At 58.7% G+C, this 51,156-nt stretch overlaps 1 protein-coding gene across 2 annotated transcripts; it reads right to left on the bottom strand.

Moving 5' to 3' along the window:
• Positions 1–10,213: 10,213 nt before the first annotated feature.
• CSPG4 (chondroitin sulfate proteoglycan 4) lies at positions 10,214–45,596 on the bottom strand. 2 transcript variants are annotated; one of them, XM_030874914.2, is made up of 10 exons: positions 45,428–45,596; positions 26,495–26,658; positions 21,482–25,003; positions 19,632–20,114; positions 19,123–19,299; positions 17,289–17,487; positions 17,075–17,209; positions 16,809–16,975; positions 13,201–13,384; positions 10,214–12,883 (listed from the first exon to the last, which is right to left on the bottom strand). In XM_030874914.2, exons 1-10 carry the CDS (start codon positions 45,513–45,515, stop codon positions 11,055–11,057), a joined length of 6,948 nt encoding a protein of 2,315 aa, XP_030730774.2. In that variant the 5' UTR covers positions 45,516–45,596; the 3' UTR covers positions 10,214–11,054. The 2 variants fall into 2 exon arrangements, with proteins under 2 accessions (XP_030730774.2, XP_030730775.2); XM_030874915.2 differs by lacking the exon at positions 45,428–45,596 and adding an exon at positions 36,158–36,279.
• Positions 45,597–51,156: the final 5,560 nt, after the last annotated feature.

The raw sequence follows: 51,156 nt of genomic DNA, 5'->3' as shown, positions 1-51,156 counted from the left end.
CCCGTGTTGGGAGGCAAATGGCTGATGCCTGAGGTCGGAGCTAGAGGCTAGCTGGAGCCTGGAGGCACCTGGAGCCTCTTCCAGGCTGACCTTATTCCCTTTGTTGCCATTTTGGAGGCAGTGCTCTGAGTGAGGGTAGAATGAGGCTCCAGCAGACAGCCTTTGCTGCCCCCCAGACAGCAAAGCCCCTTTCCCTCCACTCCTCAGAGGCAGGACCCGAGTGGCTGCGCCTCAGTGCAAATCCTCTCTACACCTGCTTGTTTTAGGGATGTTTCTTAACTGTTCCATGCTTCCATTTCTCCATTTATAACAGGAGTTCCAGATGGCTGTTAGGAGGGTTATATGAGCACATAGCAAGTGCCCAGTAAGGAGTAGCTGGGATTACCAGCCTCTGAGCAGCACTTGAGAGAGGCAGGGCCAAGAATATTGTTACCCGACTAAATGAGTTGAGAAAACTGATTGGATGAACCCTCTAAGGCCACACGGTGGGTGGATGTCAGGGCTGGGCCCGAGTGCGCAACAGCGACCGTGTGCTGCTCTGTGCTGGGCATTGGGCTAAGTACCTCCCATGAGTTAGCTCACTGGTCACAGCGGTCTGGAAGGTGAGAGCTACTGCCAATATTTTACGGCACACGGAGACTCAGGGGCACTGAGTCACCTGTGTGAGATCGTGCAGCTGCTCAGTGGTAGGGCTGATTCTGCCTGGACACAGAGCTGTGCTGTTCCCACTGCACCAGGCCACCCTTCCAAGGCTGGCAGGCTGGGCAGGGTGGGGGCAACCGTCCTGCTGTAGAGCGACTGCAGGAGTGCCGGGCATTGAGGGGAGTGGGGCAGTGGGGGTAGCTGGTGGGCATTGGGTGGAGGTGGCTGCGTGCCTTCAAGGCAGCAGGTGGAAGGGCAGAGGGCTTGGCCCATAGAGAGCATCGAGCAAATATGTGATGCTAGTTTTCTGTAGGGCCTCAGGCTGGGGTGTGCGAGCAGGATCCGGCTGCGGTGGAGGCGGCTGGACAGATGAGGCCAAGGGCAGGGAGCTGGGGTCAGAGGCAGGATTCTGGGGAAGGAAGAGAGTGAGTCAGGAGCCTCCTTGTTCAAGGGGCCAATATGGGGGATGGGAGTGAGAGCTGGGAGGGAAATGCTAGGACTGGGGATCCTGCGGGTGCCGAGGCTGAGCTGGGGAGGGTGTGGGCTCTGGTCCTGGGGCTGCCACGTGGGGCAGGGTGGGGCAGGCCGAGGTGGGGCGATGTGTCTGTGCCTGTGCCTGGTGTCCCGGAGTGCGTGCATCCTCCTGTGTGTTCGCTGGGGGCCGGCCGGTGTGCGCTCCTGTGCCCATGTGTAGGTCCCCACCGGGACGCTCTTTGCTTGCAGTCATCTGGCTGCACATGACTTTCCCCGTGTCCCCGCCTGGAAAAGGTGACACCCCTGACCTCGAAGCTCTGGTCCTGCTTTGGAATCATGCTTAGCTCCTCTCTATCTCTCGCTCCATAGCCAGCTGTGAGCAAAGCCCTGTTAGCTCCTCAAAAGAGATCCCACATCTGACCTGTCTCACCATCTCACCGTGAGGCTCAAGACATCGCCACGCCTGCCTGGACTACTGCAGTAGTCTCCAAGCTTTCTTCTGCTCTCTCCCGTTCCCCGACGGTCTAACAGGAGCCAGAGTGATCTTTTAAGACTATATTCTAAATCAAATCATGTCTGTCCTGTGCTTTCAACCTCCAGGACACCCTGCCATTCTTAGGCCAGATTTCAAACTCCTACCTCAGCCCACGAGGGCCTCTGATCTCACTTTGGAACCCTGTTCCTTTAGGTCACAGAATTCCAGACCTACTGCTATTTCTTAATATGCCAAGCTTGTTGCACCTCAGGGCCTTTGCCTTTGAACATCTGGAATGTTCTTCCGCCCAGATGTCTGTGCGGTGTGAACCTCAGTTAATTCAAGTCTTTTCTTAAAATGTCACCTCCTTGGAGAAGCCTTCCTTAACTTCTTAGTTCTTGTCTTCTGTCCCTTTACCCTGCCTTATTTTTCTTCATTTTACTTTCTATCAATTGCCAATTATATATGTGTATGTATTTAACTTTTTATTTTGGAGAGTTTCAAACATATACAAAAATAGAGAAGCTAATATAGCGGATCCCTGTGTGTCCACACCTCAGCTTCAACACTTACCAATCCTGGGCCAGTATCTTACTCCCCCATAACACTTGCTTCCAGGAAACTCTAGCACCACACAACCTCCTCTGCAAATACTTCAGTGCAAAAGTTAGATTTTAAATGTATCTGTTTGTTAGAGGGCAGCCTACCAGGGAGCTGGTGTTACTCTGTCTTGCCCGGTGCTCTATTCCCAGTGCTCAGCACGGTGCCTGGCTCATAGCCAGTGACCCGGGATGTCTACACGGCTGTGTCTCAGGTCTCTGGGGAGGGGGTGTGTGTGGGTTCTGGTTTGCACAGGTCGGCTGCTGTCAGGGAGTGAATCTGCACGTGCCTGTGTGCGTGGCCGCATGTGGCAGTCCCTTGAATATGCGTGTGTGTGTGCATACGTGTGTGTTGCCGCGGCAGCTGGTGGCTGAATGCATGCTTCCTCCCTGGAGTCATCTACCACACCGCCCAGGACCCAGTGACTCGCTCTGGGGAGCATTTCCCTCTTTCTCAGCAAGGCATGGGGTGTGAAAGGGTGGGAAGGGGATACGCATCAGACCCCGCCCCCCCACCCCCGCTCTGGAGGGCTGGGTTCCAGGCCAAGGTGGCCTGGAGAGCCCCTCCCTGTTCTCCACACACAGCATAGCAGGAGGCTGTGCTGTTCCAGCCGGCAGAGCAGGCAGCCCCCTTCCTCCCTGACAGTGCAACCTGCCCTGTTGGGCATCAGCTGGGTGGGGTGTTGAGTAGGTATGTTTGAGGGGTAGTGGTATCCCATCCTGGCCAACTCCTAAGGCTCCTCGGGTGACTCCTGGGTAGTTGGGCAACTGAGGCCACTCAAACTGGGGGCAACTGGGTGCCAAGTTCTGGTCCAGGGCTCAGAGCCCCCCATTCCCCACCCCAGTTCTGCACTGTAAGGGGTTGAGCCTGGGAGGTGGGCAGTGGGAAGAAGTGCTTCCAGCCTAGCACCAGTTTACTCCTGGGGGCTGCTTCCACTCAGACCCGGCTTCCACAGGAGTGTCCCTCAGTCTGGTCCCCAGAGCCCTGTCTGCCCCAGGGTCCATCGCCTCCTCGCTCAGGCTTTGCATCATCTTCTTCCCTCCACAAGCTCTGCCTTAGCCTCAGCACTCCCTGTTCTTCAGGGCACAGCCTAGCCTCCTCTTCCAGGAGGCCCTGGAGCTCTGGACCCCCCTGAGTTCACCCCACCACCCTGCCCTCCTCCCCCCGGGCAGGCAGGTTCCAGTGGGCCTCCTCCCTCTTGGGTCCCTGGAGCCAAGCCTCTTCCAAGGTAGCCAGATGGTCGCCCCCTACAGCCTCAGGGAGGTCCTCTGAATCAGTGGGGCGGGGGTGAAGGGAGGAGGTCAGAGTGGGGCTGCTGGCTTCTCCTACCCAGAACTTGACCCCTTGCTGTACACCTCACTCTCCCTGCCCAAGCCAGCAAAGCAGAGTGTCTCCATGTCCCTCTTGCCACATGAGGGATGCTTGCATTTGGCCTTCCAGGAAGACTGAACATTTGTTCAGCACCTACTATGAGCCAGGCACCGTGATGCCTGTAATAAATTATAAAAATAACAATAACCCCAACTTTGAACATTTGTGAAGCACCTACACCATACCAGACCCACGCTAGGCTGTTCAGTAACAGCTGCTCTTATAACAGCAACTCGTCACAACGGTCAACGTTTACTGAGTGTTTACTATGTGCCTGGTGCTGTTCTAAGAGCTTTGCTATAGCAATGACCCTTTGAGAAGAAGCCTTGGTCAGTTGCTCTGCTTTTTTAAAAATAAATTCGTTTATTTATTTATTTTTGGCTGCGTTGGGTCTTCGTTGCTGCGCGCGGGCTTTCTCTAGTTGCGGCGATCCAGGGCTACTCTTTGTTGTTGTGCGCGGACTTATCATTGTGGTGACTTCTCTTGTTGCAGAGCATGGGCTGTAGGCGCGCGGGCTTCAGTAGTTGTGGCATGCTGGCTCAGTAGTTGTGGCGCATGGGCTTAGTTGCTCTGCAGCATGTGGGATCCTCTTGGACCGGGGCATGAACCCGTGTCCCCTGCATCGGCAGGCGGACTCTCAACCACTGTGCCACCAGGGAAGCCCCCAGTTGCTCTGTTTTAATAGGTCCTAACTCAGGCAGAGGAGTGGGCGCTGGCCTGGCCCTCTAGCTAGCCACATCCCATGGCTGCCAGTAGGGACAGGAAATGGGGCAGAAATGAAGAAGTGGGGCTCTAGGCAGAAAGCAGGCAGCCTGCTCCCCCAGGCCTGGCTCCATCCTCTCTAGGGTCAATTATCCCATCATGAGTTCAAACAGGTGGGTGGACTTGTACAAGTTCATTGGGCAGACGCAGTCACGGCCTCTGCCCTCCCTCCTTCAGTTCATGTGTTCTGTCGCCAGACTCTGAGGTTCTCAGGGCAGATCATGGGGCGCAAGGGCTAAGGTGCTGAGACCTGGAACCTTCTTGGAGTCCCCAGGCCCTGCCCCAGCCACCTGTCCAGGTGCCACCCCCACAAGGCAACCTTTTAGCAGGGCTGACTCAGAAAGGGCCCTTCCGGCCTGAGTCACCGCCTTCCAGGCGTGCCCAGGCTCTGCCAGCCTCGCCTACCTTCCTGCTTGCTCAACAGCCCTTTCCAACAGGCTCCGCCTTCCCCAACAAGACCCATCAGGGCTCCCCTTGCCGCTCTCTGGTTCTTGGAGGTCTCTGTCCTGGCCAATATGTCTGGCAGCCCTGGCCCACCTGCACTTGCCCCGATGCCTTTCTGGGTGCCAGGAATCCCACTGCTGAGAGACACATCCTTGGCATCTGGAGGGGTTCTGAGCCTCCAGGAGGCCCAGCTCTGCCAGTGAATGGCTGTGTGATGGTGGCAAGTCACTCCTCTAAGGTTGGGACTCCAAGTTGAGTGCAGGGGGTCCCGTGGGTAGGGGAGAGGGGGGCCACCCTTGGCTCTGCTCTACTCCTTGCCCACAGAGGCTGGGATCAGGTGGTTAAACCAGCTGGCACAGGGCGTTCTGAGAAGGGGCTGGAGAAGCAGGGAGAATCTGAGTAGGAGGGGTTCCGGGTGGTCTCCCCGCTCCTGCCCTATTTAATCCACTTTGACTCTGTGGTGGGCTTCCACGTTTGATGTGGTCAAAATGTTCTGCCCATGAGGTTCGGAGCAGATAGACCCCAGGTGTCTGGATGGGAGGGAGCCATGGGTGGGCGTGGAGAGACAGAGAAGCGAGAAGGGACAGAGTCAAACAGGCTCCTTAGAAACTTAACGTCTGCCTGGGCTCTGGATGGGGGCCAGAGCAGCAGTAGGGAGCCTCGCCTGCCCTCCTGGGGGATGAGAGAAGCCGGGAAAGGAAGTCTGGGTGGGACTGGTGGTTAGAGACCTTCCAGGCCTGCGGGAAAGAAGGGGATACATTCTGGCAATAGGTGTTTCCCAGTCATCTCTCCATGCCTAGCACTGGGCTGGCTGGACACTGACCCAAGGGAGCACACAGCATTGAACTATGTTTTTTTATTTTATTTTACTTTTTTTTTTTTTTTTTGCGGTACGCGGGCCTCTCACTGTTGTGGCCTCTCCCGTTGCGGAGCACAGGCTCTGGACGCGCAGGCTCAGCGGCCATGGCTCACGGGCCCAGCCGTTCCGCGGCATGTGGGATCTTCCCGGACCGGGGCACGAACCCATGTCCCCTGCATTGGCAGGCGGACTCTCAACCACTGCGCCACCAGGGAAGCCCTGAACTACGTTTACTACAAGGTGCAGAGGGCTGAGGCCTTCGCCAGGCTTGGGGGCCTCAGCAGCCTTGGAGGGGAGGGGAGTTGGTGCCCCAAAGGCACTCCCAGTACCAGGGCAGCACATAGGCTGGGGGTCACAGCCAGCATTTGTTTTGGGGGGCAGAAGGGACAGCTTGGCAGCCTCCGTTCAGCCTTTCTTGCTCCCCACCCTCTGTAGGATAGAGAGCTCTGGGAGGCCCGTCTTCCCTTCTTGATCAGGCCTGGGCCGGACAGCAGCTTCTCCACTCCTCTGCTGCTGTTGCTCTGCCCTGGGGGAGACCCAATGCACTGACTAGTGACCTTGGCTGGACCCCTCCCTTAGTCCCTCCCTCTGCAGGCAGGGAGGGGCCTGGGAGGGAAAGACCAGCTGGATTGCAGAAGGCAGGGTGCAGGGAGCTGCTGCACTGTCCAGGGACCTGTCTTTGGGAGGTAAGGGTGGGAGTGGACAACTCCCTGCAGACCCTCCCCACTGGATCGGACCTGGCTGCCGGCCTCACCCTCCTCTGCTTCAAGGACTTAGACAACCCGTCTAATTTGGGCTTCAGGACTGACACTTGAGCCCTCTGTGAACTTACAAGGCATCAGAAGGAAGCCTTGGGTTTAGCTCTAGGCTCTGGGCTACCAGAGCTGGCAGTCGCCGTGTTGGGGACCCGGGGAGCTCTTCCAGCTCCCAGCTGAGGCTGCGTTTGGGTAGAAAATTCCTTCTTGGCCACTGGTTGATGTAACCAAGGGCTGCTCCTGTCTTTAGGGGCTCTTAGGACATCTGAAATGTGAAGCACAACCCACCAGTTATCCTGGTGGCCACAAGGGGCTCTCTGAAGAGTTGGCATGTTTTATGAGGACAGCAGCTATCAGTTAAATACTGTACCTCATTGCACTGAGAATGGAAATGTGAGCAGGAGGTAGGTTGGTCATGCTTGACGTTAGCCCCTGCTGCTCCTTCCACGGAAAGGCCCGACACTCTGTAAGGAGAGAAGGAAGCAGCCAGAGCCAGCTGCCCTCCTACTCTGGGCTTCCCCGCACCAGCGAGCTCATGCCGCTGGGTTAGGGCATACATGGTGTGGTAGTTACTCATTGGCATGTCTGGGCTTCTTCAGGAAGGGCCAGGTAAATTTCTATCTGCATCTCCCACAGCATTTTTGGCACCAAATGCCCTTGCCAAAAATGCCTGACTAATCCTAGCGGTAACTACCCAGGGATGGCATTAACTATGAGAGGACCCGGGATGGGACAGGGGCTGTAGAGAGAGGGGTCCAGCACGTCTGGCCTCCATCTTGGCTCCACTCACTTGCAGGGCTCCCTCACTTGTGACATCATCCGTGTACCCCATCTCTCCAGCGAGCGCAGCGTGGCCTCCAAGTTCTGCAAACTCTGACTCCTCGGCCCCGGGCAGTATGAGCTCCCCACTGCTGCCAACCCCAGGTGCTGCAGCACCCCTCGGAGGATAACCTGGATGCTATGTATACCCCTAACACACCCAGTGGCAGCAGCATCAGGACCCAGTGACCAAAGGTGTGGTGCCCGGCCGGAGGAGCCCTCAGGAAGGGCAGCTGTGTTATGGTGGTTAGATGACTGACATCGCTGCATGAACTCCCTGTGTTCCTCTTGGATAAGAGTAGGGACAGCTGCTCACACAGAGCCCCATGCTTGCGCCATGCCAAACTGCCCTGTGTCATAACTTCCTGTCTGCACACCCATCCCTCCCACCAGACTGTGAGCCCCACGAGGGCAGGAACCGTGCCCAACTCCAATAAAAGCCACTGACAGCAAAAAAACCCCCAAAACCCAGGAGAACAGGAGACCCAAAGAGAGAATTCTGGGGGGGGCTGCCCAGGTACCTCTATCCGTTTAAAATCTGGAATCTTCAGGGCCCAGAGGAAGATGCTAGCACCCCTGGCAGTTCCCACTGGTCAGGAGTGGTTGGTTGGGGCGGGGGGTAGGAGGAGGAGGAGGAGGAGGACCATTTCTCTTGCTTCCTATTGGAGGACAATGGTTCCAGCTCTATGGGTTCCACAGCTGCCACAGCAACTCCACTTAAAGGGCCAGCTCGTAGCATGAGGAGAGGGGCTCAAAAGGAACCCCACCTTTAGCACCCAAGAGGCTAAACCATTGAGGGTGGTGGGCAGGGTTTCCAAGCTGGGGACCTGGGAATCTGGGCTTCTCTGGCAACCCCTACTCTGTTCCCCACACCCCCTTCACCATCCTCCTTACTGTGGGGTCACTTCCCAGCTCTGCTGATGTCAACTTGGGTCTGGTGATGGGCAGGACATCCTGGCCCTTGGCCCAACATGGCCAGCTCCTGGGACTGTGGGAAGGCCATAGGCAAGGAGCACTTAACTCTGAAGTTTGTATGTGCACCTGTGTGTGTGTGCCTATGAATGACATAGGAAAGTATTGATCTCTGTGTTGTTTCTGAAGGTCTGTAAGTGCACAGCTGTGAGCACAAGTGCACATTGTGTGTGTGTGTGTGTGTGTGTGTGTGTGTGTGTAAGAGGGTCAGAGTTTCCTGGACATTCCTGAGCACTTGTGCATAGGTTGGCTCCTATCCTCAGCGCCTGGGAGGAACCAGCTTCTTAAAGGAACGAATGGCGAGTTATTTTGTAAGGTGGGTAGCAACCTCCTTAAGCCTGGGGTGTATATCTGAAATCTGCAAGGTATTTACCTAATAAATTGAGGCCCCGCATTTAGAATGGGTTCCGAGGTTGGTGTCCCAGTGAAAGACCCTCTCCCAGGTCCTGCCCACTGTCCAGCCCAGGCTTGAGGGGGGCCGGATCAGTGTCAGCCCGTGCCAGGTCACCGGGGACAGGCCAGGCCAGGCCATGTGAACAGAGAGGGTGTCATCAGGCCTCTGGAGAAACCTGAGCTGAGGCCAGATCCTGCCTGGCAGGTCTATCACCCTCTTCTCGGCTTACTCTCCCCGGGAAACTGGTCGTCGCCCTGGGTGGAGACCGGCCCCAGATATCAGGGCCCTGAGGATGCAGCCTTGAGCTCCCGGGAGAAGCTGGGCAGAGTGTGGGGTGTGGCGTAGAGATGCCCTGGGCAGGGCCTCTGGATGAGGCTGGCCTGGGGTGTGCTGGAGAGACCAGGCTTGTAAAGGAAGCTGGGGCCAGGATCGCGAGCTCTGGGTATGGAGGGATCTCTGCAGAGCCCCCCACTTATGGGTCCTGGCCACGTTCCACGAGGCGGAGGCTTTCGGTGTGGCAACAGGAGTTGGCTGTGCCTCTGGTCTACTCTATGGTTGCCTTGCTGTGTAAGACTCTGGACAAGCCTCTTCTCCTCTTTCTCAATCCCCTCTTGGTTCTCTGGGGGCCCTTCCGGCAGGGATCTACCAGGATTCTGGGTTTCCTCCCCGAAACTTCTGAGCGTGGGGGAGGCTCTAGGAGGCTGGATGCTGAAATGCGAAAGGCATTGTGGGGAGGGGTGGTCCAGGGGCAGCACCACGGGGAGAGGAAATCTTCTCCCTTGCCCTAACTCTCGGTTCAGGTGTTACAGATGTCGAGCACAAGGGATAGGTGATGCCGCTCAGCTGGTCGGTGCTCTCTACCCCCAATGCAGCTGTGCTCAGGCCTCAGCCACCCCCTCCCACCTCCCCCCAGAGCACAGACAGCTCTCCAGCTGCTTTTCTTCTGAGGACGTCAACCTGCTTCCAGGGCTTGGGGTATTCCCTGGGACCCAGAATCTGTCTCCATTGCCCATGACCCTGGGAAACCCTCTAGAGGGAAAGGACCAGAGAGTGGTGGCTCCTCGGCAACTCGAGGGCCTTCTGAGGATGCTGTGTTTCAGGTCCATCGCTGACCACATGATGGACGCTCGGGCCATGTACAGGGACAGCTGACTTTTCAGAACCCTTGCTGCTTGCTCTGCCTTTGAGAAGCAGCACTCCTGGTCCTCTTGTTGGAAGGGTAAAGACCAGCAGAAATCTGCCTTGTGAAAATCTCCAGGGAGCTGAGGGAAGGCACCTCTGGTGGTCCCCCTCTGCCCCCAGCCTTGGGATCCCCAAGTCCCCCTCCCTCCTCATTTTTGCTGCTCCAACCTCTTGAGAGATGAATAGAGAGGAACAGACCCTGGTGGCCTAGTGGTTAGGATTCCAGGCTTTCACTGCTGTGGCCCGGGTTCAATCCCTGGTCAGGGAACTGAGATCCTGCAAGCCGCGCGGTGCGGCCACAGGTGGGAATTTGGGCCCCATCTCTCCTGGTGGCTGAGGTCTGGCGAGATGGCCTACCCTGGTGGAGTGCAGGCTCGTGTGGCCAAGGGCCCAGTGCACGGTCAGACAAACAACACACGGCTGTCCAGAACCTCTTATCCAGAAGCACCGTTTATCCAGGCCCCATGGAGCTGAGTGTCCCCAAGTACCCCCCCCCAGTCCTCAGGGGAGCACAGGCACCGCGGGGGGCCATGGCCTGAGACCCTGCCCGCTCCCCAGCCCAGCCCACTCTCGGGCCACAGACCCATGCTTGTCTAGCCATCAGCCCATCAAGGCGGGGCCCTGGGAATGAGCTGGCCTCAGACCCTCCTCTATTCCTCACCCCAGGGGCTCCAGCAGTCTGGGCTAGCTCAGCACCACGCTAAATAGCTTCCTTGCAATGCCCCTTAAATAAACCCATCCCAGAGCAACCCCCCCACCTTACACCCTGGATACGTTACTCCACTGGCTTATGCCTTCTAGAGAGTGGGAGGACTCTCTCCTCCTGCCCTCTGCTCCAGGAAATACCATCTCCCTAAAAAACCAAGGGAAAAAGTTCTCCTCTCAGTCCTGGGGCAGAGATGAGGGGAGGCCTGGCTTGGAGCGGAAAAGCCAGGAATCCCCATCTGTCCCTCCCTTCCCTTTCTTCTCCTTGCCTTCTTAGCAGCCTGGGTCAGGTGTGACTTACCCAAGGTCACAGACCCAGGACCCAGAGTCCTGACCATCTAGGAAGTGGCTCTGGTTTTGACAGCCCACACTAGCTCCAGGGCAGGGGACTGACTCCAAGCCTGCCTCTGCCCTTGGCCCCTTGCAGTTCTCCTGGCTCAGAGTGAGCTGGGGAGGTTGCAGCTCTTGACTCCACTTGGTCCCGGACCCCTGGGGCTTCCTCTCAGCACCCTCCACCCCTGGTGTCCCCAGGGCTCTCTGGGGCCGGGGCCTGAGCAAGCCTGTCTCTGGCCCCATCAGCATCTGGGCCCAGGCCAGGCCTCACACCCAGTACTGGCCGTTCTTGAGGGCAGGGTTGGATGTCCGGCAGAACTGCAGCAGCTCTGGGTCAGGCTGCCCCCCTGGCGCGGCCCCCTGGCCAGGCACCGCTGTGAGGGGGATGGCCTGGCCCGGCTCCACCTTGCGGAAGGTCTCCGTGTCGCCGGCCAGGCCATTTCGGGGCTTGGCAGTCAGCACCTGGACGTTGTGCTTGCCCATCTTGTTCCGTTTGCGGAGGTAGAAGAGCAGAGGCACGATGAGTGCCAGGAGCAGGAGGACCAGGCACACAGGGACGATGATGCTGAACATGTTGGCCTCGAGAAAGCCCAGGAAGCGCCCCCTGGCCGCGGTGGGCGTGGGGCTGGAGGCCGCCAGGCCTGGCTCACCAGTGGGGGCGCTGCTCCCTGGCTCCCCTGCTTCTGTCCGAGCAGGCAGACTGAGCAGGGCCACTCTGTAGGGCCGGGCTGCGTTGTAAGGCTCCGTGGCAAAGTCCAGTGAGGCCACGGCAGGAGGGACACCCCTGGCCCACAGCTCCAGAGTGAGACTGTCGCCGGCAGGTCCAGGAGAGCTACCCTCCGGCCTGCCCACCTCCAGCCCCAGCCTCCCGTCCTCAAGGTCCTGCTGGGTGAACTGCTCCACAAGCTGGCCGCCCCTGGGCTCTGTCCTGGTCCGGGGCACTCGGACCACGCGGCCGTGCCGGGGTCCCGCCAGGAGCCGGAAACGCGGCACACTGCCTGTGCGGTTGGCCAGCTCGCCCGCATCTAAGACAGTGGGGTCCAGGCGTAGGGTGGCACCCTGGGGCCACGGCCCACCTGTCCACACATGCAGCAGAGCCCTCACGGTGACATTCACCGTGGCGGATGCGTTGGCACCCCTGGCCAGTGCCAGGATGCTGAATTGGTCGTGAGAGGAGGAGAAGCTGGTGAAAGCAAAGACCACTTCGCCCTGGTCTACCTGGAACTGGCTGAAGGCTGTGGCAGGCTGCCCGTGCACCAGGAGATGCCCATGCCGGGGCCCCTGGGTGAGGCGGTAGGCTGCGTCTGCCTCCTCCCGATCGGAAACCACCCGGAGCTGCTGCCGGCTCAGGGAGGCGCGCCCTGAAGCTTGGGGCACCTCTAGGGGTGCCCGCAGCTGCACCTCAATGGCCGAGGGCAAGACGTCCACGGCCAGGGACATGGGCAGGGGAGGGCTGGCCCCATCAGACACACTCAGTTGGAAGATGCCCGCCACGCTGCTCCCATTGGCCACAAAGGCCAGCCGCCCTGCATCCACGTCGGCCTGAGTGAAGCAGGTCACAGGCCCCGGGCTGGCCCCTGCCAGGCTCAGGAAGCCATTGTGGGGGGCCCGCTGCACCTGGTACTCGATCTCCCCCGGAGCCGAGTCTGGGTCCACCACGCTCAGCTGGGCCCGGGAGACGGGGCTGCGGGAGCCCCGGGTGAGCCGGAGCGGGATGGAGGTCTGCGGCTGCGGCGGCCGCTCATTCACATCCCGCACCGTGATGGCGAAAGCCTCTGAGGTTTGGGGTCCCGCCACGGAGGCCCCCGCGGGCCCCTGGAGGTGGGCACGGAAGTGGAAGCCGTCCTGCTGGGTGCCCCCGCCGCCGTGGGAGTATACAAGCTGTCCTGCGGCCAGCTCAGACTGCAGGAAGTGGGGCCGCCCGATGTGGAGGGGCTCCTCGGACACCCACAGCTGGCCCCGCTGGGGGAACTGTGTGACCTGGAAGAGCACATCGTGCTCCGAGCGCCGGGGGGCCGGAACGCTGGCCAGGAAGTTGGAGGCATCGAGGGCGGCTGTGGTGATTTCGGCCCGCTGGCCTTCCGAGACCCAGAGACCTGGGGGTGGGACACAGGCTATGAAGGTCCCGTCCACTGAGGGGAGAGCCATGGACCCTCAGATTAGGGTCCCCAAGGCCAGGTTTGTCCCTCCCTCCTCAGACCAGGTACCCCAGGTTGGGGCTCAGGGTCCCAGGAGGACCAGGATCGTGTCCCTCCTTCTGACCTCAAAGCCTCCCCACCTGCCCACCCTCCCTATAATTTACCAGGTCCTGGGAGTTGACATGAGCTGCTGACCTTGGCCTTGTGTCCCCTCCTATCTGGGCCTCTCCCAGTGTCCAGCCCCCCCAACGTTGCCATCCCACCATGCTGTTCACCTTTGTTCTTCCAGAGGCGGCTGGGGCGCTGGGGACAGGTAGCTTCAAAAGACACAGTCACAGCAAGGGTGGCGGCCATGTCAGGGGCAGGTGGTGAGGACAGCTGGAGCTCCAGGGCGTCATGGGCCTCCCAGAAGGGCTCGGGGGGCATCTCGTGCTCATACAGAACATTCCCAGCATATACCTGCGGGGAGAGCCCATTACTGGGACGAGAGGCAGGTCCAGCTCATGGTGCCCAGGAGCACTGGGCACTTGGGTCTCCCTGGCAGCCCCTCGGAGCCCAGCCTCCCTGGAGGATCTCCCCACTGTGCCTCGCTCTATGTCTGTAGCCCATGCTCTCCCTCACCAACTCAGTGGGTCGCCAGAAAACAGTCACGTGACAGTGAAGAGCCAGGCTCTAGAGCCAGATGCCTGTGTCAAATCCCAGCTCTGCCACGTTGGGCAAGTCACCTCAAACCTCTGAGCCCCTGGGAAAAGCAATGCTCTATCCGTGCTTCTCTCGACAGCAGGCCTTTCCTCTTTTGCATGAAATCCCTTACCCTCTTCCTTAGTGAAGACACTGCTTCTATCAACTCCTGTCTTTCTCCCATGGCATCCATTTCCCCCCAAACGGATTATTCCCATCCTTACGCAACTATGCTATCCGCCCACCGTAAAGAAGAAACTTCTCGACTTCACTTTTTACACCAACATTTGCTGTCCCACCTCCCGCACTTTTGCTCTTCTTTGCTGCAAAAATCCAAAAAGAATAGTCTATACTCTCCCCCGTGCTGTCTCGAGTGCACTCCACCCAGGCTTCCACTCCTGTTGTCACCAAGGGCACGACGGCCTCTGTGTTGCTGGACCCGGTGGCTGGTTCTCAGAGGCACTGGACACAATTGAGCATTCCTTCCCCCAGCCCACCCGGTGGCTTCCAGGAAGTTCTGCTCCCTTGGTTTTCCTCCAACCTCACTAGTCGCTTCTTCACAGATGCTCTGGCTGGTCCCTCCCCTTCTCCGCAATGTCTGTGGCTTGGCCTTGAGACTCTGTCTACAGGCACTGCCCATGTGCTCTTAGTGGGTCTCATGTCCTCAAATGCCAGCCATGAGATGACCCCCTTATTTGTATCTCCAGCCCGGGCTGTGCTCTCCTGAACTCCAGGCTCGTAGCCACCTGCTTCCTGGGCAGCTCCTCGAGGATGTCCGAGGGACATCTCAAACTCAGCATGTCCCAGACAATCCCTGACCTGCCCCACCTCTCCCAGCCTTCCCACTCCAGAGGGCACAGCTCTGTTCTTCCAGTGGCTCAGGCCCCACACCCTGGAGTCACCCCTGATTCCTCTCCTCCCCTCACACACCATCATCTCTGGTCTGGATTACCACAAGAGCCTCTTAACTGTGTCCTGGCTTTGGCCCCTGCTCCACCCCCCTCTACAGTTTGTCCTTCATGCAAAAATCAGAGTGAGTCTTTAAAAACGAAAGTCAGGTTCTGTCTCTCTTGCTCAGACAGTGAAATGGCTCGCCACCATTTGGCTTCAAAGACCCCATGTGACCCCGTTACCCATGACCTCACCTCCTCCAACTCCTCCCATGGCAACTCCACTCCAGCCACACCCACTGTTCTCTAGGGCCCTCCGCTGTTAAACACCAAGGAATAGTCTCCACTTCCATCAAGAAATCCGTTCCCTCCCCCTTCTAATCCCAGTGTGTCCTCTTGGCTTATCTTCTGTTTTCCCCTCTTAGGAGACACAGGGAACTATTTTCCTTCTCTCAGAAAAACAAGACTTATGCAATAGTGAGATGGAAGCCGACTGGGGTCACGGTGTGCAGGAGATTCTAGGAGCAGCGGGGTTGTGGTGAAGTGGGGAGCCCCGCATGGTCGAGAAGGGGAGCAGAGCCCAGTCAGAGGGGTAGCTGCTCTTCAGCTGATGGCCGGAAGAGGGAACACAGGCCTTTTAAGAAACGGAAATCAGGGTTTTGGTTTTTTTGGGTGTGTGTGATTCCCCTAATTTTAAAATATTAAATGCATGTGCAGGCCAAATAAAACACATCTGTGGGCCAGCTGTGGCCCGCGAGGACTGCCAGCTGTAACCTCTGGCTCAGGCTGACGGGTGGGCAGGAAGGAAACGGAGACCCTCAGGAGTGGGGGTGACAGCCTGGATGCCTGCGTACAGGAGCTACTTGTGGGTGGGAGGTGTCTGGCTGGGGATGAAGTAAGTCACAGGCAAGGTGGGGAGGGGTCCCTGACCTCTGGGAATCAGTAGTGTCCTTCGGTCAAAGAATCTTGGCCTAGCAGTCCGAAGGCATAGCCCTGGTTTTGCTTCTTACTAGCCATGGGCTCTAAATAGAGTCACCTGACCTTCGTGAGCCTCAGTTTCCTTATCTGTAAAATGGGGACACCTGGTCCCTGCCCTACCCAGCTCAGAGTATTGTGGCACAGTGGCACTGTCAGATACCACCCAGTCCTGCCCTGCCCACTTCTCCAAGGGGGGAGGGTGTGTCTGCCACGAAGCCTCCTCCCAGCTTCCCCGGGTGGCGCTGCCAGCCTGGCCCCCTGGTGGCCATTCAATTCAGTCCTTCAGATTGCTGGGGTGTGAGGGAAGCACTGCAGGGTGGGGGAGGGGCCTGAAGGGCTCATCCTGTTCCCTCCCCCTTCCTGGGCATCCGATGACAAAGCCTCCCAGGGATTCAGGTGCACAGCTGCTGCAGCCTGCTCAATATTTCATTGTGGGGAGGGGCAGGAAGGGAGCCATGGCAGAAGCTGGGAGAACAGAGAACCCAGGCCTGGGGGATGTTGATGTCAGCGACCTGAGAAATCTTCCCACCCTCGTTAAAGTTACTTCCTTCCCCATGCCTGAAAGACCACCTCCACCGCACTCCGCCTTCACGGAGATCCAAGGCTGCCCTGGAATGCTTGGTACCTCCTGCACTTAGAAGGGGCCTTAATTTAAGCGATGGCTGCTGGCCCCACTGGCACAGTTAGCACAGAGAGCTCTGTGATGCCAGCAGAGGCAGCCTAGAGGTCTGCCTCTTCCCACGGCTGGTGGCCTCTGCTGTGCTCTGGGATAGCTGTGTCCTGAAGCTGCCACGGATGGATGGCAGCTCCACTCCCAGCTTGACTTACTCGTCTGCTTCTGTCCACTCGTCTGCTTTCAGGACCCACTCTGCTTCTGGCTGGCTCTTGACCTGAGCCCCAGGCTCACACCTCTGCCCACAAGCCCAACAGCTGCCTTTATCTCAAACTCTATTCCCTCCAGACCAAACACTGCCCCTGACCAGCCACTGGATTGTCTAGGGTCCCCTACGCAGTGTGCCTTTTCCAGCCCCCTAGGGTCCAACAGCAGTTCCTTCTGGAAGCCAAGCCCCAGAACCTGATCCCTGCCCTGGGACCCTATAGCCCTGATTCCCCGCATCCTTCTTCCTCCCCCTGGAACGCTAAGCCCCATCTGCCCTACCAGCCTGGTAGCTCCTGGAGGGCGGGGCATGCAGAACCTGGACCACGGCAGCCCCAGGGAGTGGCTGCCAACGAGGCTGGAGCTGGTACCCGTGTCTACACGTGTGTCCAGGGGCAGAGTGGGCCACTTGACGCTGGATGGAGTCTAAGCGGTGGCTGTAGAGAGTGGTCCTTACCTCTGCCTGAGTGAAATTCTCCAGGGCCTCCCCGGTGCTGCCCTGCTGGGTGTGGAATAGCCGGCCAAGCCGGGGCCCCCGTACCACACGGTAGAACAGGTGGTGGGGGTCGATGCCTGTGCTGGAACTGGCTCTCAAGCTCTGGCTGCTGAGTGGCTGGATGGACCCTGCGAGAGGCAAAAGGGGACGGTCAGCCTCTGACCAGGAGGCAGGGCAAGGCCTGTGACTGCTGGGGAGGCAGCCTGCCCCTGGCATGGCACACCCACCTGGGCAGATGGTCAGCGTCCGGCTGCCCTCCAGTGAGAGGAGCAGCTGCTTCTGGGCCGTCACTCGGAAGAAGTGTCCAGTGGAAGTATGCTCGCCATCAGAGAGGATGAAGCGGAAGCCTCCGTCTGGGGCTCCTAGGACAAACGTGGAGTTGGGTCTCGCTGGCCCACGCCGGCGCCCATCCTCGGGGCACCCCCACCTCTCGGCACCCACCTCTGTGTGAGAACAGCACGAGCCCGCCGTCAAGCTGGGCCTGGGTGAAGCTGTGGACCTCGGCGCCCGGCGCTGTCCGCAGCACCACCTGTCCGTTGCTGGGCTCCTCAAGGGTGTAGACCAGGTCCTCGGGGCCTGAGTCGCTGTCTGTGCCCCTAAGGGCCTCCGGAGGGATGGGCACAGTGGCCCCCTCCCACATCTGGGGATACAAGCGTGCGAAGGTTCTGCCCCCACCAAGCTTACCCACTTCTTTCCTCCCTGGCCCTGGGGCCACCATCAGGGCTCCAACCACACTGCCATCTGGGCTCCCCTGCGCAAAGGGTCCTCCACCTCATTCATCTTCCCCTGTTGGCCCAGGGCTCCCACGCCCAGGCTCCCTGCTCTCCATCTGCTCTAGTCCTGCTTGTCCGTCAAGGCCAGCTCATGAACCCCAAGAAGACCCCAGCTCTCACCCCCTCCCCAGAGATCCCCAACCCTGACCCAAAGTGCTGCTCAGTGTGGCTCACTGGCAGGGCAGGGGTTTCCCTTCAGACCCTCCATGGTGAGTCTGGGCAGGGGCTGGCACACGATGGGAATCGTGATTTTTGTCTGCCCAGGATACTTAGAAATGGGCTCCCTTTCCTGGTGAGGGATGGGGCGGGAGGCTTGGTGAGCTGGAGAGGCCAGGGTCTTGCAGCACTGGGATGGGGGCCCAGGTGTTCCCAGTGCAATCACGAGCCCCCAGGCAGGTGGGTGAAGGCTTCCTGGGGGCAGGCAGCCCCACCCCACGCTCAGAGTGAAGGGGATCCCCCCTCAAGCCTCCCACCTGCGAGCAGGGCAGGATCCTGTTCCTGTTCCAAGGGTCCTGTTACAGGTCCTGCTGCGTCAGCAACTTATGAGCGGTACTGGGGAGGGGCTCCCATACCTGGAAAACTGAGCCCTCTCGGATTCCCTCCCCCACCAAGGCTGACCTCAGCCAGAGCTCTGGAAAGAAGGCGGCAAGGCATAGATGCCAGGCTTTAGCACCGGGCTCCTGGCACAAACACGGTGGACAGCACCACCTGGTGGCTGAAGTGCTACACAGCACCATCTGACTGTGGGTCCAGGGCAGCCCTTAGCCTGAAACCTAACCTCTGCTGGCCTCCCCACCACGGGGCTGCTCTCCACAGGCACATCCTACACGACCAAAGATTCCCAGAGCCCCACGTCACAGGCAGCCCAAGTCAGCCTTCTTTTGAAACCTTCCATGGCTGCTGCTGACCCAGAGTCCACACTCTAGAAGTCAGCATTCAAGGCCCTGCCCATTTGCTACCCTGCTGTGCGGCCCTGGTCAAGCCACACCCTTTCTGTTCCACCAGTGACTTCTACTGTGACCCTGGAGAAGTCTCGTCACCTTTCTGGGCCTCAACTTCCACCTCTGCTGGATGGCAGCACCACTACTCTGCAGTAGCGTAAGAGGCAGGGGATCGGCCAGCCAAGCGGTGGCCTTCACTTGCTGGCGGTGGGAGTAGAGAGCAGTTGGAATCCACCCTTAAGGGTCTGAAAGAGCTTTCTTCAGGAGTCCTGGTCCTGAGCCATGGAAAAAGCTTCCTGATGAGGGTGAGTCCAGGGAACAGCAGGACCAAGCATGTCCATTCACAAGGCTGTCTATTGCACTTATAAGTGTCCAGTGATAAAGCCCCACACCTGTGTTCTATTTTCAGTGCAGTTGCTCTTCTCTCTTCCCAATAACCTAGTGAGGCATGTGGCAGGATCCCCATTTTACAGAGGAGGAAACTGAGGCTCACAGACGGGGAGCTATGTGCTGGCCTCTCTCTGTGAGGGGAGGTGGGAGGTGGTCCTAGAATGCTCTCACCTGCAGGCCTGTGTTTGTGGTGAGGATGGGGGGTTGGTCGTTGACAGGCAGGATGGTGATGGTGAAGGTCACGGGACGGCTCTGGCGGTCCATCTCTGAGGCATTAGCCACTAGGACGAAACTGTCTGCCAGCGTCTCGCTCCCGTCATGCACATAGAGAACCAGCTGCTGTTCCACCTGCAGGCAGGCCCAGGGCTAGAGGTCAGGCCCCAGCAGGCCTGAGACCCATGGTGGGTCTCAGGCCCAGCACGTTTCATGCCCTGCCTTTGGGTGCAGGAGGAGATTGACTCCTCCAGAGCTTCCGTTTCTGCAGGTGGCAATGGGGACAATCATTTCTCCCAGAGCAAAGGAATGAAGGAGTGGAGGAAATGGGGACATTCATCTCTCTCTGCCAGTGAGGGAGGGTGAGATGAGGTGCTCTGTAAATGCGGGCTCCTGCCTCCTATCTGTGCATACCCCCAGACTCTGCCCCCAGAGCTGGGCTGCACCCTGGGCCTCCCTGACCATACCTCTCTCCAGGAGAAGGTGCTGAGGGTCCTGTCTTGAGGTCCTTCCTCTCTCTTCAGGACCCCATGCTGGGGTGGCTCCAGCACCTGCAGGTCAAGGCCCGGCAGCGTGGGGAAGTAGGGCCCAGTGATGCGGAGCAGTGGAGGGGCCAGCGTGCGGGTGCCGCCCTCGGGGACGCTGAAGTTCAGCGCCTCCAGTGGGATGGCAGCGGGCAGCACCTCCAGCTCCACGTGGATGCCCTCGAGGGGCGCACCCAGGCCTGAGGACACATCCAGGGAGAAGACATCACTCCAGGCCTCAGGGCGGGAGTGCAGGTACAGGAGCCTGCCCGCGTCCACCGCCTCCTGAGAGAAGCTGTGCACAGGGTCCAGGCTGGGCAGCTCGGCTGCCGTGGCGCCGTGGGACAACATCACCAGGTGGCCAGAGCGCGGTGGGGTCTTCACTGAGAACACAATGTCTGCCGGTGGCACGGCCTCCTGGGCTGCCTGGTTAGGAGAGGGGTCACAGAAGGAGGCTGTTGAAGCCTCTGAGGTACACACTCCCTCGGCGACGCACACAATCACACATCCTCAGATTCAGTGACACGGACACACAGTCTCACCACACACAAAGGTTTGGACAGAGACACATATATGTTGCACACGTGTGCACACACACACACACACACACACACACACACACACTGACTCCCCCTGCCGTGCTACTGCCACAAGAGGGCGCCCCATCCTTCTCAGCGACACAGACTCCTACAGTACAGGCCCCAGGCAGCTTGCAGACCCTAGTCCAGTCTAGGGCCTGGAGGGAAGGTGCTTCCTCATCTGATGGTCCAGCCATAAAAGGCTATACACCACCCCCAAACTCACATTCCTGTTCTGTCCCTCTGCCTGGAATACTGTCCCCTCATTCTCTGCTGTTAAATCCCAGACTCTTCAAAGCCTGGCTCAAATGCTGCCTTCTCCCGGCAGAAGACTTCCCGACAACAGACATGTTTAGTCACAGTCTGCCCTAAAGTCCAGACAGCCAGAACCACAAGAGGCTCAGAAGTTGGCAGTGTAAGAGAATAAGGCCCAGAGAGGGCAAGCAACTGGTGTGAGGTTGCACAGCAAGGCAATGGGTCTGCTGGATGGCCTGTGGTTGCTCTGTGAGGTTCCTGGGTGGTCAGCAGGCCTGTCCAGACCCTGAGGTCTGGTCTGGGGAAAGAACTGAGGACATGGGGAACTTCCCTGGTGGTCCAGTGGTTAAGAATCCACCTTCCAATGCAGAGGACGTGGGTTTGATCCCTGGTCGGGGGAATTAAGATCCCACATGCCTCGGGGCAACTAAGCCTGCAAGCTGCAACAAAGGCCCTGCATGCCTCAACTAAGACCCAATGCAGCCAAAAATAAAAATAAATAGATAAATATTTAAAAAAAAAAAGAACTGAGGACATGGGAGCTGGGCGGTGGGGGCAACCAAGCCTGTCTTCAAGGCCTATAGTCCTCAAAGTTTGTACCTGTTAAAATCCTCCAGAGAGCCTACTCTTGTTCGAATAGATTCCCAGGCTCCATATCAGAGTCTATGGTCTGGGTGGGACCCAGGAATTTGAATGGTTGGCCACAGCATGTACATGTGTGCACATGACATGTGGAGGAACACGTAACCCATAGGCAGCCATATGTACAATAAACTCCCCAGAAACCCTCAGGCACCCAACATGCACATGTACAGTTACATACCTAAGGCACATACACACACTGGCCCAGAAGCCACCACAGGCACATCCCAAATCATCCAAGCACGCGTGGCATGAAGGCTGGAGGGAAGGATCCCCTTCACCTGGCCCATACCCCTGCTCACGCCCTCAGCCCTTTACCTCCAGCTGGTCTCTTCTGATCTCAGCCGCCTCCCCCTGGAAGACATAGATCTTCTTGTTCTGGACCAGGTGCAGTGGGGCCAGCGGCCCCTCTAGGGCAATGGTCACTTGTAGGGCGGCATCTGTGTGCACAGGCCCTGCCTCCACAGAGAAGCCCAGGGTATCACGGGGGCTGAGGCTGCCGTTGTGGCTGTAGAGAATGGCCCCATCCAGCAGGTCCTGCTGGGAGAAGGTTGTGACTGGCTGGCCAGCCCGGAGCAGCAGCCCCCAGCGTGGGCCAGCTGTGACATGGTAGTGGACCTCATCCCCACCGCGGATATCTAGGTTGGTGTCCAGGTGGAGCACAGCTGTGTCGATGGTGCCCTGGCCTCCTTGAGGGACCACAAGGCTGGAGCCGTTGGCCACACGGAGGTAGGGCTCTGAGGCCTGAACTTCGAGCAGCGCTGTGGCCTGGTGCTGCCCATCGGACACCTGCAGCTGGATCCAGCCGCGGTCGGCTCCCGAGTGCACGAACAGGACCCGCCTCTTCCTGAGGTCCTCCTGGGTGAAGCGGTAGATGGGCCGAGTGGGCTCATCTACAGCCACGATGCTGCCGAAGAGGAGGTCCTTGCGGGTCAGCACCAGCTGAGCATCAGCAAAGCCGGAGTCAGCATCGCTGAAGGCCATGTCATCGGTGGTCAGCAGCCGCTGCCCACCGCGGGCCACGTGGAAGACGCGGCTGACGGTCTGCACAGGGGCGTGGTCATTCACGGGCTGGATGGCCACCCGGAAGACACCCCGTACCTCCTCCCAGGCCACGTCACCACTGCCCTCACCCTGGCGGGTAGCCACAAAGGGGATGTCATCTTCCGTGGTCTCAGAGTCGTCATGCTGATAGACCAGCCGGCCGTGTAGCAGGTCCTCATTGGTGAAGGATGTCACCACGGGGACACTGTCCTGTGCCCCCTGCCACACCAACCTGCCGTGGCGGGGCCGCTCCATGACCTCATAGAGGTAGCTGGCACTGTTGAGACTCTTGACAAAGAGGTGATCGGCAGAGAGGACGCCCTCGCCACCCTCAGGCACGGAGAGGAGGACGTTGGTGAGGACAGGGGCGTCCGGATCACCACCGATGTGGATGGGGAAGGTGTACAGTGGGGAGAAGTGTGGCGGGGCTGTGACCCGGAAACGGAAGGAGTCCTCGACTGCCTCTGAGGCACGTGCTGTGGCCCCATAAGTCAACCGGCCAGCCTGCAGGTCATCCTGGGTGAAGCTCTGACCGTCCGACAGCCGCAGGCCCTGCAGCTGAAGATTACCCTTCCTGGGGGCCTGAACCACCTCATAGTGGAAGGCGGTGGGGTTCGGGCCTGCCTCCTCCAGGGTGGCTTCCAGGTGGGCTGTGGTGATGGCCTCCTGCTGGGCGTTCTGGGGGTGCAGAGGCTCCAGCCGCAGCAGCCACACCGTGGCTCTCTGGACTGTCACTGGGAAGGACAGATTGCGCAGGGTCTCCTGGCCCACCTGCACCTCCAGGGCCACGTTCTCCACGGTGTCCTCGGCACGGTGCTGCGGGTCGGTGCTCAGGTACCTCACGCGGCCCTGCTCCACGTCCCGCTGGTGGAAGGCCTGTGTGGCCCGCCACTCGGTGCCCTCCACCCCGCCCGCCCCCTGCTTCTGCAGCTCCCCAAACTGCAGGGCCCTGGTGAGTCGGAACAGCACGCTCACATCCTGCCCCACAGCATTTGTCTCAACCGACAGGTTGGAGGGCAAGACAGGTGCAGTGGAACCCTGGGCCAGGCGCAGCCCCGTGTTGTGGCGGACCTGAATGGCCGGTCGGACGGCCACCACCTTCAGCGTGACCGGGGGGCTGGCTTGCAGCCCATCGCTGACCCGGAACGTCAGGTCCGGGGCGGGCCCGCCGCGGTGGACGTACACTAGGCTGCCCGCATCCAGCTCCCGGCAGGAGAACTCGGTCGCTGGCTCCCCAGGCTGGTCTTGGCGCTCCACAGGGAGGCCGGCGGGGACACCGAGGAGCTGGAAGGTGAGGCCCTCGCAGGCGGAGTCTGGGTCATCGGCCTGGAAGACCTCCGGCCCCAGCAGCTTCTGAGTGTGTTCCAGGATCACCATGTGGCTGCCATGCGGGAAGATGATGCGGGGCGGGTCGTTGACGGGGTTTATCTGAATGGGCAGGATGTACGTTTGGCCCCTCCGAAGGCAGGAGGGCACGGGCCCCCGAGCTGTCACCGACACCTCAAGCACAAGCTGGTCGGAGGTGTCCTCGGAGCCATCGTGGACGAAGCGGGCCTTGCGGTTCACCACATCCAGGAGGGTGAACATTTTCCGTGCCTGGGCACCCGGGATGTCCAGCTCCAGCTCGCCGTGGCGGGCCCCACGGCTCACGCTGAACAGCACCTGGGATTTGCGCAGCTCGGCCTCGCTCAGATCCAGCGTGGGCTGCACGTGCCGCCACTCCAGCCAGGCTGTGCCGCCCTCGGCCACCACCAGCGGGCGGACGGTCAGCAGCTGGGTGAAATTGGCAAAGATCGGAGGCAGCCCTGGTTCAGGGGCGCAGGGCTCAGGCAGCTCCATGGCCGGCCAAGCCTCAGGTGCCAGGGTGGAGAAAGCTTCGTATGGGCCGTAGGCATCCTCCTCCTCCTCCTCCAGCCTGCAGCCAGCCTCCATGCTGCGAGTCAGCAAGGCTTCCCGGAGCCCCCGTCTCTGACCATTGATGCTGAGATCCTCCAGGCAGCCCAGCAGGGAGACGTTGACAGCCAGGCCCAGGCGGTGTTCCTGGAGATGGCGAGAGCCCTCTGCATCCAGCCCTCCAAGGAGGAGACTGCCTCGTGGCTCTAGGTAGCTAAGGACCCCACGGTTGGAAGTACGTGTGGGGTACTGGTCCACGGAGATTTCCAGCCTGTGAGCATCCACGTGGACGCTGACCTCGTGGGGCTGCCCATCGGCCACAGGCACACTGTTGTGGAGCAATACGGTGCCCTGGCCCTTCTCCACCACAGCCCGCAGGTGGCCCTCAAATATGTCCACGTAGATGAAGTCCCCATGCCGGCCCCCTGCCTGGAAGGCCAGGGGCGCCTGCCGGCTCCGTGTGGTGAGTGTAAACTCCAGGGTGCCTTCGTCCCGAGTGCCCCAGGCAGGGAAGGCAGCCAGTGAGTGGGGCCCAGAGAAGCCCATGGCCACGTCATCACCGGCAGAGAACTCCTCAGCACAGCCCTCAGGCACGTCTGGGGTCAGTGGCCGAAGGAGGTTGCGGCCATTGAGGGTGGCTGTGTGGAGGCAACCCCGCAGGGGTCGGCTGGCTCTGCTCACGTAGGGCAGGCCAAGGCTCCCGGTGCCCCCCAGGAAGAGCCCATAGGGGACCTCCAGGGGGGCCTGCTGGACTTGGGCGGAGGCATTCAGGAGCCCATCGACTGACAACAAGGCCCAGCTGTCTGACACGGTCAGCCCCACAGTGTGGGGAATGGAGTCGCTCAGCAGTGTCTCTGCCAGGGTCTGCATCCTCACCTCCTCCTGGCCCAGGATAAATCTGACCTGAGGAGAGACGGGGGAATGGGGGATGGGGGAGGCACACTGAATCCATCACTTCTGCAGTAAAAGCATAACTGGTCCCCCACACTTGGGGTCCCCAGAGCAGAGGGCCTAGGACAAAGGCTTCTCACGCCACTCCTCTCCCTTTCCTGCCGTCTCTTTACGCATCCCCCAAACACTCACCAAAGTGATCTCTGTGCCAGGCCTGGATGGGCTCAGGGGACCCCGATGTGAATCCGATGTGGTCCCTGCCCACACAGACCTGTCATACAGCAAGATGCTTTCCTAGGGATTCAGCCTAGATTCCTTTATGTCTCCCCTCTTTCCTTGGGTGAGAGGTGCTAGAAAAATCACCTTGGCATACGGAAGATTCTTCCCCTGGCACAACGGGCACCTGGGAATCCCCTGATGAGTCCCCCTAAGTAGACCAAAACACCGTGGGGTCACTGAGGCAGCCAGGCTCACTGTTCAGAAATGGGGAGCCCAATCAGATGCTCTGTGTTTTGACCTGTCCAAGGGGAGGTCCTTGGGGAGAGAAGAGAGACATGGTTCTGTCCCCAGGACACTGACACCAGAGCTGGCTCTGGTGTGGTGTTCCCACAACCAGATGGTAAAATGGGTGGTACGGAAGCTGAAAGAGCAGAGCACTAAGAACGTATGGCCTTGAGAGTCCACGTATGGAGCACCTTTCTAGGGGTGTGGCATCAATATACCTGGCAGGGAGGAAGAGCATCAGTGCTAGGTTGTACCAGGCCATGTTCAACAGTGACACCTTGTGGCAGTGAGAAGCAATGGCAGCATCAGATGGACTGAAAGCAGCTGAGGGATTCAGAGGACCAGAGGCCTCTCTCCCCTGGGGTGTGGAAGCAGATGGCTCCCCCAAATTTGGACTAAGACCTCATGTTCTCAAACTCTTCATGGTTAGGGGGAAGCCTCAAGAGAGAGCCAGAAGACTCTTTGCCAATAAAGCTTGTGGTGACTTGAAGGATGAAACGGAAAACTGAGGAAGCTGTGGCAGTATTGGTCGTTCCATCGACAGACCGTGGTGAATCAGGGTGATTGGTGCTACGCTAGAGGAGCGCACGGGGGTGCTGGGACCCAGGAGAGGGGACCCAGTCCAGGTGAGGAAGGGATGCCCATGCTGAGACTTCAAGGAGAGGCTGGAGTTAGGCAGGTGCAGGGAACGAGCGAGGCTTGCACGAGGCAGAGGGAGTGTAGTGAGCAAAAGCGAGAGACCACAAGGCAGCAGGGAGCTGAAAGCAGCCAGGGTGGTCAGGACACAAAGGACCGGCCAGGGGTCGTGGTGAGAAGTGTGGCTAGAGGGCAGGAGGGCAGAGCTGGTTCACGAGGAAGTCACACCTTCTGGGATGTTTCTGTCCATCTCACAGTGGGGAACTTGAGACCTCAAGGCAAAAGTGACTTCCACAAGGTCACACAGCCGGTTGGGGGCCACTCAAAGCTAGAGAAGGAATCCAGCAGGGAGATGTCACTGACCTGCAGGCGTCCAGAGTGGAGCTGCAGGAGGAGGTAGTCAGCCGGGCCTGCCGCCAGGAGAAGCAGGGCTTCGGGCTGGGACGTAGAAAACTCCAGCTGTAGGTCTATGTCAGTCAGAGACATGGCCACAGGAACCTCCAGGTGGTTCTCTCCGAAGAAGGAGGCTGTGTGACAGAGAGAGCTGTGGTGAAGCTTAGCCCCTTGCCTGGAGGAGAGGTGCTGCAGGGTGGACGGGTGGGCTGCAGGGAGGGCACTGCATGCTGGTACACCCTCACGGTTCTTCTATGTGGCGCTCTCCCGTGACCTCAGCTGGTCCCAGCACCTGCTTGGTCCTGGCACCAGAAGGCACGGCCTCACCTTGTGTCCAGCCCAGACCCTGGCTCTGAAGGAGGCCAGATCCAGCATTTCAAGTATCTCAGGTCTCTTCCTCGGAGGTTTCTGGGGCCAGAGGCCTCTGGCAGCTCTGGCTCTCTTCCCCTGGGCCCCAGAGGAATCTCCATCCTGGGTCTGGCTCAAAGGGAAATGGTCACTGGCCTGATCACCTGGCTCGATGGTCAAAACCCCCAGGAATGAAGCTCTAGGAGAACCACCTCTACCCAAACTGATCTCTGCTCAAATTCCTTCTAAGCGCCCGTATGGTTTAGCCCCTGGGTTGGCTGGGACCACAGCTGGGCTCTGGTGGTGGTAAGTCAGGCAACCCACCCATCCCTGCATCTCTCTTGGGCCATGCTCCCAGCCGTCTTTGGGGGTCAGGGGGGGCAGCTTGTTGGCCTGAGTCCATCAAAGAGCAAAGGCTCTGAGGCTAGACGGAAACCACGTGCAGTGCCGGACCCAAAATGGGCCAAACTTCCTCCATCACCCTGTATCGCTTCCTGCTGCTTAGCTATTAAAGGTCCCCGGTGAGCGGTCAGATCCGGCCCCTTTATTTCCACCATGGCCAGGAAGCCAGGGATGACAAGAGCTGAGTTCTTCAAGCCTCGGTCTGAGGCTGAAGACAAGGCCTGGGAGGGGATGATGGCCTGACGGGCAGGCCAGAGGGCCTCCCAAGACAGGAGGTCATATTTGGGGTTTCCCAGGGTCAGGGGTCCCTGGGTAGGGACACCTCCTCTTTTTAAGTTGTCACCCCCTCCAGGCAGTTTCCCCAAATTAGCCTCCCTTGGCCTCTAACCTGATGCCACAATTTCTGGTCCATTCCTTTTGTGGAGTTTAGTGCCAAATATAATGTTGACTCTCCCCACTTGACACCCAGGGCTGGGGAGACGGGAATGGGTTACAGAGATGATTCACCCCACCTTGGGCTTCTCTTAAATCCGGTGAGAGTGAGTAAAGGCTGATGGCCTTGATAGGAATGATCTGGCACCAGCCATACACATGCTGGTCCCCGGGCAGCCTGAGCCAGCTGACATGCACCTGAAGAAGTAGCATCAACCACTGGAGGAGTCCCAGACGTGTATGTCCTAAGGGCAGCCAACACAGCCTGGAGGGATGGAGGGATGCCCAAGAAGGATGACGCTCTTCCCCGCGGGGTTGAGCTGAAAGCCCTTCTACTTATCCCCTCTGGCCAGCACTTGCTGGCAACACCAGAGCCTTGTCTGCGAAGCTAAAGGAATCAAAGGAGAACTGCAAAACCATCCAGGCGGACACAGCCCAGCAGGCCCAGGACACCTCGGTGCCCGTGAGGGACAGACCAGGGAACTGGCAGCTGGCAGGCACCTACGGGGGTGCCTTATCTGCAAGATCATCGATTCTTAAGGACAAAACGCAGCACGCTAAGCTGAGGGCAGCCGCAGCCGAAGAGTGGGGGCAGGTGGCCCCAGAGGGTGGGGCCACCACGGTGGCACATAGGAACTCAGGACGGCTGGCAAGAGCTGATTGTTACATTTTCAGGAATTTTGCAAGCCAGGTGACGTTGCCCAGTGAGAATATTTATACCACGGGAAGAGGCAAACACTGCAAATCAGGGCTACCTGTCTCCAGGAGAGTCTGTTGCTAAACATTTACCTGCCTGCCACGCAGGAGTTGGGGGCCCACTGCTTCCCCTGTGTGGGAGTGAGCACAAGCCCTCACCCATACTCCCTTTCGCTAAAGGTGGATGTCAACCTGTCAGGGCACAGTCAAGCAGAGGAGCAGGCAGGAACTTAAGTAGCTGGCTGTCTCTAACTCCTGAACCACCTGCCTCCAGCACCCTCCCAGCAGGGGAGAGTAGCAGCTTGTTAGGCCTGGTTCTCCAGGCCAGAGTGGGAGGGTGACAGGAAGCAGAGGTTCTTTCCAGAGAGCTGGGGGCTGAATGGGCCCATTGAGGGGCTGAGCCCTGCTGTTTCCTGCGGGGCCAGGCGGGAAAGGGCTCACACAAGCTGCCTTGTGCTGCTGGGAGCGCACAGGCCGGGCAGCCCCCTCGCCCCAACGGAGGCCTCTGAGGCCTTGCTGGCCAGGATTTTGGAAACTCTGACAGTGCCACTCCCCCCACCTCCTGGTCTCCTTCTGCTGCCTCTCTTACTGTCTCTGATGGGCTGCAGTTGTAAGAACCCAGAGTCCCTTTTCTGGGCTGGGGGCAGGGGGACAGTTGGAGAGGGACTTCGAATGGAGAGGGGATGCAGGATAAAGAAGTCATGAGCTTGGAGTCAATCCTGGAGGGCTTCCTGGGGGAGGTGAGGGTTGTGTAGAGGAGCAGAGAGGGAGGGAAATGGGCAGTCTCAGAGGGAAGCAAGGACAAGAGACTGGCAGGGATATACAGGTTCTGGAAATGTTGAAGACCGAGGAGTAGAGAGAAAAGAAGCATGGGCCACACCAGGCTCAGCAGCCTGAGAGGGCTGCCAGGGCAGTGGGGGGAGGAGAGGAGGCATCATTACTGCCTGGAGAACTGTCCTTGACTCTCCTGGGCCAAGAAGACCCATGATTCATCAAAACACCAGTTCAGGCCTGCAGCAGCTATGCGTGCTGCCCTCTGGGCCAGAAGAAGGGTCCCAACTCAGGCCTCAGTGTCACCATTCCGTAAAATGGGCACTCCTTCCCACTCTTTCCTTCTCCTGTCTGTGGGGATTAGTCCTGGAGGTCCCTTTCTGGTCTGGGTCTGCTCTCGAATGTGACTGTGCGGAGGGTTAATGGTGTGGACTGCTTGGGTGGCTCCAGGCCTTTGGCATGGGGGGGGCAGGATGCCCCAAAGGGTCTGGGGGACAAGTAGGAGGGTCAGGACGAGTGCCACAGGTATGGGCTTCTCTGCCTGGAAGAGGATACACAGCTGAATGTCCAGGGGGGTGTAGATGTGTACTTGCATGTGTGTGCAAGTGTGTGGGTGGCTGCTGGGAGTGTATTTTGGGTTTGCATAAGGCTGTGTGCTTGTGCATGTGTATGCGTGTGGGCTGGGAGCTGCCAGGACAGAGCAGTGATTGTGCCCAGGCCTGTCCTGCCCCTCGGTGCCCGCCCGCCATGACTTTGGCTGTGCCTGGCTCCATGAAAGGGGCAGTGTGTTCCTGGAGGGTTGCAGCCCCTCCCACCCGGCACCCATCCACCCGAGAGGTTTGCTGAAGGTGGAGAATCCCACAGCTTCCCACCCTTCCTGCCCACGAACAGGGCGCTGCTGTCTGGGCCCAGGGTGGGCGCTCCATCCCTCTTCCTGAGAGGAGGGCTGGGGGCACAGAAAGAGTCTGTATCCGTCCCCACTGTGGCCCTTTCTCACACAGGGGGATGAAGCCTAGGCCAAGGTCCCCCAACAAGCCACCCTCTGGCACAGCATGGGTTATGCTGGCATCTCCTGGCTCCCTGGGCCACTCCTAGGATGTTTATGAATGGGGACCTGGTCCCTGTCCCTGGGGGACCCCAAACATGAGGCTTACTTCCATCATGGCGCTCAACCCTCTGCCTATTAGCGGGGTTTTGGCCTCTCAGTCTCTCTCAGGCTCCCCACTCCCTCCCAGGCTGGCCAGGGGCAGGGTCTCAAGCATGAGTGCCTTTCCAGTCTTGGGGCTGCTGCAGACCCTGCTCCTTCTGGGTCCTCAGAACCCCTGGGGCTGGCCAGTCTGTCTCTCTCCCCGTCTCTGTCCCACATCTCCCTTGTCTCTGCCTCTGCTTTTCCTCTTCTCTCCCTCTCTTGGTCTTTGGCCCCCCTCTTCCCTCTGTCCCATCCCGGCTGTAACTGGGAGTACCGCCCTTGCCCCAGAACAGTCCAGAGAGCCAGATGTGCCTCCCCAGCCCCGGGACCCTCGCTTCTTGGTGATGGGTTCCACAACATCAGATTCTCTGTGGCCCTTGTCTGCAGTAGGGTACTTGGCTTCCACTTACCAGACAGACAAACTGAGGCTCCAGGGGAGAAGCAATCTGACAGAGAGAAGCAGAAAGCCTGCAGCTCCTGGCCTTGCCACCTGTTGGCACCCCACCCCAGGCAGTCAATCTCTGTGCGCTCCCTCCCACCACATTCCTGGTTGCCTGGGAGCAGCCAGGCGGCCCCAGAGCCGGCATGCGTCACGGGCAGCGGCAGCATTCCTGGGTGTCTGCTGCTGCCTGACTTTATAAGGGAGAAAGTTTGGGAGCCCAGAGCTGCCGGCAGGATGGCCGGTGGAAAGTGCCCGGCCCCACAGTCAAGGGTGGGTGGTGGGAGACCTGGACGTGAGGATGTGGGGAAGGTACAACCAGTGGTACCAAGGCGGAGCAGGAGGTGAGAGACGGATGGGGAGAGACTTGGGAACCATTATTCATTCATTCATTCATTCATTCACGCACAAATATAATAATGTAGCGACGGGGATGGAAGAGGAGAACTAACCTGGGAGATACAGAAAGCCTGAGAAAGGCAGTAAAAGTGAGAATGAGACATAAAGACCCCCTCCTCCACAAAGACTGAACTCAGGGATCCAGACGGAGGCCTGAGGAAGGAGATGGGGGAGGAAAAACCAAGAGAGACAGAAAAGGCAGGATGTTGGCAGTGAGCCTGCTGCTGTGCACAGGATCCAGGAGAGTGAGGAGGGGGCACCCCACCAGCCAGCTGCGGAGGGAGGGGCGAAGCTGGGCTCTTCCACCGTAGCCTCTTGGGGTTTGGCACCAGGGGTGACAGATGCTGGTTCCAGATCCCGGCCCTGGGTAGGCAGTGGTGAGGCTGGGAGAGTCCCCCTGAGGGAGTCTGACGGGGAGCTGCGGGGTGGGATGTTCCGGGAGGGCCAAGGCAGGGATGAAGGGCTCTCTGTCTCCCCTCGTGTGTGTGTGTGTTTGTGTGTGTGTGTGTGTGTGTGTGTGTGTGTGTGTGGAGTGGCCCACCTGCGGGCTGAATGCCGGCCCTATGTGAGAGCAGGGATGGGCCCGGGGCTCTGCTCCCATCACCCAGGCCCTCTGGACCTCAGGCCTGATCCCCTCCTCTCACGCCTCCAAGGGACTTGCTTTTTCTTTACCAGCACTCTGCCGCCAAGCCAGGGGACCCCTGAGGAGGATGGGGTGCAAAGTTCCCTCTGATTTAGAACCAGAGCTTCAGCTCCCAGGACTGCCTGGGGGAGGTGAGGCTGACTGCTCCTGCCCATTTCAGGGCTGGGAAAGCAAATACTCTGAGATGAGGACTCAGCCCCACAGAGCACTGCAGACTCCTGAATGGACACAGTGGGCTGCGTGTGGGCCTGAGTGTGAATGAGTGCAGGTCAGCGCCACGCGTCACAGCGGGTCGAGGTGAGCGTGGGCAGGTGAGGATCTGGTGCGGTGGGCCCAGTCTGGCTCTGGGTACTGGACCATGACTCCCTGGCCACGCCTGCCTCCCTGGGCTCTGGGGCAAGGGAGAAGCGGTCACGGCATCTATTCAGGTGTCTGCCCCTCCCTCAGCATGTTCCATAGTCCCCCCCAAGGCTCAGCCCTCCCAAACCGAGCTATGACCTTCCACCAAGCCTGTTACCACTGAAGGTAACGGGCGAAAGTGACGGGGATGACTTCAGGTCAGACCAAAGGGGCAACATAACCTGCCCTTGGTGGTGACACAGGGGTCATAGAGCCAAGGCTAGGTGGCTCACTACCTGCCAGGGCTGGTTGCCTGCGAGAGGCTCACACACCTGCAGACCCACTGTGCTCACCGCGCTGGCTCTCCTACCCACTGATTCCAGACCGGGGAATAACCCAGAGGCCTACCGACCGCCTGCTCCTCTCCTGCCCTGTGAGCCACAGCCATAGGAACAACGGTAGGTTAGTTCAAAATCACATGGGACTTAAAGAAGCAGCCTTCCTCTTGGGAGACAAAAGCTGTCTCAGCAGAGAGCAGGAACGCCAGGCCCTGTCTGACCACCTCCCCGTCTCAACACTACGAAGATCTCGCTGGGGTCAAGGTGGCCCCATCCCTCCTCGCTCCAAGAACTCTTGAGCCCTGAGACTCACTCTCGGGGTACTTGACGTCTTTGGTTGCCTTTCTGGTTCCTTGCAAGGCCAAGGAGGCCAGGGCAGGACAACAGTTTCCTTAGCTATTGGCTGAGCCCTGACTCTGGTCACTGATCTCAGCTACTGGTCCTCTAACCAGGCATCCGGAGGCCACCCATGCTGAGTGGCATACACTGGGGAACACTTCCAATTCAGGGATCCCCTCTGGAAGGTGAGTACCCCTGGAGAGGAAGCAGGGAACGGGTTGGGGTGGGAGGTGCTGAGCTTGGTCCACAGACGTCAACAGGGGCAGGGTTGGTGTCCTGGGATCCCAGCCACATGTTCCAACCCTGGGGCCACGTGGGGCACAGAGGAAGTGGGAGGGAAAATGAGAGGTTTTGCTGGAGGAAGCAGCCCAGAGTCCACCCAGGCTGGAGGGCAGGGGCGTGGAGGAAGCGGGGCCCTCAATGGAGTCTTTGTGGAGGCCCTGCTGCTCCCCAGGGTGGGGCTGCTGTGGCATGGAGCAATTCCGAGCGGCCTTTCCTTGCCTTATAATTTTCCTTCTTATAGGGCAGCTGAGTGGATGTCTACGCCCTTTTCCACATCCCGTTCCTTCTGGCTTTCTTGGCCCCAGAAGCAAGGTGGGATCCTCATCTCAGTGGGCCCAGGCTGAGGTAGGGGTCCCGGCAGGGAAGAAACAGAGCGAAGGACCCTCGCCTGGCATGGGTCTGCAGTCCCCCACTGCAACAGGGTCCTTGTGAAGCTGCTCCCATTTTACGGGTGAGGAAACTGAGGGGCCAAGACAGCAGTTATCTGTTTGCTGAGCAGCTGCAAGGCTGGGATTCGAGCCCCTGTGGGTGTGGCTCCAGAGCTGAGTGCTGTGGGTTCAGGGAGGGGGGTGTGCACACAGAAGGCGGGAGGGGGGTGTGCACACAGAAGGCGGGAGGGGGGTGTGCACACAGAAGGCGGGAGGGTGGGGGTGGGTTTTGTTGCTGCCTGTGAATCGGAAGTGGAGCATCTGTGGCTGGCCCCAGTGGGAGGAGGGTGTGAGAGCTGGCCTCCTGCCTGGGAAGACACACTTTTTCCCCTTCCTTTCCGGTCCTCGGACAGGGTCGGGGTTGGAGGTGGGGGGGAGTGAGGAAGGGAGGGGAAAGCATCTGCTTTCGATGGGTGGTTTGGCAGCTGGCCTTTCCCAGTGTGGCTGGATGGGGTCTGGTCTGGGGCCACCAGATCAGGGAGGGACCTCCTTCAAGGCTGGCTGCAGATGGCGCATTCCAGAAACCTCTGATAGTGCTACCCATGCCCATGGGGGTCTTGGAGGTGAGAGATGAGGGTGGAGAGGCAGGGGGTGTGGGCTCTGCCCAGGGTGAGAAGCCTGCTCTCTGATGGGCCAGCCCTCTCTTGGGCAGAAGCCAGAGGTGGGACGCCTGTTGCTCATCTCCAAGTCTCCCCATCGCTCTGGGATGAGAAACCGCTAAGGGCAGGGCTGCTGGGGAGGTGTCTCAGGGCTTCCCCCAGCCTGGCAGGCTGGCCTTGGAGACAGTGAGTGTGTGAGCTGGGATGGGGGACAGTGGAAGCAATGACTGTGGGTTTGGACAGAAGCCTGGACGAATTTGGCACAGATTGTGCTCAACGGGCTGTGCCTTGGCGAAGCCACAGCCATCTGTGCCTCAGTTCCCCCATCTGAAATATAGGAAGGAGGGGTGGGAGGACCCCACAGACAGAAGTCCCACATCCAGGAGACTGGGGGTAGCAGAGGCTTGGGTCAGGGATCAGCCCCCCAACACACACACACACACACACACACACGCGCGCACACACACACACACACCTGGCCCCTGGCCAGCCCAGCCCAGCAGGAAGGGGCTGGTGGGGAGGTGTGATCACTACAGTGGGTACAGCACAGCCACCTCTGGCCTGAGAGGCCACAGGCCTGGCTAGACTGGAGGCTCTTGAGGACAGGACCCAGGGCCTGTATCTCCGGGCCAGCGCATCTGCCATCCAGGAGGCCCATACACAGGTACCAACAGATGAAACATGAGCACCTAAGGGAATGCAAGGATCAAATGGTGGTGACATTTGCCCCGTAGGAGGGATTTTCTAACAGCATTGCTGTCTCACAGCAGCCAAGCAGAGGAGCAAGTTCCTGGCACTGGTGCTGTGCCTGGCCTAGGAGGGTGGACCAGGACACCACAGTGTCCTTGCTGGTGGCCTCTGTGCTAACCAGCTTCTGCCAGAGATCCCCAGACCCCCCGGCCCCTGCTCCACTGCTGGGCAGGCCTGACTCCTCTTGGAATAGTTCCTTGCCTAGTACCCCCATCTGACAACTCCGCAGACCCCTTCAGTCCGTCAGCACTCACTGAGCTGTGCCCCACCTCTGCCACCCTCTCTCCAGCTGACCTCTTCTCCCCTGACCTCAGGCACTGCCTCTTTGCTGTCGTACCCATATCTCTGTCTCAAGCACCAAGTCTCCAGGGCTCTGGGCCTGCTGGTCAATGCCCCCTAGACGTCTACACCGGGAACATCTATAGGAACCCCCAAACCCAAGCCCACCCGCTCAAGCCAGACTCAGTATCATCTCTCCTCCAACCTGCTCACCACCCAGTGAAGGCCCCACACGTACCCACCGCTGGGCAGAAACCTGAGAGTTGCTCTGACCCTCTCCCTCTTCCTGACCATGAATGAACGTTCCCTCCATTCAGCTCCATGACTTGTCCTTCAAGTCTGTCCCCCCCTCTTGCTTCTCTGTGCCATCCCACAAGACACATGGTCACCATCCCTTGCTGCCTCCCTTTGCTAGGTGCAGTCACAGTTAACCTAAACTGAGGTGCTCCATCCTCCTCCCTTGCCTGGATGCCTTCGAGCCCCTGCCCTCTGGTGTGGCACTGAAGGTGCTGGGTGACCTTGCCCCTGCCCCGCCAGGCTTTCCTGTTCACTCCTTGGAACACCCCACGTGCCAGCCTCACCAGACCCTGGGCACCTAACAGGTCCCCATTCTGGCCTTCGCTCAGGCTGGGCCTTCTGCCCAGCAAGCTCTTCTTTCCTTTTTGCCTGTGAAATGCCCTCATGCCCCTTCAGGGAAGAAGTCCTCCCCCACCCTTCCCCATAGCTCCTTCTCCGCATTTGGGGTGCAAAGAGACTCAACCGTGGCTTGGGGAGTTGTGTGACTGTCACCTCTCTCTGTTAACACTGTGAGCCTCAAAGGGACAAGACTGGTGACGGGAGATGGCAAGATAGGAGGGAGGGGCCCAACGGGGCAGGAGGGGTGCCACATTCCCTGGCTGACCCAGCAGCGAGGGGCTGCACCTGGGAGCTTGCCCCAGCTCTGCCCCCGACTTGTCTTACCTCCAAGCTTCTTTCAGTCCTCCTCTGCCCTGCAGGGCCCCGGTGCCTGCAGCCGGGGGTGGGGTGAGGCTGGACACAATGGCTGGGGTGGAGTGGGGCACTGCCCCATCCAGGGAGAGCTTTTCTGGGCCTGTGGTGACAGTCTGGTGCTTGTTTTTAAAGAAAATAGAATCAGAACACCTATTTATAGCTGGAGGCCACAGCCACAGACAGGAGACGGATGGGGTCTGAGGCTGCGCAGCTCCCGCTCAGGCAGGCGCTGGGGGTGGAGCCGTTCCCAGGCCCCCTGCCCCCCTTTCTCAGCCCCCAAGGTAGTGCCTGTGGGATCCTGACATTCCCTGGGACAGGATGTAGCCTGCTCTTTGGGGCAGGGGAAGGAGGGGACTTGGGTGAGGAGGATGGAAATTTTCTCTCAGAATCGGTCCCTGGGGCCCAGAGTCCTTTGTGGGAATGGGTGGAGGTGAGGGTGTGTTACATGTCTGCAAGGCACAGGAGGCAGAGAAGGACCTCTGGGGGTGCGGGTGCCGCCTGCCAGCGCACTGGGTAAAGGAAAGAGAACAGGGCAGCCAGAGAGAGAGACGCAGGGATGGGGAGAGAGAGATGGAGAGACAGCCTTGGTGAGGACACAGAGACAGGCAGGGGTCCGCGGAGAGAGATCTGCAGCCCAGCGGACGCCCTGAATAGAGGGGAGATAGAGGAAGCAAGGGGAGATCTGAAGTGGGGGGTTCCGTCCCACAGAAAGTCTTCACAGTGCTCTGGGCAGACTGGTCAGTTGGATCCAGGCGAGAAAGGGCAAGAATTAGGCATCTCTGTGGCCTGTACCCAAGAAGGCCAGGCCTTACATCCTCCTCCCACCCCCAGGACCTGGAGACCCTCTGTTCCCGGCAATCTAATGCTGGGAGGCCCAGGTCCGTTTGGAGGCAAAGCAAAGCTGTGGGGGCAGAGCTGATGCACACGGGCTTTGTCACCAAGATCGTGGAAGGACTGTCCTGGACAGAACGGGCAGGGCAATTCCAGGACTGCTGGGGACAGGTCTGGGCTCTGACTTGCTAGGAGGTGAATTCCCCGGGCGTGGAGGAGTTACAGGCTGAGGCTATGGCCTGGGCTCACACCTGCTGCCAGCCTCTATTCAGACCCCTCCCCTCCCTTGGTTGTGCCGTTGGGGGCTGTGGGATGGCTACAGCCTGGGGCATGTGTCATGCAGCTACAGCCACAGCGGGTGACTCAGACAGTTAAAAAAAGGAGCAGCTTTGAGCAGTGACTCAACTGGCTCTGGAGGGGCTGGGTGGGTCTGGCTGGTACAAGATGGGGTGACTGGGTTTATTTTTGGTAGGGTGGGGCTGGGGCCGGGGGTGGGGGTGGAAGAGGGGAACTGGGGGTGGAGAGGAGCCGCTGCTCTCATCCCAGGAGAGCCCCAGGGCTCCGTGCCAACTTAGGAAAACGGTTTCTTGATGCCAGAGAGCTCTGGCAGGCTGGGCCGCCTCTCAGCCCCGTTCTGAGCCTAGCCTGCCTTGCTGTGTGGACCCAGATAAGCAGCCGGCTGTCTCTGGATAGAAGCAGAGATCTTTGTCCTTTTCCCAAGAGGCTTAGAGCTGACCTTGGAGAATGAAGATCCTACCCAGAGGCCCAGAGACGGACAGAGGTCTGCTCAAGGCCACACAGCAGGGCCAGGTATCCCAAGGGCTGCCATTACACATTTGGCTCATGTCCCTACAATATCTCTTCTATCCCGGGACTGTCAACAGTTGGAAGGATGGGCTCCCATTTGAGTACCTGCCCCTGGCGAGGCTCAGCTGGGCTCCAGATGAGTGTCCGGAAGCACATGGGCACCAGATGTCCAGAGATAGAGCCTCAGCCGGGGGCAGGAGCCTGGATTCTATTGGCACACATCTGGGGAGCTGACCAGTCTTTGCCCAACAGTCTGTTCAGAAGGTTACCTCTCTGGGGGTGAAAGTCGAGGATGCCCCCACACTGGGATCTTGACTTGGGGGCCCAGGCTTTTTATCCAGAGTGTCCCTCCAGTTGGCACTCCCCAAGGCTGCTCGCCCCACTCTGTAGCCATTTCCCGAGACTCACTTCCCCTCTCCTCCACCAACTCTGATCTTACGCATACATGGACTCAGGCGTCACCAATACCCCTGATGGGTCCAAGCAGCCCAGGAGAGACAGAATCCCTCAGTCCTTCATTCTGGATCCTGCTCCTCACGATGCAGCCACTACTGCTTAATGAGTGGTGGTAATAGCCCCAGGGAGCTTCATGGGAGCCGTCTCACATCACTGGGCCCTGGCCTCCAGCCCCTACCTCCAGAGGGGCCCCTGAAGGGTGGGCAGAGAGCAGGGAAAAGACAGGCTTCTAGGCTCCCCATCCTATAAAAGGTCCCGAGGCCTGCTCCTTCTCTCCATCCCCAGCCATCCGCTCTTGGGACAGGGTCTGAGTTTCATTTGGTCATTCGTTCAACAGATTGATTGTGCTACGTCCTGGCTCAACCATCTCCATCCAAGGGACCGTTAGGCTTTGGGGTGGGGCTGCAAGGGGCTGTCCTGCTTCTCCTCACACAGGAGAGGTGTGTGGACCTCAGCCCAGTGAGTCAGTCAGATGCAGGACCCATCCCCACCCCCCCTTTCTGAAGGGTCCTGGGCTGGCGGGCAGAGGCTGGCTTGACAGGTCCCCTGGGAGCCTGCCTCCCCCTTTCCGTGTCACTTCATCCCACACAGACCCTCTCCAACCCCCTGCTTTGGAAACTTTCTCAAAGATTCCTAAGCAGGAACCACCCCCGACCCGTCCCCCGCCACCATTGCTGGGCCTGCCCCGCTCCAGAAGAAGATGGGAATAAGAGGATAACAGCAACCTCAGGACCAGGCATCTACTGAGCATTTACTCCAAGCAAAGGGCTTTAATCCCCAACACACATAGGAGGTAGGAATTATTTATCCCATTTCAGAGAGGAGAAAACTGAGGCTCAGAAAGGCCAGGTCACCGGTATCGAGGCTGGAATTAAATTCTAAGCTCTCTAACACCATGTTCTTTACCACCATGAGCCTGGCCTCCGGTCTCCCCCAGCCCTGTAGAGGTTCCAGGAGCTGAGGACTCAGAGGAGGGAGAGGTGGGGCCTGAGTCAGGACAGGGGCGGGAGGGAAGCTTACTCTCAGCTGCTCCAAGACGCCCAAAAAGGGTGATTCGTTCCTGCCCTCACCACGGTGAGAAGTGTGTGTGTGTGTGTGTGTGTGTGTGTGTGTGTGTGTGTGTGTGTGTGTGTGTGTGTGTGTGTGTGTGTGTGTGTGTGTGTGTGTGTGTGTGTGTGTGTGTCTGGGCTGGAGGCCTGCCTGGCTGGACTCCAGCTGTAGGAGAGCTGGACTTGCCCCAGTCACTGCACACAAGGGAAGGGGCAGGGAGGGCTGGTGTCGTGGGAATCAGCATCCTGGGCCCTTTGATATTTATAGCTGAATGCGGGGGTGGGGGCTGCTCTTAGGTGGGAACGGAAGTTGGTCTCCTTTCCTCCACCCCCTCTCCATCTTCCCAGAGAGAAGGATGGCGCAGGCTAGAGGCCCCGGCCTGGTGGTGGAGCTGGGGGCTGTGTGTCCTGAGTTGGGGGCTTCCCCCAGGCTTCTGGCTCTGGGATGGACACTCTCTTTGCTAGGCCCTGAGCCAGGCTTCTGAGAACACTACGTGTGTGTGTGTGTTTGCAAGTGTGTGTCTGCACACCCATGTACGTAAACCTACTGGGTGTCACGCTGATGGAGGTCACAGAACAGGGGCAGGGGCCAGATGAAGGTAGGGGGAGAAAGGCCTGTAATCTCACAGAGATGGAGGGCAGGGCCCCAGAAGGCGGGCAGACCAGGCTGTAGGCCTGAATAATCAATGGTTGGAAAAGCCTCCCGGGGTGGTGATGCTGGAGCTGGACGTTGAAGGATGGAGAGAAGAAAAGAAGAGCCGTTGCGAGGAACAGCTTGGGCAAAGGTGGAAGGGTGCCAGGGGTTGTGGACTATTATCTGATGGTCTAGTTCATCAGCCAGCCTGTGGGACACAGCATCATCTTGAATGTGGAGGCTGATCTCCTGGGGGGAGAGAGGGCCCAGCCACAGCCATGGTGTCTCTGGGCCTGCAGGCAGGTGGCACCATGAGGCTGCTGTCTACCTGGATACTCAGGAGTGTCCCATTTGGTTCCGAGAGGGACAGGAATGGGATGCTGGGGCAGGAGAGGCCAGGTCCCCAGGGCTGGCTGGGAGGAAGCTGGGACTACATTCTGCTCCCTGCCTTCAAGTCCCCAGACTTTGCTCCACCTGGGGAAGGACACCTTCCAGGTGCCGTTGATATCAATCTTGATCCGTATTCTTTGAAAGCCAGGAAGTCCTTTCTTGTATGTGACCTGACTCTCCCCTGCTCTCAGTATGTCTTAACTCAAAGCAATTAATTGGTTTTCAAGCCTTTCTTTTAAGCCACAGAACACTTTATCAAAACTGTATCTTACGTCAAACACCGATGTGTAAACACATGTTCATGAGACTGCTGTGCATGGATCGGGGCGGTGCAAGCATCCCGTATTCCCAGATATGGGAATGTAAAGCCCCGGAGCACCGTGGACACAGTTTGAAAACCCCTGGTTGGCTCAGTGATCTCTATGCCCCTTGTGGGCCCAGTCCTGGGTGCAGCAAGATAGTGGAGACCTCAGAGAAAAGTAGATGGGAGGTCTGCCCTCGGGGAGCTGCTGGTCCTGTGGGGAAGGCCACACCCAAACCAGGGTACAAGGACAAACAGCAGAGAGGTCTACCCCCTACCCTGCTAAGGATCTGCTGTGTGACTCTGAGAAAATAGCTGTCCCTCTCTGGGCCCTGGTTTCCCTATGAACCATGGGGGGCTGGCCTGGGCTGCGGAGTCTCTGCAGTGAGGTCCGGGAGGGGAGGCTGACTTACTGACCCACCATGACACTTAAACCGCAAGAGACACACACACTGAAACGGTTTAGCATGAGCAGTGGCGGGAGGCCTGGCTAATGCACGTCAGAGCTGGCGGGGCCGGCTCTTCTGCAGGCGGGGAGCGGCACGGGCGTGGGCAGGAGCTGGGTGGGAGGAAGGAATGGTCAACAGGAGAGGCACTGTCCAGAAGATGAGGGAGCCGTGCCACCAAGCCACCTTGACGGCAGCCCCAGAGCCACCACCCTACATCTGAGACAGATGGGGCTTCATTTGCCACCCCAGCTGTCGGTGGAGGAGTGGGGGGCTTCCTTGAAGAAGATCTGCTTATGCTGTGAGGAAGTGGGGAGGGTTTGGAAAGGTAGGGGTCACTTACTGGAGGGGTCTGCAGAGATCTGGGGTCCTCAGGGACCTGTCTCTCTCCTGAGGACCTGTCTCTCTCCTCTGCTGGGGGGCCTGAGTCCACTGGTCGGTGGCCGCCCACCTGGCCTGATCTGGGAAAGGCGGCTGTAGTTGGGGTGAGTGAGAACACCATGGCCTGTGTACCCCAAGGGGGACCTGAGGCCAGTCCTTCTCGTTCTCAGAGCCTCAGTTTCCTCATCTGTAAAATGGGGAATGTTTCTTGACTTATAGGGCTGCTGTGAAGCTGCAGGATAACATGGTTAGTGCCCCCCTCGGGGTGTCTCGGGAGGTAGGAGCTCTGTTATAAGAGAGCTCCATCCTCTCCCCTGTTTGGAGTTACGGGCCCTCCTGAGAAGCAGAGAGCCAGGAGCCCCTACCCCAGGGAGAATCCAAGTACAAAACTGTTCACACAAATTCGGTTCATTCAAAAATTACTCATACACACTCAGTAATAATGGTAATACAATACTTCTGAAACACACCCTACGCGTGCACCTGGAGGACGAGTCGTAACTCTGGAAGGCTCTACAGAACTGGACCCATGCTGGGTCAGGGGCATGTTGGAGGCAAGAGGGGAGCTGGATGGGGCCAGGAGCCGGCGGCAAGGTGGTAAAGGAGCGGAGGGACCTGGAAGGGAACAGGCTCAAGTCCCAGACCCAAAGGCCCCCTTGTTTATTTGCTCTTGGCACTGAATAGGAGCCCCAGCTGCAGCTCAGCAGCCCCTGCTCCCATCTGGTCCTCACCTCCTTCCCTGAAGGCCCCACCCAGCCCAGGTCTGCGAGCACCGCTGGTTGTGTGCACGGTTGCGCGGGCTCACATGTGTGTGCGCCAGCGAGTGTGTAGTCAGGGCTATTTCCAACTCCCCCTCCCCTGCCTGCCCCCTCCTTGGCAGCACGCCCAGTTCCTCACACTCCACTCCCCTCCGGCCCTTCATCAGCCGCCTGGCCCACCTGGCGCAACCCCCTCCTTGGGCCCCCCAGGCGGGCAGCACTGAAAGTCTCTTGTTGTCCTGGCTGGGCAGGCGGGTGGATGTTGGGAGCGGGGCTCAGTTATACTTGGTCTAGAACAGCTTTTTCAGAGTCCGGGGGGCGGGGGGTGGCGCTGGGCCTAGTGCCCTGGCCCCTGCCCTGCTCTAGAGGGCTGGGGCAGTGTACGTACACACACAGACACACAGACACACACAAGGCTGAGAGGCTGTCTCCAGCACCACTCGTTCCCCCAGACCATCCTTAGAGGCAACAGAATCTACCCTGGTTCAATTCCTTGCACCTGAGGCTCCCCCGTCCCCACCCCAGCCCTGCTCTATAAGACACCCCCATCAGTTCAGAGCCCTCACCCAGATTACGCAGGAACCCTCTCTGCCAGCTACTCCCACCTGAGTCCCATGTGAGCCCCTCACCCTCTGCCTTTCAAAGTCAGCTATGCCAGGCAGGGAGGAGGTGCGGGAGCCACCGGCACTGCGTGCTCTGTGCTCACTCTGGCCTCCCAGTTTTGCTTGTGCTGTACCCCCTGGCTGGAAGCACATCCGCTCAAACCCAGTCTCGGCTCAAACCCAATCTCCCCAATGCCTGTGGCTCTGCTGGGCCTCCCACAGGGCTTAGAAGCGGCTGGACATCACACTTAGCATCCACACTGGCACAGGGGTCAAGTCTAGCCGCCCACGCAGGCGGGGAGCTCCCACAAAGTGCGCCTAGGGGCTCTTGTTGGGCAGCTGGGCTTCTCTGTGGGTTACAGCACTTTGCTTCCTCCCTGGGTCCTCAGTTTCCTCGTCTGTACAATCGGAAGGTTGGCCCAGATGGTCTCCAAAGGTGCTTGACTCTCAGGTCCCATGACCTGGATGCCCTGGAATGTTGATGAGTGCAGGGAAAGCATCCCAGTGTGCCTCACTCTGGTACCTGAGACTTGGGGGCCTTTGGGGCTATGGGTGTCCAGGAGGGGTGGGAGTGATACTTTCCTCGGTAGGGGCTGTCCCTATTGCAGAGACCAGGATGGGGGACAGAGGGGGACATGGCATGGAAACAGAGGTGGGCTCTTGGAGGGGAGCTCTGCCTGTGAGGGGGACAGGATACTAGCTCGCCCACCCCCTCACCACTTCCAAATCCCTCCTAAGGGCCGGGGTCAGCTTGATGTTATAAAACCCCACTGGCACCATGTTGCTCTCCTCTCTAGAAGCTTCGCCGGCTCCCCACTGCCAATAGGGTACAGCCATCTCAGGTTTCTGTGCCCCAGCCCAATGGCTCTTCCTGGCTTGTGCTCAAAATATATATACCTTCCAGCCAGGCTGCTGGAACTCCGTATCTCAACCTCCCTCTGCTCATCCGCCCTCAGAGCCTTTGCTCGTCGAGCCCTCGCCTGGAGTTCAGATCCCCTTCCCATCCTCCAAGGCTTGGCTCAAGGATCACCCTCTGCCCCGCCCCAGCTTGCCTCTGAATTTCTCTTCACCATTCTCCTCATCTGGATCTTTGCAGACACGATCGGAATTGCTGTTTGAGTTTTAATTTGCTTTTCTGCCTCCTGAATGAGTCCAAGTCCAGCCTATGCATTTCTGTGCACTCCTGACTGCCCAGCACAATGTCTGCACACTGTTGATGCTGAGAAGGTATTTGAGAGTGGCTCTCAGTTGAAGCCCAAGGAGGTGGGTACCGGAGTCCCTCCCTTGGCTGGAGGCTGGGCAAGCAGACCTCTCTAGTCAGCTCAGATGCCCCCTTCCTATCCCTCTAGAGGCCCAGCCCACAACCCAGGCCCTGAGACCTTGAAAGATGGGGTCCCTGGGGACAGGAACAGGGAGCCTGGGGATCCAGCTCTGACTCACCCCACTGGGGGGTCCTCTCCTGACTCATTTCCCTTTTGGGTGCCTCGTGATTACTGTCCATTCTAACTGGCTTCGCCATCTAATGGGGACAGGGGTGTGGCCTAGGTCCCTGGAAGGGAGACTCAGGCCCTTCTTCTGCTCAAAGTTGTTCTTGGGAATGGTCCCGAAAGATGTAGGCTGAAGCACTGATTCATACGTACATGGGTAGTAATGACTGATGGGTCCTGAGGCCACAGTTCTTACGGCATAACTAGACCATGCCTTAACTAAGGGAAGAATGCCATAACGGTGGGATTTCTGGCATTGCAATAGAGACGGTTACATCCTAGCACCTCTCAGACGGCAGTCTCTGCTGGAAGCAAGCACCAATGCCTGGGACAGGTAGGTGTGGCAGGGGGGTGCCCAGAGCTGCCTGAGGGGCACAGGATATCTGAGGGGCACCAGCCCTGCCTCTAGGAGGCTGAAGAGTGGGTGGTCCTGTCTGTCACTAACTAGGCCTTCTCAGTGAGGAGAGAGGAGAGAGAAGACAGGAGGAGGAGGAGGAGGCCAGGAGGAAGGTGGTGGTGAAGAGGCCAGACAGAAAATGCACCCAGGAACAAGGGGAACAGGAGCAGAGCTGGGGCGCAGCTGGAGGAGGCCCCAGGAGGCTGGGGTGCTTGTGGGGCCCCACACAGGGTCGGGCAGGGTGGCTTCCTCCCCATTTCACGCCTTGCAGCACTCCCCCTTCCTTGCCTGGGTGTCTGAGGTGGGGGACTCGCTTCTCACTGTCACTATGTGTCCTTTGGGCACCAACTCAGTCATAGAAAGCCTGCTGGGCACAGGGAGCCCAGGCGGCACTGGGGTGTCTCCACTGGGTCTAGAGAACAATCCTGCACAGAGCCACACCCTAGGGAAGTGACCCTGGGGCCAACCTCAGATAACCAGAGCCCACATGACCCCCTAGATTGAGAGCCACGGCTGGGGGTCCTGCATCCCCTGGGGGTGGGGTGGTACTGCCAGAGACCCCAACCTGGGGTGGCAGAAGTGCAGTCCCCTCGTTTCCCAGTCTGGGGGCCCCCTCTGGGTCCTCCTGTCCCTTTCCTCTACCTAAGAAACCCTCCACAGCTCTTGCCAGTCTAGGTCGGCGTCTCAGGCCCCTCACTCACCTGTGGATGCTGGTCCCACCAACGTAGCGAAGGTCAGAGCCAGGGTCAGGGCGGGGGCTGAGAGCAGGAGCCGCGGGCCGGAGCGCATCGCGGCGGGCTGGGCAGCGGGACTGGCGAGGAGCGGAGTTTGGAGCCCGGAGCTTGGACGCCAGAGTCTCGAGTCGAGAGAACTGGCGCGGGCTGGGACTCTGGGCGTCCCGCCGCCTACTTAACACGGGGGCGGGGCAGGCGCCGACCGGCGCGCGCGCTCCGGTTTCAGGCCGGGGCTGTCCTGTCTGCCCCCAACCCCTAGTCTTCTTAAAGGGCCCGTGCTGGGCTGCTCCTCCCCGCCAGGGGTCAGGGGACCCTTATAGCTCGATCAGTCCCAGGCTCCACGTTAGAGATTTGGGACAAAATCCCAGAGGAGCCCAGACTTCCTGGGCTCTGGCGCAAGGGCTCCCGGAGAGCTCCGCCGGCAGGAGATGTGAGCTGAGCTAATCCCGTCACTTCTCTGCCCTCTGCTCTCGCCTGGGTTGTGGCAGGGGCGTCCTCACGCCAGGCCTAGGAGGAAGGACAGATGCCCTCCACCCCACAGACAGCTTTTGGGCTGCTTTGCCTCTGAAGTCTCTTCAGGACGCCATTTGGACAGAGAAGCCCCAGCCTGAGGTTCTACCCCGCTCTGTGCCCACTGGCATTGCAACCCTGACAGGGCCTCAGTTTCCCAGTCTCTAAAGGAGAGATGTTCTAGAGTCTTCCACAAGGCAGGAGGGATTCTCAACTCCCTGGTATCATTTAGTTGCCTCTAACTAATCCTGCAAGGTGGGTGACAACACTCCTGCCCACACTTTATGGAGGAGGAAGCTGGCTCAGAGCTGGAAGTGGTTCTTGCAAGGCCGCCAGATGGAGAGTAGGTCCCTGGCCACATGGGACCAGAACCCCAGGCCGCCTGACTCCTGAATCTGGCTGTTTCAACTTCCTGGGCTGCCTCCTGGAAATCTGACCCTGGATTTAGCACCTACCTAACAGCTTCAGGCTGGGGTCCTGCTCCTCTTGGTTCCCTCCCAGGCAACAATATCAGCCTTGTCCCAAGCAGGAGAAAGGGCAATACTATCGCAGAGCGTCCAGCACCTAGAGGCTCTGCCTGCGCTCTGCCTAGCCCCAGCATCAGCGGTGCCTGGCTTCGGTTTCTCTGTCCAGTGAATGGGTGGAAGAGTACCCCTGGAGTGTTTCCCCCTCCTTTCCTCCATCAGAATCTCTCTGTCACACCTGCCTGCTTCAGCCCACCCCCCAACCCCATCCCACCACTTGCTGTCTCCCCAGCCCCTCCCCTTGCCTGATGACAGTCCTATCATGGGTACAGCCCTTCAGAGTTTGCAACAAAATTTTGCCCCGTTTTGCAATAGGAGAAACTGAAGCTGAGGAAGATTAAGGGACTTGAGCAAGTCTACACAGCTGCAAAGAGGTGGAGCCAGGTCTTTGACCCCAAGCCCAGGGCTCTTACCACCACAGCACAGTGGTAACCAGGGCTCTGGGTTCAAATCCCAGCTCTCCTGCTTAGCTGTCCAACCTTGAGCAAGTCACTTCACTTCTCTGTAGTTCAGTTTCCTCATCTGTAAAATTGGCTTTGTGAGGATTAAATGCTGTTTTAAAAAAATAAATTTATTTATTTAGTTTTGGCCGCATTGGGTCTTTGTTGCTGTGCGTGCGCTTTCTCTAGTTGTGGCGAGTGGGGGCTACTCTTTTGTTGCGGTGCGCTGGCTTCTCACTGCGGTGGCTTTTCTTTGTTGCGGAGCACGGGCTCTAGGCATGCAGGCTTCGGTAGTTGTGGCACGTGGGCTCAGTAGTTGTGGCTTGCAGGCTCTAGAGCGCAGGCTCAGTAGTTGTGGCTCACGGGCTTAGTTGCTCCGCGGCATGTGGGATCTTCCTGGACCAGGGCTCGAACCCGTGTCCCCTGCATTGACAGGCGGATTCTTAACCACTGCTCCACCAGGGAAGTCCCAGAATTAAATCCTTTAACGTACCTCAAGTGCCCAGCCCGAGGTATACAGCAGGTGTTCAACATATGCTTGTCTTTTTTCCTCCTTGCCCTGTAGTCCTGCTATACATGCTCCATGTGTCTCAAAGTTTGCATTTAGCTTCCAGAGGCGGCTGCACACAGCAGATACTCAATAAATGCATGCTGGGGTTGAGTTAGAAGCCAGTTGTTGCTGTTCTGTGGGGATTTTGGCAAACGCAACAACTCCCATCCAGTTCACCCTAAGAAGCCTGGGTCGGGGCTATGCTCAGCTGGCCTCGGTGGCAATAAAGCCATTGATTCTGCACTTGTCCCTTGTTTTTCCTTCTCCCCAGGTCAGCAAGGCACCTGGTCCTTGTTAAGGGCTAATTACTGGCGAAGTGTGGGCCCAGAGTTGCGGAGGCTGCTGAGAAGACAACATTTGGAGGAAAAGAGATTTCTTTTTAGAAATGAAAAAAGAAAGGAGGAGAAGACTTTTGCTTATGAATCAAAAATGTGGGTGGCGCTTTCTACCCACCCCATCTGCCCATCCTTCCCCCTCCCCATCTTCTCCCATGTCCTCCCCTGATCCCCACCCCCACCGCTACCAGGAGTCATTGGTCTGTCTGCGGAGCCTCCAAACGGAATTCCCGCCCACAGCTGAGATTCAGGTCAGGATTAGCTTGCAGCCTCCCCCTGCCTGGTTGCTAACCGGGGAGAGAAACACAGGCCTGGAAAAATAATGGCAACAAGCACGGCAGTAATAGCCCACACTGGCTTCTCTGCTGGGACTTCTCAGTTTACAAAACATTGACCTGGTTTTTTGGCAGCCCTGGGGAGTGTGTGTGTTGGGGGACAGTGTTCCCTTTTCACTGATGAGAAGACTGAGGCTCTAGTGGAGAAGGGATGCTGGGGCACCGGCGCACATAGGCCTGGCCTTTGTTCAGCCTATAGCCTAGAACTTGACCCCCCGCCTTGTGCTGAGCAGCCTCATGCCAGGAAAACCGGCAGAAAGTTGAGGCCTCCTGTTGCCTGGGAACTGATCCCTGACTTCCTCTTACTGTCTCAGAGCAAAGGCTGTTAGACCAGGCAGTGCCTGCTCCTCAACTGTCCTCTCCCCAGCCTCCGCGGCATGCCCCCGCTGAAGCCCCCACCACATCCCCATCCTGAGTAGAGCCCACCAGGGCCTCCCTAGCATCCTCAGGCCTTCTTCCTCTGCCTTCTGACTTTTGCCCTGACTTTCTCTGGCTTGGGTTGGCCGGGTGTCCCTGGTGACCATCCCCGACTGCCCTTGCCTCTGTGGCCATATCTCACCTTCCTCCAGGAAGCCCTCGCAGCCTTCCTTCTCACCACTGACCTCCCTTTCCATAGACTCCCTCGAGTACTGATCTCTGTATTCTCCCAGTGCCCCCCAGGGCACACATAGTTGAGTCAATGCCTCCTGGCCCCCTGGACAGATTTCTTCCCAGCAAATCACCGGACAAGGGTACCTGGGATAGGGGAGAGGAAGACTCAAGAACACACTTGAAGAAGGATGCCCACGCCCCAGGGATGAAGGAGGATTCAAATTTTTCTGAAGCTACAGTGACCTGTGGTTTGTGCTGCCTCAGTTTCCCCAAGTGATCGGCCTCTGGGAGAACAGACAACTCTGCCGCTTCTCTGCTGGCAGAGTTCAGCCAGGCGTGCCGGCCAGGCCCTCCTGGTCATTCTTATCCTCATGCCTCTTGGACGAAGAGCGCCTGCTCTGGCAGCGGCCATGGCTCAGTCCTGCCCTTGGCCAGGGCCTGGCATCTGAATGCCTCTGTGTTTTGCACCCTGACCGCCTGGGCCCCACCCAGGGGGCTTGTGGCCAAAGCCAGCTTGCTGGTGAATGGCCGGTGCTTGTGTCCTAGATGGGACAGTGCCTCAGCTCACGCTGTGTCCTAACCTCAGGGAAGTGACCTCTGCCATGAAGCATATAGCACTCAGGCCACTACTGTGCAAGGGGACATGGGCTTTTTGGCCCCGATTCTGTGGCCCTGTAGTCACATGGCCAGGAGCTCCACGGTGGTGGGCCCCAGGCCAGGGCCTATGCTAGGCGTGGTCTTGCTCCCACTCGTGGCTGGCGGCATCCGTGGGGCTCCTCCAAGTGCAGGCAGCCAGGATCAGGAGGGATGGGGGCAGCTCTTCCCAACATTGCACAATTCAGGAGCTGAAATGTTATGTTTGCTGCCCTCGGGAGCTGGCTGTGGGCTGTGGTCGGGTGGCCGGTGGCAGGGCTTTCCCTGGCCAGGGGAAAGCTGTCTTGGGGAGACAGGGGCTGGGGGTGGTAGAGGACCCTCTCAGAGCCTCTGTTCCCGGGAGCAGGAAGTCGTCTTGCACACCACATCCACAAAGGCTGTGGCTTCAGTGGCTATGACAAGCTGGCCGCAGCTGATTCCTCCTGGGGTTGTGCTATTTCTAAATATTGGTTCATGCTGTTACCCTCTGCTCTGCTCCACCAATGGACATTCAGCTGGCTGCAGAGAGAGCCTCTGGGAGGGGGAATGAATAGTCCTCGTTTGGAGGGAATATTTGTGAACATACTTGCTCAGGGTCTAGCGTGGGACAGGTACTTTGGGGGCTGGGGTGGGGCTCCCAAAAGGAGCGTTAGAAATACCTGCTCAGAACTGGGAGTGAGGCTTCAGTGGGCTTTAGGAGACGTGGGTCTGAGCTGGCGACTGGGCAGGGCAGTGAAAAGAATGTGGGTTTAGGAGCCAGAAGCCTGGTTCTGCCAAGCCTTTTCTGTGTGGCCTCAGGCAAGTCTCTTCACTTCTAGGCACCTTTTCCCTCATTTGTAAACAGTAGAACCGCCATGATGCTTGGGTGATGCCTTCCAACAGAGGTGCTGGGGCTTTATAAACTATGAAGGGCAGTGCCTGGTGGCTACGATGAGGCCAGGGTTGTGTTCTCTGCACGTCTTCCAGGAATCCTTTGAAGGGGAGGCAAGATTGACGACCAAGAGGCAGCTGGAGCAAGCTGTCAGGGCTGTCTTCAGCCACTTCACCCAAGAACATACAGCTTGAATTTCAGCTCCTATTGTCCCCATTGGCTAGGTGTCCTTGTATAGTGACAAACCTGTGGTAGCCAGCCTCCAAGATGTGGCCCTCAATGGTCCTCAACTTTGGGCATTCACAACCTTGCGGAGTCACCGCCCACACATTGAATAAGGCTGACCCAAATGGCCAATAGGGCATTGCAGAAATGAAGGAGTATGATCTCCAAGGTCAGGTCACAAGAGACATGGCGGCCTCTGCCTTGCTCTGGGGGAAGCCAGCCACCATGGCCTGAGGACAGTTAAGCAGCCTGCGGAAGGCCCCTGTGGAGAGGAACCGAGACCTTTTGTCAATGGTCAGCACCAGCCCACCATTCACACGAGTGAGCCGTCTAGGAAGTGGATGTGCCGGTCCCAGTCACACTTTCGGATGACTGCAGCTCCTACTGACATCTTGACTGCTACTTCTGGAGAGACCTGGAGCCAGATCCATCCAACTAAGCCACTTCTAAACTCCTGGCCCCTAAACTCTTGAAGCTGTGTGTGATAATGTGTGTTGCTATTTTAAGCTCTCAGGCTTTGAGGATGATTTGTTACACAGCAAGAGATAACTGACACAGACCTCCACGCATGTAAATTGCAGTCCAGTCAGCCAGTCTGGGTCTGTGTCTGGGTTCAGAAAGTAAGACTCTGTTCCCATGAGGAGGAATGATGTTTCCTTGATCAATCAATGGATCAACTCAT

The sequence above is a fragment of the Globicephala melas genome, chromosome 2 (genome assembly GCF_963455315.2).
Source record: "Globicephala melas chromosome 2, mGloMel1.2, whole genome shotgun sequence".
In the NCBI taxonomy this organism is placed as follows: Eukaryota; Metazoa; Chordata; class Mammalia; order Artiodactyla; family Delphinidae; genus Globicephala; species Globicephala melas.
The sequence above is the reverse complement of the archived record's forward strand: the minus strand, read 5'-3'. Positions and strand labels throughout refer to the sequence as shown.

Bases quoted from the DNA above. Each gene is read 5' to 3' on its own strand.
- CSPG4 (XM_030874914.2), bottom strand. From the start codon at position 45,515: ATGCGCTCCGGCCCGCGGCTCCTGCTCTCAGCCCCCGCCCTGACCCTG. The intron at 26,659-45,427 runs GTGAGTGAGGGG...TCTGTCACACAG, and splicing joins GGTGGGACCAGCATCCACAG to CCTCCTTCTTCGGAGAGAAC. The intron at 20,115-21,481 runs GTAAAGGGCTGA...TCTCCTAACCAG, and splicing joins TCAGAAGAGACCAGCTGGAG to GCAGCCCAGGAGGCCGTGCC.